General features: G+C 42.2%; 1 protein-coding gene and 1 long non-coding RNA gene across 2 annotated transcripts; one reads left to right on the top strand and one right to left on the bottom strand.

The window, feature by feature from the left end:
* Window positions 1–43,224: 43,224 nt before the first annotated feature.
* On the top strand, window positions 43,225–66,807 carry mocs1 (molybdenum cofactor synthesis 1). Its single transcript, XM_035752747.2, has 3 exons — window positions 43,225–43,572; window positions 56,023–56,158; window positions 65,051–66,807. Exons 1-3 carry the CDS (start codon window positions 43,366–43,368, stop codon window positions 66,187–66,189), a joined length of 1,482 nt encoding a protein of 493 aa, XP_035608640.1. The 5' UTR covers window positions 43,225–43,365; the 3' UTR covers window positions 66,190–66,807.
* Window positions 44,898–45,813, bottom strand: LOC127915978 (uncharacterized). The gene is made up of 3 exons (XR_008093188.1): window positions 45,759–45,813; window positions 45,239–45,718; window positions 44,898–45,198 (listed from the first exon to the last, which is right to left on the bottom strand). It is a non-coding gene; the product is annotated as an uncharacterized LOC127915978 (long non-coding RNA).
* Window positions 66,808–72,089: the final 5,282 nt, after the last annotated feature.

Here is a 72,089-nt window from a genome sequence, read left to right as displayed (position 1 = left end):
TGTCAGGCGTCCATATTGAGTGATTTCAGTGCTAGCAGAAATTGTATTTAAATTTGTATTAATTAAGATATTGAATTTGCAATGCAAAATGTTTTTATCATTGAATTCATACATTTAACTTGTATTTCATGATTTTAAACTGATTTGAATGAATATTAGAGTTTAAATTATATTTAAATGTAATTCAATATTCAGTTTCAATATGGTAGATCTCACATTCATTGTCTGTGTATGAGGTTTACACACCATCATTGAACATTTCTCAGATGCGTTCAGATTCAGTTTTCAAATTCAGTTCTCTAAATTCAGTTTTAGGCGTTGAAACCCCCAAAAAGTGTAAATAGCATAATTTGGTAATTAAATCCGTATCCTTCAAAACTGAGATTTGCGACATATTGAGAAACTGACATTCCTAGATCCTTGGATAATGGAAGGTTGGATTTTGATTTCAATCATGCCCACTATCACAGGACAGTAACACCTAGGGAGAATTGTCATGCACAGAGAAACAGCACCAGCAAAATCAACCAGACATTGAGACCCAAATATAGATGAGTGTACAATCTATCAACAATATAATACTTTTAGCAAAATAATACTTTTATCAAAAACAATGAGAATGGAAAGGTTCAGAGCTTTTGTGAAACATCACAGCACAGTTGAAAAATATATGGCTATTAGAAATCCAATATGGATGGTGTTAAGAGATAGATGGGAGGGGTTGAACGGAGCTGAAGGTTGGGACTAATAAAAACAAGAACCAATAAAACATATATAGGTTAGGAACTTATTTGAAAGAGTACAGTTTGAAAGATATGGCAAATGGAAATCAAACCGGATGGACATAAATATATGTGAGAGGTTTAGGCTAGAGGAAGAACAAGAGCTAAAAACAAACAATAAAACTATTGTAAAATAGACTGTCCATAAAATGTATATAGTATGGATAAACTGGAAATACAGGCCTAATAAGCGTTGTTCACTAGTTTGCTCCAATTGGGGGAGGGGTGGTATAGTTGAAGGGTAATAAAGGAAATATATCAAAAAAAGGTCTTATGATGGATTGGAAGTGATGCAGACGACTATATTGATGGAAGCTACAATCTGCAATATTAAAGCTGATCTACTCTCTAAAAAAAACTAGACACTAAACGTTCAAAAGTTTGGGGTCACTTAGAAATGTCCTTGTTTTCCATGAAAACATACATGAAATGAGTTGCAAAATGAATAGGAAAAATAGTTAAGATGTTGACAAGGTTATATGATTTTTAATTGAAATAATAATTTTGTTCTTCAAACTTTGCTTTGCAGCAATTACAGCCTTAGAGACCTTTGGCATTCTAGTTGTCAATTTGTTGAGGCAATCTGAAGAGATTTCACCCCATGCTTCCTGAAGCACCTCCCACAAGTTGTATTGGCTTGATGGGCACTTCTTTAGTACGATACTGCTCCCGCAACAGCTCAATAGGGTTGAGAACTGGTTACTGTGCTGTCCACTCCATTATAGACAGATTACCAGCTTGACTGCATTTTCCCGAAATCTTTCTTGCATAGTTTGGCGCTGTGCTTTAGGTCATTGTCCTGTTGTGGGAGGAAATTGGCTCCAATTAAGCGCCGTCCACAGGGTAAGGCATGGTGTTGCAAAATGGAGTGATAGCCTTCCTTCTTCAAGATCCCTTTTGCCCTGTACAAATCTCCTACTTTACCACCACCAAAGCACCCCCAGACCATCACATTGTCTCCACTATGCTTGACAGTTGGTGTCAAGCACTCCTCCAGCAAAATATCATTTTTCTGCGGAGGTAAGAAGATTTGCCCTGGCAGCACACGGGACAGGCCATGACGAAAGTGGCAACGTCTTCTTTTATGGTGGGCCACCAGAACTTTCGCTGGATGAACTCCAAGGTGTGACCAACGCCCGGAGGACAGGTGAGGCGAGAGGAGTGCCCCCACAGAAGGACCTGGGTCCTCGCTGCCTTGGGGACAAATAACCGATTGGCAGGACCTCCTTTCGGACCCGGTTCGATAGCGTGAGCGCGTCTGGTAACTGGCTGCCTCTGAGTTCATTTTGGCTCTGTGTTTCTGTCAGGACCCGGTTACAAACTCGGGTCTCCGGTGTGAAAAACAGTCACTTAGCAAACTGAGCCACTAATAGTCGGCAGAACCCAGAAGATGAGGCAGACACAGCAGTACTTGAGACAGTGTTTTAATAAAGTAAAAGGAAGGTTCTTCAGGCAAAAATATAAATCGACAACGTCAAAAGTAATTCCAAGAGAAAAAAGGTAATCCTCTAAGTCAAAAGGTAAATCCACAAGGTGATAGGTACAGCAGGGGAAAAGCTTCAAAAGATAAATAAAAAATAAATAAACAAGAACAAAAACAGAGTACCACAAGAGAGTCCAACTGGAGTAACAAATGTTCACAGCATCGCTGGGGATGGGTGCTAACATTCAAACGGAGCAAAGAACTGCGGAAAACTAAGGGTTTAAATACATTCAAGGGAAACGAGGCACAGGTGCAAATAATAACTGGAAACTAGGGAAAACAAAAAGGATCAAAAAAGCACAATGGGGGCATCTAGTGGCCAAAATCGGAACAATCCTGGCCAAATCCTGACATGTCTTGAACTCACTAAAGTCAGATTTTACAGTTCCGAGTTAGACTTGGGACCACACAGCCACTCCACTGAATAGTAGTGAACTCCACTGAATGTAACTCAATGCCAGCACCCAAATGGCTTGAATTTTCTAGCTCTACCCTTAGACTTGGCGGTGACATAGTGTCCCCATGAGTGACAGAACACTGAGCCAATCACCGCGCAATGCTTAGTATTTTCTGCTGGCTTGACCCACCGCAACAGAAAGCACCATTTTGGAGCTGCCTTACTCAAGAAAACAAAGAGACCATGTTTGTATGCGGCTTTATTAATTAAATTACATATTTGATTTTACATTGTTTGCAAACTGATATGTGATAGGTATTTTTGTAAAATAACATGCAAAGCATGAAAGCACCCCCCAAAAAATGAGGGTCACCACTGGCTACATTGCTATTATTTTATCAAGAAACAGCAACTTTGTTGCCTCTTTTGTCAAGTAGGCTAGATACTTCATTCCAACTCACCAAATACCTCATATATTGGTGTAACACGTCACTAATCATAGTTGAAAACCTTTAATCATAGATTTAAATCTGGATCAATAAATCTAAGTGGTGCAACATCTGATTAATTATAAACCTAGATTTATAAAACCTAGATTATCTATAATCCTAAATGAATTTAAACCAGGTTGATGCAACCCACTTGCATATCTGCATCGTTCGCATCTCACACTATGTCGTGACTTGTACTTGTCGACATGTACAGGTTTAAAGTGTCGATTTAGTCCATCCCTTACTGGGCTTGAACCCGCAATGTTCTGTTCTCAACTATAATTATTTTCCACAAAAATAGCAAGGGAAACAACTACTTTTAGGTTGCAGACCAGTGATCACGAATGGTCGCTGCTAGCGCACACACACAACTAACTAGGTAGCCATTCCGCATCGGCTACACAGGTGCCCAAAGTCTTATCACCATAAAGATTTGAAGTCTCATCAACTCTCTATAGTGTGTGTCGACGATCTGTAAAGTACCATAAATGTAAAATACAGACTAACTACTGTATTCATTGCCTTTTTGTCTTGTTCCATTGCATTCCTATGCAGTTCTGCATATGTCTTGGTATGTCACTGTAAAATCTGGATAATGGAGATGGATGATTCCAAATCTTGTTGTTCTAACCTCGTCCTTCCCTCATGAATTTGGGACATAGATATTGAAATAAAATTCAAAGCATCGTTAGTGTGATTTATTACCCTTGTCAGGAGCCTCTGTAAGGATCCAAACCCCAGGTTGAAGATGATTGATATGGAGGGAGGAGAAGACAGAAATACAGGAGCAGTCTCTGTTGCTGTCCCTCCACCCGTCACTATGTAGAGCTTTCTACTAGCGTCCACACGTGGATGCAATATTAGATCCATCTGCGATAGAATCATGACACCATAAAACCACTGTTAGTGAACTTCCGTTTTACAAAATGGCATGTTAGTGGTCTTGAGGCTAGTGTCAGCCCTGAGATTGGAAGGTTGGGAGTTCGTTCTCTGGCATACCAAACACTGTAAAAATGGGACCCCATGAGTCTCTGCTTGGCACTCACCATTCCAGCTCAAGGCTACTTATCTACTTTGTTGTATACACAAACTATCAAATGCAGGATAGATGGAGAGGCAAGTTGAGTGTCTCTCCACATACAGCTTCATAACATCAAGAATAAATTACTCATTTGACATACAGGTCATTGTTTGAAAACATCCTAGCCCAGGTTTAGTTGTAGAAGCCATGTTTTGGATCACAGTACCATGGCCCAGAAAGTGCAATACCTGCACTCCGAAACATTACAGTATGTGCTTCATACAGAGAAAGCCCCTGCCTACTAATCAATTAACAAGCATTTCGCTACTGTAACGTACAGCATTGAGACTGCCTGCAATGACAACAAGCTCAGTCCGATGATCCTGTGACACACCATCCCAGACCATGACGGACCCTCCACCTCGAATCCACCTCTGATCCCACTCCAGAGTACAGGTCTCAGTGTAACACACATTCCTTCGACGATAAACGCAAATCCGACCATCAACCCTGGTGAGACAGAACCGAGACTCGTCAGTGAAGAGCAGTTTTTGCCAGTTCTGTCTGGTCTAATGACGGTGGGTTTGTGCCCATAGGCGACGTTGTTTCTGGTGAGGACCTGTCTTACAAAAGGCCTACAAGCCCTCAGTCCAGCCTCTCTCAGCCTATTGCGGACAGTCTGAGCACAGATGGAAGGATTGTGCGTTCCTGGTGTAACTCGGGAAGTTGTTGTTGCCATCCTGTACCCGTCTCGCAGGTGTGATGTTCAGATGTACCGATCCTGTGCAGGTGTCCCCTGTAGCGCGGTCTACGGCATGTCACAGTACGGACATTGCAATTTATTGCCCTGGCCACATCTGCTATCCTCATGCCTCCTTGCAGCATGGCTAAGGCATGTTCACGCAGATGAGCAGGGACCCTGGGCATCTTTCTTTTTGTGTTTTCAGAGCCAGTAGAAAGCATTCTTTATTGTCCTACGTTTTCTTAGCTCTGACCTTAATTGCCTACCGTCTGTAAGCTGTTAGTATCTTAATGACCGTTCCACAGGTGCATGTTCATTAATTGTTCATGGTTCATTGAACATGCATGAGAAAAAGTGTTTAAACCCTTTGCAATGAAGATCTGTGAAGTTATTTGGATATTTACAAATTATCTATGACAGGGTCCTGAAAAAACAACGTTTGTTTTTTCTGAGTTTATATCCCCAGTTATGGATTTAAAAGGAATGGATTGGACTTTTAACGATTGTGCAAAATAAAAAACTGTAAATACAACTCTACATGTGTTTATCCTCCATTACAGCACTGACTACAACCGTAGGAGTTGACTATAGCACAAACAGATCTGAGACCAGGCTATCTGCCATCCCCTCTCCTGACATGACTGGGCCTTCTTCCTTCCAAACAGACTGATATTTCTGGAAACATACAAAAGGCTTATTTCTTTATTTTACACTGGGCTACATGTCTCTTGAACTCACATTTGTATTTATTACGCATCCTGGGGGCCAGCAAAATATATATAACATGTTTACCTAGGCATAGGCAAGACGCAGTAGATGGTATCGAGTACAGTATATACGTATGAGATGAGTATGTAAACAAAGTGGCATAGTTTAAAGTGGCTAGTGATACATTATTACATAAAGATGCAGTAGATGAGAGTACAGAGTACAGTATATACGTATACATATGAGAAATAATGTAGGGTATGTAAACATTATATTAAGTAGCATTGTTTAAAGTGGCTAGTGATATATTTTACATCAATTCCCATCAATTTCCATTTTTAAAGTGGCTGGAGTTGAGTCAGTGTGTTGGCAGCAGCCACTCAATGTTAGTGATTGCCTTGAGATAGAAGCTGTTTTTCAGTCTCTCGGTCCCAGCTTTGATGCACCTATACTGACCTCGCCTTCTGGATGATAGCGGAGTAAACAGGCAGTGGCTCGGGTGGTTGTTGTCCTTGATCTTTATGGCCTTCCTGTTACATCGGGTGGTGTAGGTGTCCTGGAGGGCAGGTAGTTTGCCCCCGGTGATGCGTTGTGCAGACCTCACTACCCTCTGGAGAGCCTTACGGTTGTGGGCGGAGCAGTTGCCGTACCAGGCGGTGATACAGCCTGACAGGATGCTCTCGATTGTGCATCTATAGAAGTTTGTGAGTGCTTTTGGTGACAAGCCGAATTTCTTGAGCCTCCTGAGGTTGAAGAGACGCTGCTGCGCCTTCTTCACGATGCTGTCTGTGTGGGTGGACCAATTCAGTTTGTCTGATGTGTACGCCAAGGAACTTAAAACTTACTACCCTCTCCACTACTGTTCCATCGATGTGGATAGGGGGTGTTCCCTCTGCTGTTTCCTGAAGTCCACAATCTCCTTAGTTTTGTTGACGTTGAGTGTGAGGTTATTTTTCCTGACACCACACTCCGAGGGCCCTCACCTCCTCCCTGTAGGCAGTCTCGTTGTTGGTAATTGCTCCAGTTTCAACTGTTCTGCCTTACTATTATTCAACCATGCTGGTCATTTATGAACATTTGAACATCTTGGCCACGTTCTGTTATAATCTCCACCCGGCACAGCCAGAAGAGGACTGGCCACCCCACATATACTCTCTCTAATTCTCTCTTTCTTTCTCTCTCTCGGAGGACCTGAGCCCTAGGACCGTGCCCCAGGACTACCTGACATGATGGCTCCTTGCTGTCCCCAGTCCACCTGACTGTGCTGCTGCTCCAGTTTAAACTGTTCTGCCTTATTATTATTCGACCATGCTGGTCATTTATGAACATTTGAACATCTTGGTCATGTTCTGTTATAATCTCTACCCGGCACAGCCAGAAGAGGACTGGCCACCCCACATAGCCCGGTTCCTCTCTAGGTTTCTTCCTAGGTTTTGGCCTTTCTAGGGAGTTTTTCCTAGCCACCGTGCTTTTACACCTGCATTGTTTGCTGTTTGGGGTTTTAGGCTGGGTTTCTGTACAGCACTTTGAGATATCAGCTGATGTACAAAGGGCTATATAAATAAATTTGATTTGATTTAATCAAGCCTACCACTGTTGTGTCGTCCGCACACTTGATGATTGAGTTGGAGGCGGGCGTGGCCACGCAGTCGTGGGTGAACAGGGAGTACAGGAGAGGGCTCAGAACGCACCCTTGTGGGGCCCCCGTGTTGAGAATCAGCGGGGAGGAGATGTTGTTGCCTACCCTCACCACCTGGGGGCGGCCCGTCAGGAAGTCCAGTACCCAGTTGCACAGGGCGGGGTCGAGACCCAGGGTCTTGAGCTTGATGGGAGTTCATTAGAACGTGCGTCGAAGATGTTGTTCCCATAGCAACGATAAAACATTCCCTAACCAGAAACCGTGGATTGATGGCAGCATTCGCGTGAAACTGAAAGCGCGAACCACTGCTTTTAATCAGGGCAAGGTGTCTGGCAACATGACCGAATACAAACAGTGCAGCTATTCCCTCCGCAGGGCTATTAAACAAGCTAAGCGTCAGTACAGAGACAAAGTAGAATCTCAATTCAACGGCACAGACACAAGGTATGTTGCAGGGTCTACAGTCAATCACGGATTACAAAAAGAAAACCATGAAGCAAAGAATGTTGCAGTCCCTGATGTCCGTCTGGAATGCTACCCTTGCTCGGATTTCATCAACCTTGTTGTCAAGAGACTGGACATTGGCGAGAAGAATGCTAGGGAGTGGCGCGCGATGTGCTCGTCTCCGGAGCCTGACCAGAAGACCGCTTCGTTTGCCTCTTATACGACGTCGTTGTTTTGGGTCGCATTCTGTTGTCCTGGGTGAAAGGCAGAACACAGGATCCGCTCCGGGAAAGTCATATTCTTGGTCGTACTGATGGTGAGTTGACGCTGCTCTTATGTTCAGTAGTTCTTCTCGACTGTATGTAATGAAACCTAAGATGACCTGGGGTACCAATGTAAGAAATAACACGTAAAAAAACAAAACTGCATAGTTTCCTAGGAACGCGAAGCGAGGCGGCCATCTGTCAGCCCCGTAATGAACGCTATGGATCGGTCCATCTCATGCCATGGAGATTAGGTGGATAAAGGGAGTGTTTGAGTCGACTAAATCACTACACTTACACTGACCAGGTGAAAGTTATGATTGGTGTCACTTGTTAAATCCACTTCAATCAGTGTAGATGGAGAGGAGACTGGTTAACACTAGAATCACTAAAGAAGTCATGCCCCATGGGCATTGTCACGACTTCTACCGAAGACGGTTCCTCTCCTCGTTCAGGCGGTGTTCGGCGGTCAACGTCACCGGTCTTCTAGCCATCGCCGATCCATTTGTCTTGTCTTGTTTTGTTTTCACACTCACCTTGGTTTCAAATCCCTAAATTACATGTTGTATATTTTCCCTCTGTTTTCCCCCATGTCCTTGTCGGGAATTGTTTGTTGTATGCATTGGTGCCAAGTATTATGGTGTGCAACGGGTTTTTACCCACTTTCTTTTGTATGTTGGTTTTTAGAGATTGTAAGCATTTATTAAATAACTCGGTTTATACCAATTTCATTCTCCTGCCCCTCACTTCCCTGCCACCAGCACGCCATTTTATTAATGGTTTTGCCCCATTGCCCCTCCTTATCCTAAGAGTAGGGCCTGCTACGCTCTTTTTTCTGACAGTTGAAAGTGCAGTGCCCAGCTGATAATTACCCCAATAATTGTATCGAAACTGAACCGAAACTAATTTCACACATATAACAGATGAAATAAATGAAGTAAAGTATGATGGGGAGAAAGTGGGAGAATGGGTGAGTTGATAATCACCAATTGTGAATGAAGAACAGGGTGGCCATTCTATTGTATTGATCCATTCTAATTATAAATGGCATGTACCCTATATCAGCCCATCAAAATAAGGCACATGCACAGCCGTTGTACTTCACAATGGTGCTGAAGAATTACAAGACAACAGGAACACAATAAAGGGAGACCTATGCACTACAGCCAAACAAAGGTATGTCAAAGTGTGTCAAGCAATTGAACATTACAAAAATGGTGTCAACTGTTAGTACAAGGGATAACAGCTACGTGAAATCGAACTGATCCCATTGCATGAAGATGCACACAACCTGACAGTAATTCAGTATTTTTGACTGCTTTCACGTCGACATTTACGTTGTATATGATGCCATTATTGCTTTTGTACCGAGCTTCACTATTTATCAGGGGCACTTGGCGTCTTTTGACCAGGGAATTTAAACGTTAATAAAAATAAGCTGTTACTGTGTTCCAACACATATGTTGTTTTCTGTTTCATAGTCGTAACAAAGGCACTCCACAACAAAAAAAAAATGGATACTAAAAATGTAATTTATTGATATTTTACATATAGCCTACAGTAACAAAACTAAAGAAAATGCTAGTGTTATTTGAAATAAAATAAAAATTGTTACCCAAGGCCAAATTATTAAAAATGTTACCCAAAACCAAAATATTATTTTCATATATGCTATGAATTGCAGTCAAAAGCACCTAACTAGTTTCCTGGTTAATCCAAACAAGTTTCATTTAAAAAAAAATATACATATATATATATTTTTGCACAACAAGAATACACCAGTTTTGGATTTATACATGGCATTGTCATGCTGGAGGGTCAACAAAACATGTGTAAAACAAAAATAAACAATAATACTCCATTTGTATGCCGGGGGAGAAGAGGGCAGGAGAAGAGCAGAGAGATGAAGAGACCAGGAGCGAAGTAGAGAGGAGTTGGCTGAAAGGAAAAAGGCAGGACGGGAGGGTGAGAAGGTCAGAAGAGGAGCAGAGAGATGAGACCAGGAGCGAATTAGAGAGGAGTTGGCTGAAAGGAAAAAGGCAGGACGGGAGGGTGAGGAGGTCAGAAGAGGAGCAGAGACCAGGAGCGAAGTAGAGAGGAGTTGGCTGAAAGGAAAAAAGGCAGGACGGGAGGGTGAGGAGGTCAGAAGAGGAGCAGAGAGAGGAGGACATGAGGGCTTCTAAGGAGAGAAGTCCATAAAAATAAATCCCAGTTGAGGATTCTTCCAAAATAGAGAGCGAACGGGCCAGAAAGAGATGGTACGTTGGCTTCCATGCCAAGTGTGTGTGAAGATATGTAAGCTCATGTTGGAACCAGAGAGAACCATCAAAGTTCTTGGTGAGATGGATATTCTATACAGAGGGCTTACTCTCTTGGTGTCGTTGTCGTATCAGCTTCCAGCTTTCCTACTTGATTCAGTATACAATTGAGATCCAATCCACCTTATTATTGTTATCGCCACATAAATTGATTTTACAGGTTTACTTGAATAGGGCCCATAATGTCTGCCTGTCAAATGTGCTTAAGTTTCCCAGCTACATGAAAAGGGGTGGGTGGACGGGAACGTAAACTCCTGTATTGTAAATTGTAATCCTGTTGTCGCTTGTGTTAAATCTGCACCTGCTTGTGTTAATTACACATTTTGTAAAAACCTAACACACACAATTTTCTTTGTGCTAAAGTTGCTGTCACCCCTGGGTCAATTCCACATCTCTCCCTCTATAGCTCATCCTGTGGAACCGAAGATCAACCAATGAGTCATTGTAGTGTCAAGCGGCTAAACAGTCTCCCACTGAACTGACAAGAGACACCATTAGTTTAGCTGAGATCAATGCCAGCTTCCTGACCGAAAAGGCAAATCCAATTCTTGCTTACTTCTTCACTGGTCATAGAGATCCTGTCTGAGGGTCACTGATCCCTCCCGATCCCATCTCACCTTGGTCCTGAACATCCAAACGAACCACTACTGATTAAGAATAGACCAGCTAGTAGTGGTGTAGGAAATACTTTGTCTTTTACTTCAGAATCCAGACAGCTTTCATCGATTCATATACTCTCAAACAAAGTACATTGACGTTAAAATTTGAAGATTGCATATTATTTCAGCTGTTAGGCACAGTCCTAGATAACAAACTATATTGGAACTCCAACACATATGGCATATGCTCCAAACAAAAAGGATTACAAATATTAACTTTGTTATTTCACAAAGAAAACACATCATGACCCTAGTGAGATGACCTTTCAAGGATAGCATGTTTACCTTTTGCTTTATCGCCTGGTACTCCTCCCTGTCTGTAATCAACAAGAAAAATATCAATAGGATTGTAAACATCAGGTAAAAATAGTCAGAGCTCAGTTTGTGGTTACAAATAAGTGTACATCATACAACTCACCTCCACTTTTTTGGACGAGTTTCATACAATGCTTTTATTTTTGTCTCCGTTGTCATTCATCTGGTGTTTTCTATTCCTAACACAAGCCAATGTATATGCATCCAGGACTTTTTCAGACTTTGTTGTGTTATGAAGGCCTTTGTTGAAACTTTAGTAAGTGTCTAGGGGCATGAGACTACTCTTTCACAAAGAGTAATCAAATATTGCATCTCCATCCTCCCATCAAGTATATAGTAGGCCGGTTATTATGCTCCAAGATGTCACATCTCAGTATATCAGAATATCCAGATAGACGCACCATGAAGAGCTACTCCTCAGGACACCCCCTACAGACCAACCTCAACCAGCCACAAACAGAGCACCAACCCAACCCACCAACAAAATCTCACATTTATATTGCTTTCTAGCAGGTCAAAAACAACTTGTCAGGTCAAATAAAAACACCCCCTGATATACCCCAAGAAACATTCCCGTTTTGTTTTAACATACCCGTAAAGCTCTTTGGTCAAGGCCTAATTCAAACTGCTGGCATTTTCAGGCCTCTAGAAAGGCAGACTGAAAGCATGGCAGTGTGCACTGAATATACCCATCTTCATCTCACTGCGTGGCCATGCACGACTCCAACACCATCAAGTTTGCAGATGACACGGTGGCGACAGCAATGAGACAGCGTACAGGGAGGAGATCATAAATGACTCTATATTCAGGGTAAGACAGGTAGATCTGACTAAACCAGATGTGGCCAGATACTATGGGGAGCATTCCCCATTCACACTGATTGGCCATTCATCATTTTAACTTGTCCACGATGAATACACAGAGGAAAACAAAATAACTTCAGGAAAAAGGAATAGGCTCTTGACTCTCAATCGCTTTCCTTTATTTTAGTGTGGTGTTTGCCATGGCAGGTATGAGATGGGCATGTCCCAAATGGCATCCTATTCCCTACACATTCAGAAATAAAAGGTTTAGTTAGATTATTCTTTAAGAGGTACTAACGCTCATCACTTTGCTATGCTGTAATGTATATCATTTCTACCTTTAGTTGTAGGTACATAATTGTACCCTTGCAATTTGTACCTTAGAGCCAATAGTGTACCGTAGGACAGAATTTCCCAAACTCTGTACTGGGGCCCCCACTGCGTGCACATTTTGTTTTTTTGCCCTAGCACTACAAATGCCTTTTTAGGGTACCAACACAGTGACAAAAATCCATTTGTTTCTTTTAAGTGGCAAAAATGTACCTCCTGAAAAACACTGAAGGTGTAAAACCTTATTTACATATTTTTTTACGTGAATTTTAGGGTTACCAGTACCACCCATGACAGTCTTTGTGTCACATTCTGACGTTAGTTCTGTTATTATATATATGTTTTATTATGGTCAGGGCATGAGTTGGTAGGGCAGTCTGTTTGTTTTTCTATGTTGTTTTTTGAGTTCGGCCTAGTATGGTTCTCAATCAGAGGCAGCTGTCAATTGATGTCCCTCATTGAGAATCATACTTAGGCAGCCTGTTTTCCTACTATATGTTGTGGGTAGTTATTTTCTGTTCTGTGTTTCGTTGCACTGTTTGTTTGTCGTATTGTTTTTGTTTAAGTAGTTATTCTTTACCGTAAGTCAGTCTCATTTCAAAAGTCGTAGAATTCTTGGTTATCGGCACAAACCCAGCCTACACCATGAATCATCAATTGGCTAAATCATTTATTTACAAACTAAAGAAATGCATAAAACAGTATATATTGGCTATTAACAATGATAGGGAAGATCCCCTAGTCGGCTAAACCGATATGACGGCTTGGTATACAAAGGAAAGGGGGTGTAGACTGAAAGGAGCGGGAAAGACAAAATGGATTCATTACACAGTCTATATTTCTATTCATTGAGGTGCTAATCCTTCGCACATGAACAGCCGCTCATTTGAGAAAAATAGCAAGTACATATTTATTTTTGTCATAGTCTTCTGTTGGAATCCGGTCTGTCTGCTGGAGAGTTCAGCGTCTCTGGTTGCGTTTCCCCGAAGATCAAATAATTTGTGGTTAGAATTGGAGTAGCATTCAGAAATTCCCATAAAACAGAGGCTTGAGGTTGTAGGTATTCACATCCTAGGTTTACATCATTTCTAGCTGCAGTCTAGTAATTAGTATCTAAGATTTGCTCTTAGTCTGTAGAGATCGATAGTCTCAGAGTTTAATCATTTCCAGCCATGTAACCAATGCTCCACGTGGTATGGTTAAGAATTCAAAAACCATTACAACCTTCTTCCGGTTTGCATGGTCTGATGTGAATTTCCTCAGGAGTGGCTTTTATTCGTAAGAGTAGAAAAGGCTATGATACAAGACCACGCCTGTGCTCACAGGCCGTTGCCGCTGACTAGTGAAACTTTACAGGGAATACAATTCTCTCATATTATAGGTTAACCTCAGATCATTACACAAATAGTAACATCTTTACTCATTCATTTTATACAAGAATTAGATCCAAACCGCATAACTGAGGCACCTGTATTTCTCTTTTTCTAGGCAAGTCAGTTAAGAACAAATTCTTATTTTCAATGACAGCCTAGAAACAGTGGGTTAACTGCCTTGTTCAGGGGCAGAATGAGATTTATTTTTTTGATTCGATCTTGCAACCTTTTGGTTACTAGTCCAATGATCTAACCACTAGGCTACCTGCCACCCCATAAACAGGGTTAGGCTAATGTGGCTGTATTGTCTTTCATGAGGTCACAAACATGAAACAAAATGGACCGGGTCGTAGCTGGCTTCTCCACCCACCGTTTACACATTCTACAAAATAGGAATATTGTTCCAGTCTCAAATTCTGGGGATTTAGAAATTCAGCCAAGTGACATCTTTTGGTCACTCTGTGGGCTCTCTCTACAAGACCAGGGGGATAGAGAGTCTCCGCCAGGAATTTATGGCCTGAGATAACAGAACCTGGGTGTAGGAGATAGGGAAGCCACAATCTATACCCAGAAAGGGTCACGTCATGACAAACTAGTTTACTACAGTGTCTAAATATTGATAATAAAAAGTGGAGGGAGCTCAACCAACGGGAGTCAAAGTACAGTCAAAAAAACACAATCATGATTGAAAATGAAAAGGCACAACACGCACATAGGTTAGGCTAATATGGTGAGTGAGAGTTGCTCCTTTCGTTTTCAATAAGTATGGATTACCAATTTATTTGTACCTGCAAATCATCCTCCTAAAAAGGTAGGCTGTCCTATAGGACTATGCAAAATGTAGCAAGTGTGTCTGTCAATCTTGCTGCTGCCAAGTTCAGTAGCCATACAGGCAAGATCAGGTGTGCGTGTGGTCTCAATTAAATAGAGTAAGCTTTAGCCCATGTATATGGGCGGAAAAGAACGTGGCAGTCATCTTGCCAGGGAAACGTACTTCCTAAATAGGCCTCCGATTAGGCTATAGTTTTATTACATTGCCTAGTAATAGGCTTAAATATTGATCACACATTCCTCCATCTGAAAATCTTCCCACTCCTTAAAGGTAGGCTATAAAAACATCACGAGAGAAAGTCCAAGTCTGCTCTCCTCATCTAGCATATTGGCTGATATAGCCCAGTAATACAATGTAAGGGCCATGTGAGAATCTCTGGTAATTTAACCAATTTCTTTAGTTATTTTTGCACATTTGACACTTCATAGGGTGCAAAATTGTGACCTTGGCTGGCAAGTGAGCTGCGTCACATACGCCTAAAATAACATTGCAGGACTATAGTTGCGTTTGGGACTAGTTCTTGCAGTAGCGGGTGGGAGTCCTACGGAAAGGCAGCAGGTGTAGGCTGGAGCAGGATGTAAGTTTTTAAAAATGGTCCCACGCAGACCTCTACTCTGCACCATGACAGTGAAGACTAACTTTATAACTGGTTATTACTGTCAATGTGAAATCTGGGGAATTAGCTAGAGAAACAGAAAGATCAATAACAGTACATTGACATACTGACTAATACAACTCACATTGCACTGGTTGGCCGATGGTGTAATCATTTGATTCAGGTCTAGTTTGATTGAGACAAAAATAAAAGCTAATGTAAGCCAACTTTTGACCAGTTCTCCAACGGTACATCACCTGGCGAAAGCTAGTCAAGTTAATTTACTTCTGAAACGTGACAAAGGCTACAAAACATTCCCATTAAAACTGCTGTTAGAGATATGAGGTGGCCATCATTACCATGTGACAGATTAGAGGCTAGAACTGACTTGGCTGTGGTAACTTATTCAGTCACCTCAGTCGAGAGGAGAGGAAACATTAGCTAACGCTGCATGTCAGTTACAATACTAGCTCAGCACTACGAATAAACACTCATTTAGTGCTTTCTGTTATGTTAAACAGCAGTCAACTAAAGAATAGGCATTTTCTGTTCTTCTTCCTTTTACAACTCGGTGAAAGAGCACAAAACGTACACACCATGTTCAACTCTGTTGGTCCAGCCAGCCTTCCAGAAGCTTTGCCTTCACACAGCTTGTCAGCTAAATCCAGTCACTTAAACACGCCAAACAGCCTACCCGTTTTGTATCACATTCCAATGATAAAGTTAGGGGGGGACAAGTGTGTGTGTGGGGGGGGTGACATGTTCCCTTGTCCACAGTGAAAGTCACACCCCTGACATCTGTAATTAGAAATTTAGTAATGCACCTAGCCACAGCAGTCTCAACAACCAGAAAGAGAGAGTGAACAGAAGAACCCCTTCTCAACTATCATTCTGCCCATCAGAGGTCTGTTGGTGATAAATTCCCCAATTACACCTCATGTTGGTGCCTATAAAATGGTTCTAATGCAGTTCTATTATTTCAAACTTACAGTATCAGATGTTACATGAATTTATCATCAACATAGGCAAGGTGTAATACGTCCCTTCCGTCTTCAAGAGAGCGAGAGTTGCACCCCTTCTGAAAAAACCTACACTCGATCCCTCCGATGTCAACAACTACAGACCAGTATCCCTTCTTTCTTTTCTCTCCAAAACTCTTGAACGTGCCGTCCTTGGCCAGCTCTCCCGCTATCTCTCTCAGAATGACCTTCTTGATCCAAATCAGTCAGGTTTCAAGACTAGTCATTCAACTGAGACTGCTCTTCTCTGTATCACGGAGGCGCTCCGCACTGCTAAAGCTAACTCTCTCTCCTCTGCTCTCATCCTTCTAGACCTATCGGCTGCCTTCGATAATGTGAACCATCAGATCCTCCTCTCCACCCTCTCCGAGTTGGGCATCTCCGGCGCGGCCCACGCTTGGATTGCGTCCTACCTGACAGGTCGCTCCTACCAGGTGGCGTGGCGAGAATCTGTCTCCTCACCATGCGCTCTCACCACTGGTGTCCCCCAGGGCTCTGTTCTAGGCCCTCTCCTATTCTCGCTATACACCAAGTCACTTGGCTCTGTCATAACCTCACATGGTCTCTCCTATCATTGCTATGCAGACGACACACAATTAATCTTCTCCTTTCCCCCTTCTGATGACCAGGTGGCGAATCGCATCTCTGCATGTCTGGCAGACATATCAGTGTGGATGACGGATCACCACCTCAAGCTGAACCTCGGCAAGACGGAGCTGCTCTTCCTCCCGGGGAAGGACTGCCCGTTCCATGATCTCGCCATCACAGTTGACAACTCCATTGTGTCCTCCTCCCAGAGCGCTAAGAACCTTGGCGTGATCCTGGACAACACCCTGTCGTTCTCAACTAACATCAAGGCGGTGGCCCGTTCCTGTAGGTTCATGCTCTACAACATCCGCAGAGTACGACCCTGCCTCACACAGGAAGCGGCGCAGGTCCTAATCCAGGCACTTGTCATCTCCCGTCTGGATTACTGCAACTCACTGTTGGCTGGGCTCCCTGCCTGTGCCATTAAACCCCTACAACTCATCCAGAACGCCGCAGCCCGTCTGGTGTTCAACCTTCCCAAGTTCTCTCACGTCACCCCGCTCCTCCGCTCTCTCCACTGGCTTTCAGTTGAAGCTTGCATCCGCTACAAGACCATGGTGCTTGCCTGGACGGAGCTGTGAGGGGAACGGCACCTCAGTACCTCCAGGCTCTGATCAGGCCCTACACCCAAACAAGGGCACTGCGTTCATCCACCTCTGGCCTGCTCGCCTCCCTACCACTGAGGAAGTACAGTTCCCGCTCAGCCCAGTCAAAACTGTTCGCTGCTCTGGACCCCCCAATGGTGGAACAAACTCCCTCACGACGCCAGGACAGCGGAGTCAATCACCACTTTCCGGAGACACCTGAAACCCCACCTCTTTAAGGAATACCTAGGATAGGATAAAGTAATCCTTCTCACCCCCCCTTAAAAGATTTAGATGCACTATTGTAAAGTGGCTGTTCCACTGGATGTCATAAGGTGAATGCACCAATTTGTAAGTCGCTCTGGATAAGAGCGTCTGCTAAATGACTTAAATGTAAATGTTAAATGTGTAAAAAAATGTCACTCAATTTTTACTCAAGTCTGGAACACTTATTACCTCATTTGTTTAACTAGCAGTTTGGCCATAGTCTCTCTCGAAGCTGGCAATTTGAGAAATAACCATATGATCTAGGGTATATGTAACATGTACACTAAGAATCGTGAAGTAAGTACAGATGTGAATTTAATAAATGAACAAAACTGGCTACAACCTTTGCTGGAGAACACATGACAGTATCCCCTCACACGTGACTCCAGCCGCAGGACACTGATCAGAGGGACGGTCCTGGGGAGCAGGAGTGGGCCGGTCGCCTCTGCTGAGGTGCGGCAACATTTAGAACCAGTCGAGGCATAGAAGCATGATGAGCCAACCGAGGCCCACTTATTATTATTATTATTAAGCCTGACGAGCCGGCTAAGGTGTCCTACTAATCAGAAAGCAAGTACAGGGAGTGAAATTAAAACATAAACATGACACAAGCCACGTACAGACATGAAACACTGAAACAGAGTCAATAACACCTGGGGAAAGAACCAAAGGGAGTGACAGATATAGGGGAGGTAATTGGGAAAGTGATGGAGTCCAGGTGAATCTCATGAGGCGTCGGTGGGCATAACTATGGTGACAGGTGTGCATAATAATGAGAACTGGTGACAACGAGCGCCAGAGAGGGGGGGAGCGTATGACAGTGTATGATTGTGGTTATGCAAAGAGGGTTTACATGTTGGAGATATAGATTTACTATTATGGGAGAAATTATTATTGACTATGAAAAATGTATTTTTATTTACTTTACACAATAGATTGTTCTGTCTTGTGTAAAGTTGTCAACTGTTTTTGTAAAATGTTGTCCATCGTTTCGCAAACAAATGTTTAGGATTTGCATTCGGTGTGAAACCAATGATATATTACAAACTGTTGCACAGAAATGTATTGTTTTGGCCCTGTGATTCCTAATTTCATTCCGTGTTCAAGCAATCAAGAAAAACTGTAAGATGGTCTTCAACTGCAGGATGTCTGCAAGATGTTATGCTTGCCTGCCATCTAGAGACCACGGTGTGTATTTGTGCATGGTGCGAATTACACGGGAGCCAGGGGGGGCTCAGCTCCCCCGAATGAGACGTTAGCTCCACTAAATGCAGGGGGTCTCTAAATTATGCTAATTCCACCACTCGTATTTGTTAAAATGCAGTGGTAAATGTTTTACAGCGGTAAATATGAATATTTTCCAATGAAACGAACACCTCCACCTCTCTGTCATGGTTTAAACCATGTATTTCTATGTGGCGGTGCTGTCCATCCAGTAGTGCTGAATTTCGGCCTCAGCTGAGCTCCTTTAGTCATACAGTATATTTTCCTTTGTATGCCTAGCTACTTCCTCAAGTTCCACTCAGGTAATCACAACCATAAATGCGCAGCATTATCATCATACTGCAGGCCCGGAACTGATAACCATCATTGACTTTTGGCCATATCCTCACTCAAAGCATCGGCCCAATGGTACAGTTCTAGAAAATCTTGTATCTATGCCAATTCAAGCTATCCCTATGGTATTTTCAAATACCAAGTGAGAGAACACAAACTGAGCATAGTATGCTTGTATTAGAAACTCCATCTGATCTGAAATACGACAGCTGTGACATTGGACTGATTCATGTAAATGCCAGAAGTTTGATCTCAAAAATGTCTTTTATTATAACTCTGGCCTCTCAAACCAATGTGGACATTCTGTTCATTTAATACCTCTGGCTGGTTATAGTGCTTTTTGATCTGACAGTTGGCAGAGGTGGAGGTGTCACCATATTTACAAAGGAAAACTTAAATGTTTCTGTATCTCTCACTACCTCTCGTCCAAAGCAATTAGAATGTAGTCCTAACTGTGGGCCTTGGTAAAAATGCCCAATTTACACTAGTGAGAATTTATTGCCCTCTGTCTGTGCTATTAGCCAACTCTCTGACTTGCTATCTAACTATGCTAAATCTGAATTATTAATTTTGGGTGATCTTAATCTGAATTGGTTGATGCTCATTTCTGATATGCTGAAAGATACCTGAGCCAACTCTGCCAAACTGTAAACACCCCGAAAAATCGACTATTTTAGGTATTATTTTGACAAACGCCCCTCATAAGTATACAGCCAATCCTTCAGATGCTTGAGAAATAGATGTCTATCCCTGATTAGAAAAGCAAAGCTGACATACAGTACTTCTTGAACTGTGTATCTGAGAAATGTGGGAATCCAGCTGCCTTCTGGAAGGTAGTAAAACCTCTGAAATAAAACTCCATCCCCTCATTACACCAGCAGGTTACGACAGACTCTGGTCACATAACAGCTAGGTTGGACATTTATGGTGCTTTTAATAACCACTTTGCCTCAGCTGGCCACCTATTTGATAAAATAGCTTCTTAATAATTCCAGCAGAGGGAGTCTTTCACTCACCTTGAGCCAGGTTGCAGAGAATGATACACATTCCTCATTTTCATTTCAACTATTTGATGTCTGTGATGTACTAAGTGCGTTATTGAAGATTGATGTTAAAAAATAAATTAAAAAATAAACATTAGCCGGGGCTGACTCACTTGACCCTTTTTTGCTGCAGCTTTTTGCCCCACTTATTGCAGAATCATTAACCTATATTTTGTGTTCACAAATATTTCTGGGGTTATTCCTAAGATATGGAACTACCGTCCAATTGTTTAATAAAAAGCATCAAACAAACTGGACACAATATGTGCTTACTGACGGCATCGGATCTAGTTTCCTCAATATTACGAAAGGCTTGGCGCAGGGGTCGTTATTGGTCTCTACGTGGATGATACAGTTATTTACTCCTGTGCCCCTTCAGTACAGCAGGCCATTTATGACCTTCAGCATGGTTTTGACTCCATTCAAAAATCGCCTACTGATTTTAAACTAGTGCTAAATGCTAATAAAACCATGTTTATGTTGTTCTCTAGGTCTCGTGATATTGACCATGATGACCTGCGTATTTGCACATTAAAGAGAGCCCACATTGAGCAAGTTCCCATTTTACTTATGTATTTGGATTGACGATCAGCTCTATTTTAAAACACAGTGACAAGAAAGTTGAGAATTAAGATTAGTTTATTTTATAGAAATAAATTCTGCCTCACTTTGAAAAGTAGAAGGAAGATTGCTCAAGCAACGCTTCTCCCAGTACTTCATTACGGTGATACAATCCACATGCATGTGGCAGCCTCTGCTTTAAAACCTTTAGGTTCAGCACTGCATTTTATCACTGCGGACAATTCTAACACACATCAGTGCATTTTGTATAGTTCTGTTAGCTGGGAGTCTTTGACCACCAGAAAGTCCCAGCATTGGCTACTTTTTGTATATAAAGCGATTCTTCAGAGACTCCCCCACTACCTCAGCTCACGTATTAACTGGAGATCCAGCAATTGTCAGATCCGCTTTCTGGACTGGGTGGTTCTGGTGGTCCCGCGGGTATCCACTGAGCTGGGGTGAAATGCTTTCTGATTTTATGCCCTCAGCTCATGGAATAGCCTTCAGACCACCGTGAAATTAGACTCGCTTGTCTACATTGGACAGTTTAGATCGAGTTTAAGGGAAGTGCCTGCCAGCAACGTTCCAGAAATAGAGATGTATGGAGATCGCAATGTTGTATCTGTCCCATTATGGCGTCTTTAACTTCATCCCCAGGCTTGAACTACTGGCGCATAGAGACGGTAACAGTGTGCTGTTTGGGACTTAGGGAGTGTGGATATACTGAGTGACATGATAATCCATTCAAATTCTGAGCGTGGCTCCAAATCAAGGGGAAAAAGGGGTTTTATTTTTTATATGTACTGGCTGATCCAATAAAAACATCCTCTTCGGGGGACAAAAGTAACTTTGTTTTACATAATTGTTTTTACAGCTTTTTTGTTACACATACTGCACATATTACATACAGTGCATTCGGAAAGTATTCAGACCCCTTGACTTTTTCCACATTCTGTTACGTTACAGCCTTATTCTAAAATGTATTAAAAAGGTTTTTTTTCCCTCATCAATCTACACACAATACCCCATAATGACAAAGCAAAAACACGTTTTTAGAAAGTTTCTCTAACTGATAAGAAAAACAAAAACATTTACATAAGTATTCAGACTCTTTACTCAATACTTTGTTGAAGCATCTTTGGCAGCGATTACAGCATTGAGTCTTTTGGGTATGACCCTACAAGCTCAGCTCACCTGTATTTTGGGAGTTTCTCCCATTGTTCTCTACAGATCCTCTTAAGCTCTGTCAGGTTAGATGGGGAGTGTTGATGCACAGATATTGTCAGGTCTCTCCAGAGATGTTCAATCAGGTTCAAGTCCGGGATCTGGTTGGGCCACTCAAGGACATCCGGAGACTTGTCCCGAATCCACTCCTGCATTGTCTTGGCTGTGTGCTTAGGGTTGTTGTCCTCTTGGAAGTTGAACTGAGATCCTGAGCACTCTGGAGCAGGTTTTCGTCAAGGATCTCTCTGTACTTTGCTCCGATCATCTTTCCCTCGATCCTGACTACTGTCCCAGTCCCTGCCACTGAAAAACATCCACACAGCATGACACTGCCACCCCCATGCTTCACCGTAGGGATGGTGCCAGGTTTTGTCCAGGCCTGACGCTTGGCAAGAGGCAAAAGAGTTCAATCTTGGTTTCATCAGACCAGAGAATCTTGTTTCTCATGGTCTGAGTCATTTAGGTGCCTATTGGCAAACTCCAAATGGGCTGTCATATGCCTTTTACTGAGGAGTGGCTTCCGTCTGGCCACTCCACCATCAAGGCCTGATTGGTGGCGTGCTGCAGAGAAGGTTGTCCTTCTGGAAGATTGTCCAATCTCAACAGAGGAACTCTAGAGCTCTGTCACACTTACCATCGGGTTCTTGGTCACCTCCCTCACCAAGGCCCTTCTACCCCAATTGCTCAGATTGGCTGGGAGGCCAGCTCTATGAAGAATCTTGGTGGTTCCAAACTTCTTCCAGGTAGACGGAGCGACCTTCTGGCCAGACTTCGGATGTGCACACACCACCCACTGCTTCCGAGTATATTACTCTCTAATGTCCAGTCTCTAGATAACAAGGTAGACTAAATTAGGTCAAGGGTTGCTGTGCAGAGAGACATCAGGTATTGTAACATACTTTTTTTCACAGAAACATGCCTCTCTGGGGATACAGTGTTGGAGTTGGTACAGCCACCGGAATTCTTTGTGCGTCAAGCTGACAGAAATAAATATCTCTCCGGGAAGAAGAAGGGCGGGGGTGCATGTATCATGATTAACGACTTGTGGTGTAATTGTAACAATATACAGGAACTCAAGTCATTTTGTTCACCTGACCTCACAATCAAATGCCAACCGTAATATCTCCCAAGATAATTCTCGTTGGTTATTGTCACAGCCGTGTATATCCCCGCTCAAGCCGATACCACGACGGCCCTTAAGGAACTTCACTGTACTCTATGCAAACTGGAACCCATATATCCTGAGACTGCATTTATTGTAGCTGGGGATTTTAACAATGCAATTTGAGAACAAGGCTACCTAAATTCTATCAGCATATTGATTGTAGTACCCGGGCTGGCAAAACACTGGATCACTGCTACTCTAACTTCCATGATGCATACAAGGCCCTCCCCCGCCCTCCTTTCAGCAAATCTGACCACGACTCCATTTTGCTTCCCCTCCTATAGGTAGAAACTCAAACAGGATGTACCAATGACAAAGACTATTTAATGCTGGTCTGACCAATCGGAATCCACGCTTCAAGATCGTTTTGATCACGCGACTTGGACATGTTCCAGGTAGCCTCAAAGAATAATATTGATTTATACACTGATTCGGTGAGTGAGTTTATAAGGAAGTGCATAGGAGATGTTGTACACCAGCCAAACCGGAGTAACACATTTAAATGTGTTAACTCTCGCAAGGCTGCCTGCACAGACTGCATCCCTAACCGCAACCTCGGAGCATGGCAGACCAGCTGGTTGGTGTGTTTACGGACATATTCAATCTCTCCCTTATCACAGTCTGCTGTCCCCACATGCTTCAAGACGCCCACCATTGTTCCTGTACCCAAAAAGGCAAAGGTAACTGAACTAAATGACTATCGCCCCGTAGCACTCACATCTGTCATCATAAAGTGCTTTGAGAGACTAGTCAAGGATCATCTCAACTCCACTTTACTTGTCACCTTAGACCCACTGCAATTTGCATACTGCCCCAATAAGTCCACAGACGATGCAATCACCATCACACTGCTCACTATCCTATCCCATCTGGACAAGAGGAATACCAATTTAAGAATGCTGTTCATTGACTACAGCTCAGCATTCAACACCATAGTACCCTCCAACATCTCCACTTCACTGATCCTCAACACTGGGGCCCCACAAGGATGCATGCTCAGTCCCCTCCTGTACTCCCTGTTCACCCATGACTGCGTGGTCATGAACGCCTCCAACTCGATCATCAAGTTTGCAAACGACACAACAGTATTAGGCTAGTTCACCAACAACGACGAGACAGCCTATAGGGAGGAGATGAGGGCACTCAGATTGTGGTGTCAGGAAAACAACCTCTCACTCACTGTCAACAAAATAAAGGAGATGATTGTGAACTTCAGGAAACAGCAGAGGGAGCAGCCCCTTATCCACATTGACGGGACAGCAGTGGAGAAGGTGGAAAGTTTTAACTTCCTCTGCGTACACATCACGGACAAACTGAAATGGTCCACCCACACAGACTGTGGTGAAGAAGGTGCAACAGCGCCTCTTCAACCTCAGGAGGCACAAGAAATTTGGCTTGTTGCCTAAAACCCTCACACTTTTACAGATGCACAATTGAGAGTATCATGTTGGGCTGTATCACCACCTGGGAACTGCACTGCCCATAACCACAGGGCTCTCCAAAGGTTGGTGTGGTCTGCACAACGCATCACCAGGGGCAACCTACCTGCCCTTCAGGACACCTAGAGCACCCGATGTCACAGGAAGGCCAAAAGGATCATCAAGGACAACAACCACCCGAGCCACTGCCTGTTCACCTCACTACCATCCTGAAGGCGAGGTCAGTACAGGTGCATCAAAGCTGGGACAGTGTTCAGATAGTACATGGTGGCAGACTGTCTGTTTAGAGCCAAATAGCATTGAAGTTTACTTTGATTTTCTGTGGTGTCTTTCCAATAGGTGATATGTATATTTTTTGGTTTTGTAATGATTTGGTTGGGCAGGTTTTCTGAGTGCTGTTCTGAGGCTCTATGGGGTTGGTTTGGGTTGGTGAACTGAGCCTCAGAACCAGCTGGCTTTGAGGACTCTTCTCTGGTTTCATCTCTTGACATTGTAGAGCTGTGTGATGGAATGTTTTGGGGTCACTTGTTTTTAGATGGTTGTACAATTTGATGGCTCTTTTTTCTATTCAAATTAGTTTTTTTTGCCCAATTCTGATCTACATGCGTTATTTGGCATTTTTCTTTGCACTTGCAAAACTCTGCATGCAGTATTTCAATTGGATGTTTGTCCCATTTGGTGAATTCATTATTAGAGAGTGGACCCCATACTTCACTGCCACATAGAGCAATTGGTTCTATAACCGATTGGAACATTTTGAGCCACATTCTAATTGGAATTTCGATTTTAATGTTCTTTTTAATGGCATAGAATGCTCTTCTTGCTTCGTCTCTCAGCTCATTTACAGCCATGTGAAGGCTACCTGTGTTGCTGATATTTAGTCCTAGATATGTGTAGTTCTTGGTGTGTTCTAATAGAACTGTGTCCAAATATAACTTATATTTGTCATCCTGATTTCCAGGCCTTTTTTGGAATATCATTATATATATTTTTTTAGGTTAACGGTCAGAGCCCAGGTCTGACGGAACCTGTGAAGACTATCTAGGGGCTGCTGTAACCCCTCTCTAGTGGGAGACAGCAGCACAGCAGCACAGCAGCACCAGCAGCACCAGGTCATCTGCGTTGTGTTGTGTAGGGTGATACCAGGTGCTTCCGATTCTTCTAATGTAGATGTTAAATAGTGTTGGATTTATTGGGCAGCCCTGTTTCACTCCCCGTCCCTGAGAGAAGAAGTATGTTTGCTTGTTGTCAATTTTAACCACACATTTGTTTTTAATGTACATTGATTTAATAACATCATATGTTTTCCCTCCAATACCACTTTCTATAAGTTTGAAAAAAATACCTTTGTGCCAAATTGATTCAAATGCTTTCTTGAAATCAACATAACACGAGTAGATTTTGCCTTAGTTTCGATTTAATTGTTTGTCAATTTGAGGGTGTAAATGTGGTCTGTTGTACGATAATTTTCTCCAAGTTGCTGTTAACGCAAATTCCTCTGTAATTATTTGGGTCAAATTTGTCTCCATTTTCATAGATTGGTGTGATCAATCCCTGGTTCCAAATATCGGGGAAAATACCTGCAGTAGGGATAATGTGGAAGAGTTTGAGTATAGCCAATTTGAATTTATGGTCTGTATATTTTATCATTTCAAAAAATACCATCAGCACCACAGGCCTTTTTGGGTTGGAGAGTGTGTAGTGTTCCAATAATTATTCTTCTCTAATTGGGGTATCCATAGGATTCTGATAGTGTTTGACTACTGATTCAAGGATTTGTAATTTTTCTTGTATATCTTTTTGTTCTGGGCTCTTTGTTATATTGCTGTAGAGGTTTGCAACTTGATTTATCCACATATCCTCATTTTGGATAGCCAATTCCTCCTGATGAGGTTTGTTTAATTTATTCCAATTCTCCCAAAAGTGGTTTGATTCTTTGGATTCCTCATTTCCATCCAGCTGTTTTCTAATGTGCTGTTCCTTTTTTGTTCTTAGGGTGTGTTTGTGTTGCTTCAGTGTTTCCCCATATTGAAGGCGTATATTTTTGTTGTCTGGTTCTCTGTGTTTTTGATTAGATATATTTCTCAATGAAATTCTTAGATTTTTGCAATCATTATCAAACCATTTTTCATTTTCTGTCATTTCTGGTTTGCTCTTATATTTCTTTAGATTAGCCAAGGAGGCTAATTTGTCAAATATAAAGTTTATGTTCCAAACGGCCAAATTTACACCTTCGTTGCTGTATGAGAATGTTAAGGGCTAAAAAGTTGTCCAGTAGAGATTGTATTTTTTGGCTACTAAATGCTTTTAAGGTAGATGTCTGTACTGTTTGCACTCCATCTATAGGCCTGTTCAGTACCATGTAATTTATTTGGCTGTGATGCTTCATGGTTGGGTTCCGCTCTTCTCAGATAAACTGTGATTTTACTGTGGTCTGAGAGAGGTGTTAGTGGGCTGACTGTGAAAGCTCTGAGAGACTCTGGGTTTACGTCGGTGAGGAAGTAGTCTACAGTGCTGCTGCCGAGGGATGAGCTGTAGGTGTACCTACCAAAAGAGTCCCCTCTCAGCCTACCATTGACTATGTACAGACCCAGTGTTCGACAGAGCTTCATGAGCTGTTCTGCTGTTCTAGCATTCAGGTCTCCACAGACCAGTACATTGCCTTGAGCCTGAAAGTGACTAATTTCCCCCTCTAGAATGGAGGAACTCTCTTCATTGAAGTAGGGTGATTCTGGGGGGGAATGTATGTGGCACAGAGGAAGACGTTTTTATCTGTCAAGATAGTCTCCTTGTTGATTTTTAACCAGATAAAGAATTCTCCTGTTTTGATCAATTCAATTGAATTAATTAGTTCAGATTTAAACCATTTAAGCATTCCCCCTGAGTCTCTGCACTGTCGGATTCCTTTTAATTTAGTGGATGGTAGGATTATCTCCCTATAATCTAGTGGACAGCCAGTGGAAACATCATCTCTGCACCATCTTATCAACATCATCAATTTCTTTCAGGAAGTCTGGGTTCCTGCTCTTTAGCCCAAAAGCAGAGGACTTCAACCCTTGTAAATTCCAACATGCAACGTAAAAAGATTTCATAACTTTATTTTTTTGTTTACCTTCAAAATGAGACAAACACTCACAATCCAACAAGAACTGTTAAAATAGATGTTTTCAATTAAAGTAAACTTTTATTATGCAAATGTGATTTGTTTATCATTTAAGATAGCATTTGTGTCATGCCACTTGGGTGGATGTAGTGTGAAGATGGTGGAGTTATTGTGCTCATCTTACCATGACCCTCGGCCTATCACATGTGAGCATAGTAGACTCAGCATTTGTTTAATGTCACTAATTTTGTTGGTAGGGTGGGCCAGTTGCTCCTCTCACAGCCTGTGCGTAGCTCTGCCTGCTGGGCTGTGGCTCCTCCAAGTGTGGACCTGCGGTGGGGGGCAGGGGGGTGGGAGGCCTCGTCTGGGTGGCTCTGAAGCTGGGCAGGGGTGGTCTGTGCTGCGCTGGCTGTGGTGGGCATCGAGGTTGGTGGTGCTGTGGTCGTGGCTAGGGGGTCCATGGTGCTGGTCCGGGGTGTTGTCTCGGTGATCTCGGCGGGGTGGAGATTGTCCGATGTTCCTGGAGAGATCGGCCTGCGGTTTAAAGCGACGTCCTTGAGAGTCTTGGCAAGGATGGGGACTGTCTCCCTGTACAGGTGAACATGGTCATAGAGACAGTCCAGATCGAGGGTGGGATGGTGGGCCAGGTGTACATTGGGTCGCAGGGCACAGTCCAGGGAGAGGTTGGCATTTATTCTTTGGATTGTGGCAGGGTGGAAGTCCTTCTTCTGTAGAAGGGTTGACACCACGATCCTTGAGTTGGGGAAGATTGCGGAGGCCTTCTCAATCACTCCCCGTAGTGAAGTCGCCACCCTCTCCTGCTGAGCACGCAGGTCGTTGCTTCCGGTGTGTATGATTATGGGCCTTATCAAGCAGCTCCATGTCACTCTGCGTTGTTGGGCACCACACCTTTCTCTTTTTGTGTCTAGGGAAAAGTTTCTTCTCCTGAAAAAACTTCCCATTTGAGTCCATCAACAGGACGATGACAGCCAGTGTTTCATCTGGACTGAAGGGGGCAGATGGGAGGCTGGTGGGTGTTGGAGCTGGGGTGTGGCTGGTCTGTGCCGGTGCTGCTGTCAGAGGGAGGCTGTTCTGTGGGTTGGGGAGGAGGGGTGCAGCAGGCAGGGCTGGGGAAGCCTGGCTGGTTGAGCTGGGCTCCTCTGCTGGGTGAGGGCAGGTCATAGAGTGGTGTTCTAGCTGCTCCTGCAGCCTATCCTCTGTTCTCTTTCTCTCCTGCAGCTCCCTTCTTAGTGTGGTCAGATCGTTATTACTGTTCTGCCTGTCTTTTAGGAGCTCTCTCACCTTTGTTAGATCAGCCAGCTCTCTCGAGTCCGTCTCTCACTTGCTGAACCTCTTTCAGCTGTGTTGCAAGTCTGCTGTCCTGCTCTGTCCGCACCTTGGTTAGGAGCTCCTCTAAGGTGTGGTTGTCTGGTTGCTGTTTGCTCACGCTCTCCCTGAGCAGGACAACCTCCCTCTCCAGTTTGGTGAACTCATCCCTCATGGCAGCCATGGTGGTGAGGAGGGCCTGAGCCTCACTAATCTACTTGGCTGGAAAATGTTTGTATGCTTTTGGAAGCGGGCGCTGTCCTCAGATAACTGCATGGTATGCTTTCGATGTAAAGCCTTTTAAAAAACTGACACGGCGGCTGGATTAACAAGAAGATCATCTTTAAACCGATATTTAACACTTGTATATTTTATGAATGTTCATTACGAGTAATTCTGTATTTTGAATTTGGCGCTCTGCAATTCCCCCTGGATGTTGGCAACGTGGGACAATAGAGAAGTTAAGCATCTCCAATCCAAAATTAAATCTAGAATCGGCTTCCTATTTCACAACAAAGCCTCCTGCACTCACCCTGCCAAACATACCCTCGTAAAACTGACTAACCTATCAATCCTCGACTTCAGCGGTGTAATTTACAAAATAGCCTCCCACACTCTACTCAGCAAATTGGATGTAGTCTATCACAGTTCCATCCATTTTGTCACCAAAGCCCCATATACCACCACCACTGCGACCTGTATTCTTTTGTCGGCTGGCCCTCGTTACATATTCATCGCCAGACCCAGGTCATCTTTAAGTCTTTGCTAGGTAAAGCTCCACCTTGTTTCAGCTCACTTGTCACCATAACAACACCCACCCGTAGCACACGCTCCAGCAGGTATATCTCACTGGTCATCCCACTGGTCCTTCTGTAGCTCAGTTGGTAGAGCATGGCACTTGTAATGCCAGGGTAGTGGGTTCGATTCCCGGGACCACCCATACGTAGAATGTATGCACACATGACTGTAAGTCGCTTTGTATAAAAGCTTCTGCTAAATGGCATATATATACATATATATATATCCCCAAAACCAACACCTCTTTTGGCCGCCTTTCCTTCCAGTTCTCTGCTGCCAATGACTGGAAGGAATTGCAAAAATCCCTGAAGTTGGAGACTTATCACCCTCAGTAACTTTAACCATCAGCTATCTGAGCAGCTCACCGATCGCTGCAGCTGTACACAACCCATCAGTAAATAGCCCATCCAACTACCTACCTCATCCCCATATTGTTGTTATTTACTTTTTTTTGCTCTTTTGCACACCAGTATTTCTACTTGCACATCATCATCTGCACATCTAACACTACAGTGTTAATTTGCTAAATTGTAATTACTTCGCTACTATGGCCTATTTATTGCCTTACCTCCTCGCAACCCATCCCGTTAGTGGGATCATTTTCATCAACAACCGCTGAATTGCAGAGCGCCACATAATAAATAAATAAATTATATTCATGAAATCACAAGAGCAATATAGCAAAACACAGTTTAGCTTTTTGTTAATCTACCTGTCGTGTTAGATTTTGAAAATATGTTTTACAGTGAAAGCAATCCAAGCGTTTGTGTAAGTTTATCGATCATTAGACAAAACATTATGAACACCTAGCCTAGTAGCTTGGTCCCGAAAATCAGAAAAGCAAATTAAATCGCTTACCTTTGATGATCTTCGGATGTTTTCACTTACAAGACTCCCAGTTACACAATCAAATGTTCCTTTTGTTCCATAAAGATTATTTTTTATATCCAAAATACCTCCATTTGTTTGGCGCGTTATGTTCAGAAATCCACAGGCTCGAGCGGTCACGAAATTGCAGATGAAAATTCCAAATAGTATCCGTAATGTCCACAGAAACATGTGAAATGTTTTTTTATAAATAATCCTCAGGTTGTTTTTAAAATATATAATCGATAATATATCAACCGCGACTGTCTCTTTTTCAGTAGGAGAGGGAGAGACAATGGCTGTCCCACTCTTTGCGCAAGCAAAACTCATGCGAACACCCAGCTATCCACTGACTCGATGTTATCTTTCTCGCTCATTTTTCAAAATATAAGCCTGAAACTATGTCTAAAGACTGCTGACACCTTGAGGAAGTGATAGGAAAAGGAATGTGGTTGATATCTCTTTAAATGGAGCGAAGGCAGGCTATGGAACATGGAGCATTTAAAATAGAAGCCACTTCCTGGTTTGATTTTCCTCAGCGTTTCGCCTGCAATATCAGTTCTGTTATACTCACAGACAATATTTTGACAGTTTTGGAAACTTTAGGAGTGTTTTCTATGCTAATCTGTCAATTATATGCATATTCTAGCATCTGGGCCTGAGAAATAGGCCATTTACTTTGGGAACGTTATTTTTGCAAACATAAAAATAGTGCCCCCTAGCTGACAGAGGTTTAATTTGTATACACTGTATACAGATTTTTCTATTCTGTTATTGACTGCACTTTTGTTTATCCCATGTGTAACTCTGTGTTGTTGTTTTTTGTCGCACTGCTTTGCTTTATCTTGGCCAGGTCGCAGTTGTAAATGAGAACTTGTTCTCAACTGGCCTACCTGGTTAAATAAAGGTGGAATAAAAAAAATATATAAAAAATACACAATGTAGGTTTCCACCACAAACTGGAGCTTAGATTAAAAAAGGATAAAAATGCAGCATATGTGAGACTCGTTTCTGTAAGTAGCAATGCTGGAGACGAGAAGACGGTACCGGGAGTGAACATTTTATAACCTTGGACAGGAACAGAATACGGACAGCGTCTGGACAGGGGAACTGAAACTACAATAGTGCTGACACAGAGAGGAAACAGACAGATATAGGGAAGGCAATAAAAACGTGAAGGAATCCAGGTGAGGCCAATGAGCGCTGATGTGCGTAATGATGGTGACAGGTGTGCGTAATGAAAGGCAGCCTGGCACCCTCGAGTGCCAGAGAGAGAGAGCAGGAGCAGGCGTGACAGTGTCTCCCCTAGAGGCCACACCCAGTGTCCCACCTGGGTGAGCCTGATGGGCCGGCCGAGGCACGGGCGCTAGACAAGCCGGCTGGGGGCGTAGAAGCCAGATGAGCCGGCAGAGGCGTGGGAGCCTGGCGAGCTGGCTGAGGCGTAGGAGCCCGACGAGCCGGCTGATGCATGACGTGGGATGGGAGTCTGCCGACCCAACAGGGGCAAGCAAACCTCTCGAGCCAGCTAAGGCATGAAAGCCCGACAAGCCAGCTGAGACACTCACTGGACAGAGTAGGAAGATTTTACTTGCTAAAAAATATTAATTTCCCCTGGGCTCTGCATTAAATCCGGAGCTATACAGACCAACATGAAAGTCTTATGTTTTATTGATATCTGTTGTTCTGCTCAGCAGTGAACAGCCTGATCCCTAGCTGCAGGTACAGATGAAGTCCGAAGTTTACAAACACTTAGGTTGGAGTCATTAAAACTTGTTTTACAACCACTCCACAAATTCCATGTTAACAAACTGTAGTTTTGGCAAGTCTGTTAGGACATCTACTTTGTGCATGACACAAGTCATTTTTCCAACAACTTTTTACAGACAGATCATTTCACTGTATCACAATTCCAATGGGTCAATGTTTACACACACTAAGTTGACTGTGCCTCTAAACAGCTTGGAAAATTCCAGAAAATGATGTCATGGCTTTAGAAGCTTCTGTCAGGATAATTGACGTAATTTGAGTCAATTGGAGGTGTACCTGTGGATGTATTTCAAGACCTACCTTCAAACTCAGTGCCTCTTTGCTTGACATTATGGGAAAATCAAAAGAAATCAAAAGAAAAAAGACATCAGAAAAATATTGTAGACCTCCGCAGGTCTGGTTCATCCTTGAGAGCAATTTCCAAATGCTTGAAGGTAACACGTTCATCTGTACAAACAATAGTATGCAAATATAAACACCATGGGACCACGAAGCCGTCATATCACTCAGGAAGGAGACGTGTTCTGTCGCCTAGAGATGAATGTACTTTGGTTCGAAAAGTGAAAATCAATCCCAGAACAACAGCAAACGACCTTGTGAAGATGCTGGAGGAAACAGGTACAAAAGTATCTACAGTGGGGCAAAAAAGTATTTATTCAGCCACCAATTGTGCAAGTTCTCCCACTTAAAAAGATGAGAGGTCTTTAATTTTCATCATAGGTACACTTCAACTATGGCAGACAAAATGAGAAAAGCAAATCCAGAAAAGCACATTTTAGGATTTTTAGTGAGTTTATTTGCAAATAATGGTGGAAAATTAGTATTTGGTCAATAACAAAAGTTTATTTCAATACTTTGCTATATACCCTTTGTTGGCAATGACAGAGGTCAAACATTTTCTGTAAGTCTTCACAAGGTTTTCACACACTGTTGCTGGTGTTTTGGCCCATTCCTCCATGCAGATCTCCTCTAGAGCAGTGATGTTTTGGAGCTGTTGATGGGCAACACGATCTTTCAACTCCCTCCAAAGATTTTCTATGGGGTTGAGATCTGGAGACTGGCTAGGCCACTCCAGGACCTTGAAATGCTTCTCACGAAGCCACTCCGTTGCCCGGGCGGTGTGTTTGGGATGATTGTCATGCTGAAAGACCCAGCCACGTTTCATCTTCAATGCCCTTGCTGATGGAAGGAGGTTTTCATTCAAAATCTTACGATACATGGCCCCATTCATTCTTTCCTTTACACGGATCAGTCGTCCTGGTCCCTTTGCAGAAAAACAGCCCGAAAGCATGATGTTTCCACCCCCATGCTTCACAGTAGGTATGGTGTTCTTTGGATGCAACTCAGCATTATTTGTCCTCCAAACACGATGAGTTGAGTTTTTACCAAAAAGTTATATTTTGGTTTCATCTGACCATATGACAGTCTCCCAATCCTCTCCTGGATCATCCAAATGCTTTCTAGCAAACTTCAGACGGGCCTGGACATGTACTGGCTTAAGCAGGGGGACACGTCTGGCACTGCAGGATTTGAGTCCCTGGGGGCGTAGTGTGTTACTGATGGTAGGCTTTGTTACTTTGGTCCCAGTTCTCTGCAGGTCATTTACTAGGTCACCCCGTGTGGTTCTGGGATTTTTGCTCACTGTTCTTGTGATCATTTTGATCTTGCGTGGAGCCCAAGATCGAGGGAGATTATCAGTGGTCTTGAATGTCTTCCATTTCCTATTGCAGATTCAGTCTTTCCAGCCTGGTGCAGATCTACAATTTTGTTTCTGGTGTCCTTTGACAGCTATTTGGTCTTGGCCATAGTGGAGTTTGGAGTGAGACTGTTTGAGGTTGTGGACAGGTGTCTTTTATACTGATAACAAGTTCAAACAGGTGCCATTAATACAGGTAACGAGTGGAGGAAAGAGGAGCCTCTTATAGAAGAAGTTACAGGTCTGTGAGAGCCAGAAATCTTGCTTGTTTGTAGGTGACCAAATACTTATTTTCCATCATAATTTGCAAATAAATTCATTAAAAATCCTACAGTGTGATTTTCTGGATTGTTTTGTTCTCATTTTGTCTGTCATAGTTGAAGTGTACCTATGATAAATTAGGCCTCTCTCATCTTTTTAAGTGGGAGAACTTGCACAATTGGTGGCTGACTAAATACTTTTTTGCCCCACTGTGTATCCACAGTAAAACAAGTCCTATATCGACATAACCTGAAAGGCCGTTCAGCACGGAAGAAGCCACTGCTCCAAAACCACCATAAAAAAGCCAGACTACAGATTGCAACTGCACATGGGGACAAAGATCATTCTTTTTGGAGAAATGTCCTCTGGTCTGATGAAACAAAAATAGAACTGTTTGGCCATAATGACCATTGTTATGTTTGGAGGAAAAAGGGAGCGGATTGCAAGCCAAAAAACTTAATCACAACTGTGAATCATGGGGGTGGCAGCATCATGTTGTGGGGGTGCTTCGCTGCAGGAGGGACTGGTACACTTCACAAAATAGATGGCCACATGAGGAAGGACAATTATGTGGATGAATTGAAGCAACATCTCAAGACATCAGTCACAAAGGTAAAGCTTGGTCGCAAATGGGTCTTCCAAATGGACAATGACCCCAAGCATACTTCCAAAGTTTGTGGCAAAATGGCTCCAGGACATCAAAGTCAAGGTTTTGGAGTGGCCATCACAAAGCCCTTTACCTCAATCCTATAGACATTTTTTGGGCACAACTGAAAAAGCGTGTGTGAGCAAGTAGGCAGACAAACCTGACTCAGTTACACCAGCTCTGTCAGGAGGAATGGGCCAAAATTCACCCAACTTATTGTGGGAAGCTTGTGTAAGGCTACCCGAAACGTTTGACACAAGTTAAACAATTTAAAGGCAATGGTACCAATTACTGAGTGTATGTAAGCTTCTGACCCACTGGGAATGTGATGAAAGAAATAAAAGCTGAAATAAACAATTCTCTCTACTATTATTCTGACATTTCACATTCTTAAAATAAATTGGTGATCCTAACTGACCTAAGACATGGCATTTTTACTAGGATTAAATGTCAGGAGTTATGAAAAACTGAGTTTCAATGTATTTGGCTAAGGTTTATGTAAACTTCCGACTTCAACTGTATAGGGTTAAGCAATTTCTTTAGTTTGATGTAATTCAATAGTAATTTCCCTGCTTTTATACCCTCTTCAAAATATTTCTGCTTAGCCCTGAATAGAAAGAATTCCACTTTGAGTGAGGAGGGTATTGAATTCGTATTTCAACTGTGTCAGATGCCTAAAATGAATGCTGGACATATTCTGTCTGAAACCTGATTATGCCACTGTTTCTCAAATTCCAGTTCTTTGGCAGCACTCTCCTTTTTGTGTGAGGCATGCTGGATTATGTGGCCCCTAAGGAAAGCCTTTAGAACCTCCCACATCCCCCCAGGTAATGGGCGGAGGGCAGATTAATGTATTTTTCAAGTCAATTTGAGCTTTAAAAAATCTGCAGTCAACATCCAAAAGATACTAGAACTAAGCCTTAAGCCTCCACCCATGAGATTTACTTGATTTACTTAAGCGTACAAAGCAGAGATTCATATCAGCATGATCAGATACCAGAATATTCCCAATTGTGCATGAGAGGCTGGAGGAGAGGAGACGGACAGAAATGAAGATATAGTCAATACTAGAATAAACATGATGTTGGGGAGGAGACAAATGTATAGTCTTTTGTTGTAGGACTGGACATTCTCCACAGATCAACCAAACCTAGGGCCTTACAGAGGCTAATACCCCAACTGACCTACGTTGGCGGGAGGAACATGAGCTACTGCGGTCCAGAATGGGATCAAGAACCTGATTAACGTCTCCTCTCATTAGAATTGGATAATAACCCATCCCAGCCAGTCTGCGTTCTAGGTCCCCCAAAAAGATGGATCACCTATTATGTGTGCATATACACTGAGTGTACAAAACATTAGGAACACCTGCTCTTAAATAAGCCCCTAAATAAGATCTGGTGCAACCAATTACCTTCAGCAGTCACATAATTAGTTAAATAAAGTCCACCTGTGTGTAATCTAAGTGTCACATGATCTCAGTATAGATACACTTATTCTGAAAGGCCCCAGAGTCTGCCACACAACTAATCAAAGGGCACCACCAAGCAACGGCACTATGAAGACCAAGGAGCTCTCCAAACAGGTCAGGGACAAAGTTGTGGAGAAGTACAGATCAGGGTTGTGTTATAAAAAAACATTAACTTTGAACACCCCACGGCGCACCATTAAATCCATTATTAAATAATGGAAAGAATATAGCACCCCAACAAACCTTCCAAGAGAGGGCTTCCAACCAAAACTCACAGACCATAGAAGGAGGGCATTAATCAGAGAGGCAACAAAGAGACCAAAGATAAGCCTGAAGGAGCTGCAAAGCTCCACAGCGGAGATTGCAGTATCTGTCCATAGGACCACTTTAAGCCGTACACTCCACAGAGCTGGACTTTACGGAAGAGTGGACAGAAAAAAAGCCATTGCTTAAAGAAGAAAATAAGCAAACGCATTTTGTGTTCGTCAAAAGGCATGTGGGAGACTCCCCAAACATATTGAAGAAGGTACTCTGGTCAGATGAGACTAAAATTGAGCTTTTGGGCCATCAAGGAAAACGCTATGTATGGCGCAAACCCAACACATCACCCCGAGAACCCTACCCAGTGAAGCATTGTGGTGGCAGCATCATGCTGTGGGGATTTTTTTTATTATTATATCGGCAGGAACTGGGAAACTGATCAGAATTGAAGGATGCCACGAAATACAGGGAAAATCTTGAGGGAAACCTGTTTGTCTTCCAGAGATTTGAGACTGGGACAGAGGTTCACCTTCCAGCAGAACAATGACCCGAAGCATACTGCTAAAGCAACACTTGAGTGGTTTAAGGGGAAAAATTGAAATGTATTGGAATGGCCTAGTCAAAGCCCAGATCTCAATCCAATTGAGAATCTGTGGTATGACTTAAAGATTTCTGTACACCAGTGGAACCCATCCAACTTGAAGGAGCTGGAGCAGTTTGAAGAATGGGCAAAAATGCCAGTGGCTAGATGTGCCAAGCTTATAGAGACATAGCCCAAGACACATGCAGCTGTAATTGCTGCAAAAGGTGGCTCTACAAAGTATTGACTTGGAGGGGGGGGGGGTGAATATTTATGCACACTCAAGTTCTGTTTTTTGTCTTATTTCTTGTTTTTCACAATATAACCCATTTTGCATCTTCAAAGTGGTAGGCATATTGTGTAACTCAAATGATACAAACCCCCCAAAAAATCAATTTTAATTCCTGATTGTAAGGCAACAAAATAGGAAAAATGCCAAGGGGGTGAAAGCTTTTGCAAGCCACTGTAAGTAGCATAGTTTAAATATTTTATTCCAAGAAACACTACATGTATATATAAAAAAAGGAGTCTAGTTTAGGCCTACTTACAGCAAATATGTTCTTGGGCACAACATGGACAAATATACATTCTCTGTTCTTCCATGTGGAGTCCATGTGGTTCCTTCTTCCAGCCACTTATTTTTTTATGGAACTACAACTTCCGTTTAAGAACTAAACGGATTCAAACCTTGATTTTCAAGCAGATTTAAGACAGGACTGAGAAAGACCTCTTAGGAACACTCATCGCCATTCTGGTGTGTCTTTGGCATTACAATGTGTGTACAGTCTGGACAAGACTCAGTTTGTTAATGCAATATTCGCCCAGAAATTGATCGAGCTTTGATTGGTTCTGTCAGATGTTTTTTTTTCTTCTGGCGGTTGCAACCTCTTTTTCTTTGAATTTGAAAATCCAGCAGTTGTAATGGAAGGGGGGCAGCACTCAGACCCTGTGTGTGGGTGTTTGAGTGAGAAAGACACAGAGGCTACTCAACCATTAAAAGCGGAGCCCCCTTCACTAACGAGACGTCATGCCGACAATATCAAAGAGCCTTTCCAGACTATGAATTCAGGAAGACTAGGAGTTGTGTCAGCCAGACTAATTGCCATCTACTACACTGAAAACCTGACCATGTTGTATGCAATACCAGAAGTTTCAACTAGATGACACCATTCTCAAAAGATAGAGGTGCAGAGTTTACTGACACACCTAGTGTCAATGCTTCAACAATAGATAATGTGTACGAATCAAATAATAACAGTTTCTATTTCATTGTGAATCTCCACTGAATATGTGTCCTAGACAATAAAGGGCGGTAGACATTGTTTTGTGCTATATAGATGGGATGTATACTTTGTGGGCTGCTCCTCTATGTGCCTTTGAGCACGTACCCTACATTTTAATCTCGTTCTTTTTCGAGAATGTAATTTACATTCCCCTTACATATTTTAATTGTTTATATGAATAGAAAGTATTGAAATTGAGGCGTGAGAGGAATACATATTTGGTTGTGTTACCTATTAACCCAAACCCTAGCAACCTTGCTATGTAAATTACCAGTGGCCTGGCCTTGGTCTCAAGTCAGAGTAGGTCCACTGTGAGACACTGGTGCCGTGCAGTGGAGGTGAAAACACAAAGTCTAAGCCTTTTTGGTAAAACAACGGGATAAGTCTCAGGTGGAAATTTGCCATTAGCTGTAGCAAGTGAGTGGTAGTGCATTGGTGAGAAGAATTTCACCAAATACAGTCAAACTCCAAAATCACAGTACAACTCCTTTAGCAGGGTCATCGGTCTGCATTCATGAATCGTTGACAACCTCCTGAGGCTAGTTTGTAGCAGATTCTATAGCTGTGTATTCTTTACGCCTGTTGGGTCTTTGTCACTGATAAATTAGGCCAATAACTGAAAATATACATCTATAGGTAGAGCATTATTGGATGAACTGAGGACACATTTACATTATAACATGGAAGAAGTAGACAAAGTTTACAGCATTTGAAACACAATATATTATTTAGCATTTGTAACCACAGTGAGGTTAGGATTTGGAGGAATGTGAGTAATTAATGCATTAGTGTTCCTGCTTCACCCACTTGGAGTGTCTCTTTGTATAGTATTTCTCTAGTTGTTTAATGGAGATTTAAGTGACACAAATATCAGCACGGGTCATCGTTAAACTTAATTATTGTTTACATAATAGGCTACAAGAGGACCACAATGACTTCTTGACCATAATAAGTCAAAAGGAAACAAGTCTTCTGACATTTTTGTGGACAGTAATATTTGTATATGTTGCCTGGTGTAACATTTTTATGTATTTTAAATTGTCAAATCAAATACAAAACCTCAAATACAAAAGTACCTCAGTCACATTTTTACAGCACTATTGTTAGATTATCTTGACTTGCAGACTGCCCATCCCAAATGCTTTCAATTCACAGTTAATTATTGTCTCATTTCGTTTTTGAAGGCTCCTCTTGTCATTTCCATGTAGGCTATCAATGAATTACACAAATGCTCTTAAATCAGACTTCATGCTGTTTGTAATGACTTGTATGTTATTCTATTGCCGCCCATTAATGCCAATGTCACTAGCTATGTTTCCATTAACTTAGGTAGCCTAGTGGTTAGAGCATTGGGCCAGTAACCGAAAGGTTGCTGGAACGAATCTGCAAGCTGACAATGTAAATATCTGTTATTCTGCCCCTGAACAAGGCAGTTAAACCCACTGTTCCCCGGTAGCCCGTCATTGTAAATAAGAATGTGTCTTAACTGACTTGCCTAGTTAAATAAAATAACTTGTCCAGTGATTTCTTGTGGACATTTAACAAGTTTGCTTAAAAAAAAGTGACAATTGCCTGCTACGGTGTGTTTCCATTGAACTGTCTTGAGTCGATAAAAACAGCTGGACGTAATGACGTCACACCTATAGAAAAAAAAACTTTTTTGCAAAAACCTAGTGTTGAATAAAAATTAAGTGGTTGAAGGGTTTACATTATCCATAGCAAATCTGAAATAATTGGATGGTGAAACAACCAGAAAGCAAGGCGAAGCAATTCAGGCATTCTTGAAAGACAGGACAATCCTTCTCCTGCAATGAAACATTATTTGTGACCCGATTCAGGAAACTAGGCATATGTCGCAAGTCAGGACTTCACAGGAGCGCCGTTTGAACGTAAAAAATGTTTTTTTTTTAATCAATATGCGTTTTTTGGGGGGCAGAAATGCCTTCTCGAACATGTGACCTTTCGTGTGCCTTAATATCAAAATTGTATGCCATCCGTAAATACAATTGTTAAATTACGAGCCTAATTAAGCCACAGAAAAAGCGAGCAACCTTCCAGCTAGCCATGATTGGCTGAGATAATGAGTGGGCTGGACATGCCGAGAGATGAGTTTGGATTGGTCTACCACAAAGCACGCGTCTGTCTATTGGAGCTGGTCATTATGTTTAGGTAATCATGTCGAACGCGGCTTTAACTTTTTTTTTATTGCGTAGTAAAACTGCATAAACCTAATGTTGAGTTAATGTGTACAGTTGGCTGGCTGACTCGCTAGCTAACGTTATGTGAATGCTCTCCACTTTCTGGAGGACCGAGTTTTGAAATCAGTGGAATTCGAGTATTATAGCTAAGGAGATAGAGAAAACACCAGATTACATTTGGATTACATCGTCAAACTAAGGCAACCATGCATGGCATCAGACAGGAGACCCATCCAACTATGATGTATACTACTGGTAAGATTCAGATGTTACACGTTTCTAATTTTGACAGGAAGTGGTTTCATTACAAGTGTACTGTTAGCTCGCTAACGTTAGCTGTCTGGGTCGCGAGCTACCATTATATGTATGAGCTTATTCTTCGTATCTCAGACACATTTGCTTGACTAGTTATAGCCATAGAACCTGGTTGGTTTGCTGCCTGCAGATTCACGCAGGGTAGTAACGTCATGAGATATTATTATGATTATGGTCCATTGTTTAGCTAGCTAACTAGCTACATGTCTTAATTTTAAGTGTACTGTTAGCTAGCTAATGTTAGCTGGCTGTCTCGCTAACTAACGTTAACGTAAACTCACCCCATTCCGTACAAATGTGCGCAACCGCAACATTCAAAAGAGGCTACAAAGAAAACTAATGGGACTGTCAACTGTGTTGACTTCAAAATCGGGGGTGTGAACTAGGTTTCTATTCAAGCGTTGATAGATATGGTAATGGCTCCATCATGGTCTACGAGGGTAGCTTAGGCGCCGACAGAGATGGCCGCCTCGCTTCGCGTTCCTACAAGCATTTCGCTACACTCACATTAACATCTGCTAACCATGTGTATGTGACAAATAAAATGTGATTTGATTTGATTTATGTCACAGCATCATTGGACTGAGCTTGTTGTCGTTGCAGGCAATCTCAATGCTGTGCGTTACAGGGAAGACATCCTCCTCCCTCATGTGGTACCCTTCCTTCAGGCTCATCCTGACATGACCCTCCAGCATGACAATGCCACCGGCCATACTGCTCGTTCTGTGCGTGATTTCCTGCAAGACAGGAATATTAGTGTTCTGCCATGGCCAGCAAAGAGCCCGGATCTCAATCCCATTGAGCACGTCTGGGACCTTTTGGATCAGAGGGTGAGGGCTAGGGCCCTTCCCCCCAGAAATGTCTGGGGACTTGCAGGTGCCTTGGTGGGCAACAACATTTCCTCAGAGTTTCCCACTTGTAATTCTGATTTGGAGGGTCGTTCCAAGTCAAACCTCCCATTCGGAACTAGGAACTTCCAATAACTCCGATAGCTTGTGAACACAGCATGAGCTCCCACATGCTGACCTCTGACACCACCTACTTTTATTTTATTCAGCAGAGAACTGGAACGAAAGGCGGCCAAATGAGGTGTTGGCTTTAGGGATGATCAGTGAGATACACCTGCTGGAGCGCGTGTTACAGGTGGGTGTTGCCATCGTGACCAGTGAACTAAGATAAGGCGGAGCTATACCTAGCATGGACTTGTAGATGACCTGGAGCCAGTGGGTCTGGCGATGAATATGTAGCGAGGGCCAGCCGACTAGAGCATACAGGTCGCAGTGGTGGGTGGTATAAGGTGCTTTAGTGACAAAACGGATGGCACTGTGATAAACTGCATCCAGTTTGCTGAGTAGTGTTGGAAGCAATTTTGTAGATGACATCCCCGAAGTCGAGGATCGGCTACTAAGGAAACTAACTCAGTAACATCATTTTCGGCAGTTAAATGCAACAATAATTAGTCTATAATTAATTAATCACTATAATTAGTCTAAAGGCATGATAGCTGTACTTTAGTTTATGGTTTCCATAGCTTGTTGGTCATTAGCAAATCAGCGTTTCTCAACGAGTTCAACACATCTGAATGCATCCATTGGGTATTTAGGACTTCACAACTGGTAAATTCCCACCACCCACTTGGTTACGAACAGAGCATTATAGTTAAGCTATGTAATGACCTAACATGCCCTGCATACCTTCAACATTTTTCGGCAAATATAATTTATTTTAAAAAACAAAAACACTTCCCATCATAATTTGTAGCAGGAAAGAAAGTTAGACAAAAGAAAAATCCACCTCTGTTGAACGGATAAAGATTTTGTAGATCTTTAGAACAGTGCTCCTATAGTTGCCGTTTCCATTACCTACTGTTCACATGTCGCAATGTTGCTGTTTTTGGCGACGTTGCTTTTGTGGAATAAACAATGTCAATGGAAGGAAACCTGTCTATGGTAAAACTACACTTACCAGACGGCAACAAAATCGAGGTTTCAGATGATTGGCTGAAGCTGCCCACTCCCCCTCAAATATGGCTGCAGTGACTCTGAAGACGTTATGCGATCCTCTGACATCACTATTGGGTGCGAAGTGTCTTCATTTGATACTTTTAAGAGGATAAACATCGATTTCCACAGCTACATTTAATTTATGCGATGGCTTTTCATGCCAGCAAGTGCTGCCGCATTGTACTGTGCAACCATTACGTTGTCAAGGCCCTGTCAACGCAGCACATGAAACTATTTGCGCCAAGCTCAACAGCCAAAATGCTGCGGTTCTATTCCAGTGATACGCAAGAGGAAAATGAACTTCAACTCGTAACTCTTGCACACTCAATTGCAGCTGTCACGGTAACGACACAGGTAAGAAAGTACACCTATAACGGCTGCCCAGGCTAGTAAGAAAGGCTTTACCAACATTTCAAACTATTTAAGCTATAACGCAAGTTCTTGCGAGCTGTCAAATTTACCAGTGGCGATTTCAGCATGTAAATATTGGTGGGGCAACAACAACAAAGTGTGATGCATGCCAGCAATGCCACTACACTAAACCATACATGAATTGTCACCATTATAGTGCAAACGGTGCCTACATGAAGCTGTCCCAAAATCTTAGCACTGCTACATCTGGCTATCAGCATTGTCTGGCAGCAAAACAGTTCATTCAGCCACATTTACTGACTTAAAAAACATGGCTGACTTGCATAAGCATGTGGTTTCTAATGACATTTAAGATGTACAAACTATGGCATTAGGGGACGACAAGCTGATGAGGTAATCCGTCATTTCGATTAAGACATTAATTAGCGAGTTAGAACGGACGTAGTCAATGTAACTTTGATTACGCACAATAGACTGACTTGGAAGGTGATTTCCAACAGTCAAAGTCCAGCAATAAGATGTTCATATTTCTGTAAACTCTACATAAATACGGGGTTCCACGCGAACATCGTCATATTCAACAGCGTTTAAGAATTATTACCATCAAGTGTCATCTTGTGATCAAGCCATCAATGTTTTGTGATTATTGGTAGCGTAAAAATATTAGCTAACGGGTCAGAAATGAGCATGTTTGACATTTCAGTGGATATACTCATAACAGCTTTTTGATAAACGCCTTAGCAAAAAAAATACTTCGGCATACGGTCCCCAGTTATCGGCCACCTTACTATTTTGCTCAATTATAAGATATCTGTTTAATTTTGTTCAAAAAGGATAAACCAACCTCGTTTCCGAAGTGTTTATTAGATAGTTGGCTAGCTTTCCGGCTTGCATTGTCAACTTAATTAATTGCGTAGCCCGGTGCGCCCTCCTCTGGACTCTTAAATGGTTCTTCACCAACATATTGCTTACAACACAACATATTGTGTTGTTACAAAATGTCTCATTTGTTTTACATATTAATGTTGGTTTGAGAAAGTAGATAACAGTTTAATACTAAAATAAACACGAGTTTAAATAAATACAACTTCAGTCGTGCATTGACATAAACAATTAAACATCTGTTGGAGTTTGTTGCAGAGATGTACTTGGAAAGTAAAGGAAGAAATACACAAGATGGGTTGAATAAATATATATTATTTTAGACATGTATTTTTTAAACAAAGACATTTCATATGAAAACAAACAATTACATCTTGACCTCCATCCCTTTATTGTCACAAAAATCACAAAAATCCAGCTCCACCTCTAGATCCCACAGCACACACCTGTAGTGGAACCAGTGTTGATAGAAGTCACAGCACACACCTGCAGTGGAACCAGTACTGGCAGAAGTCACAGCACACACCTGCAGTGGAACCAGTACTTGCAGAAGTCACAGCACACACCTGCAGTGGAACCAGTACTGGCAGAAGTCACAGCACACACCTGCAGTGGAACCAGTACTGGCAGAAGTCACAGCACACACCTGCAGTGGAACCAGTACTGGCAGAAGTCACAGCACACACCTGCAGTGGAACCAGTACTGGCAGAAGTCACAGCACACACCTGCAGTGGAACCAGTGCTGGCAGAAGTCACAGCACACACCTGCAGTGGAACCAGTACTGGCAGAAGTCACAGCACACACCTGCAGTGGAACCAGTACTGGCAGAAGTCACAGCACACACCTGCAGTGGAACCAGTACTGGCAGAAGTCACAGCACACACCTGCAGTGGAACCAGTACTGGCAGAAGTCACAGCACACACCTGCAGTGGAACCAGTACTGGCAGAAGTCACAGCACACACCTGCAGTGGAACCAGTACTGGCAGAAGTCACAGCACACACCTGCAGTGGAACCAGTACTGGCAGAAGTCACAGCACACACCTGCAGTGGAACCAGTACTGGCAGAAGTCACAGCACACACCTGCAGTGGAACCAGTACTGGCAGAAGTCACAGCACACACCTGCAGTGGAACCAGTACTGGCAGAAGTCACAGCACACACCTGCAGTGGAACCAGTACTGGCAGAAGTCACAGCACACACCTGCAGTGGAACCAGTACTGGCAGAAGTCACAGCACACACCTGCAGTGGAACCAGTACTTGCAGAAGTCACAGCACACACCTGCAGTGGAACCAGTACTGGCAGAAGTCACAGCACACACCTGCAGTGGAACCAGTATTGGCAGAAGTCACAGCACACCCATGGAACCTCGGACTTACACTCTTGCGGGGAGTTTGTAGGTGGATCACACTCCCCGCAGTGAGCACAGCAGGTGGTGTCTTCTTTAATTTGGAGAAAAAACACACATTAAATTGATTGGTTCTGCAAAATGTAGAAGTACTACAGCAACAATAGTAATTGATATACAGTGGGGCAAAAAAGTATTTAGTCAGCCAGCAAATGTGCAAGTTTCCCACTTAAAAAGATGAGAGGCCTGTAATTTTCATCATAGGTACACTTAAACTATGACAGACAAAATGAGAAAAGAAAATCACATTGTAGGATTTTTAATGAATTTATTTGCAAATTATGGTGGCAAGTAAGTATTTCGTTACCTACAAACAAGCAAGATTTCTGGCTCTCACAGACCTATATCTTCTTCTTTAAGAGGCTCCTCTGTCCCCCACTCGTTACCTGTATTAATGGCACCTGTTTGAACTTTTACATCACACACATTGAGAACAGTCAGTCCAGCATTCTACATACATAGAACACCAACTACCTGTGTATTTTGTATTTCATCAGCCTCTGTCTGGTGCCGCTCAGCCAGTCCGCCAGGGTCTGACGAGATGCACCTTGGTAGAAAAGAAACTGTTACTAAGCAGATAAAATTCACGTACACGTGGTAATCTCCTAAAAACAAAAGACTTTCTCCATGCAGTGGTGGTAAACACGTCGCTAAATAACTTGGCAAACTATACACATTTTAGAAAGATTAACTCAATCTGAATATGTTTAAACATTTTACATTTCAGAGCTACGGCATTGAAAGGTGAACATTTTCACAATAACTGAAAGTGTACCCACTTTTTTTATATCTGTATGAAAATTAGTGTTCCAATAAGTTTAATATTGATGTAAAATTTGACTCAATACTGCCTCTATGTAGCTGTTAACATAGCCTACAGTGATAGGTGTCAAAGTTAATGGTTCGAAGTTCCAAATACTTTTTTGCAGATTGTGCAAAACGCCCCGGTCAGAGGACTCCAATTTTGATACGGTAATGCTTGACAACGTTCAGTTGTTTTCGTGATATGTATTATCTAACGCTTACAATTTATTTCCTTTTTGCTTACTATATGAACATTAGCAAATCCGTTAGCTATATTTCAGATGTAAGAAGTTGATGTTAAATGATGTGTGGTCTGTCGCGCAGTCGAATTTTACGATACACAGCGTGTCCTACAAAATGCATGTTACTTTTTTGAAAACTCTCTTAACTTACATGAATTGCAATAAGTTGCAGAACTTTTACCATTATTTTCCAGTCCATTTAAATGTTGAGCTCGAGGTGATTTTGCCTGAAGTTAGGGGGTGGCTGATTTTTGGGGGAATTAGCTATGTTCTGCAGGTGTTACCCCAATTCATGTGTGCACAATTCAGAGGCAAGGCAGCGTAGTGCATATAAGCCTGCAAATATAATCATGCAATATGCAGTCTAATAGATCCACAGTGGGATATAAACAGTTTTTCTGTTTGTCAAATGAGTAAATAATAACATTTTAAATTAAATTCATTCCAACATGGTTTAGCATTATCTAGTCCAAATATGTCTTGATTCCACTATTTGTTTGTGTAGCCTTCTGATTTTAACTCCTTTTCGAGGCAACTATGGACATGACTGGAGCATATGCAAAAAATATATATATTTTGGGAACAGACAATAATACACCGCAGTGCTGGTTGATTTATGGCTTTTCTCACCTCCATTAATTCCATCAGCATGAAACAGTCTGTCATATTATTCGTGTTTTGATCGTATAGTATTTTTACTTTGTTGAAAACAAGCTAGCTAACAGTGTACATGGGTAACGGGACGAGAGCTAGCATAGCTACCAAGTTAAAACAACAAAATACACTTCACATCATGAACAAACTACATGTTATTACATTGTACCTTAGTTCTTACATATTCTGTGACAATTTGGAACGCAATTATAGAGAAAGTGCCTTTTAACTGAGAAAGGAGTGGAGAAGCATTCCCTACCTACCATTAATACCGTCAGCATGAAACAGTCTAAATAATATGGCAGCTAGGATGCATTACCGTCAACCATCCACATGATGTCCGTCAAATAACCATGAAAGAAACCTATCAATAGGAATAATTGAAGCTATGACATGTTCAAGCATGAATTCAATGCATATGAAACAAATGTTGGCGAACTTCACAAATAAAACAGGATATATTTCTTACTCTGTTACGTTTGACTCACTTTCAATTAGGGACTTTTAGCTTGAAGGCAAACCGCAAACTCTCCCACTGTGGCTAATTGCTATTGTGGCTAGTGTCACATATGTCACTGTCACTGTCCCAAGCAATTCTGTTTACCAAAACTTGTGACTCACCGCCTCGATTCAGTCTTAAGTAGAAACAGTTTTTTAAAAATGTTTTACATTGGATAAAAGTAGACTCTGAGATATAAACTGGTATATCATAAACTGCAGTTGAGGAACAATGGGAAAGTATTTCTGCTTTGAAAGTTGATCCACTTATAACCCCACTTTTGAGAAAATGGCCTTTGAATATTTTTCTACACCTACTGAAGCACTTTGTCTACACCCATTCAGCATTGTTCACACCCTCTTAAGCTTTAGCCCCACACATCTCTTTAAGGATTCACATGTGAGGCCATGTGCTAAACAGTGAGTAGTGTAGTAAACAACCATAGATTTCAAGACTAAAAGTGGTAAAAGTAGTAGCCTACAATAAGGAAAAACTGCAGGTAAAAATACACTAGCTAGCCCTTGGCCTATATTCTAATCTGACTATTGTGCAGGTCATATTGTTCTTCACATTACCATCTTTGGTAAACACACACTTTATCAAGTAAAAACTAAAAAGTGCCAATGCCAGTAGAGAAAGAACAAAATAATATATAGTATGCACAAGAAGAATATCAGTGATACTGGTGATAGACGAGGTAGTTATATGCATACAATATGGGGTAAAGTGGCTGAGCAGCAGAACAAAAAAAAATGTAGCAGCAATATGTGTGTGTGTGTGTGTGTGTGTGTGAGAGATGTGAATGTGCATAGAGGCACTGCAGATAGTCCGGATGACTGGGAACTTGCCCCAAGTGATCAACTGGTCCTTCCACACCGAGGATGAATAAGGGAATCTATATTCGGAGAGCCTGTTTTTGTCTTCCTCATGACTTCGGTCTAGGCCATGTAATGTCCATGGTCTCTTCGTCGCAAAACCACCTGATCTTCTCAAAAAGATACGTTTGTCAGGTTGTGTCCAGTCCAGGTGGTGCTTGTACAGGCAGACCATCTATGGGAGGAAGGAGCATCGACACTGTAAAACAGGAAAATAGACGATGACATTACAACCTTGTATAACATCAATTGACCTCCCTATTGTAGATAATAAGAATAACCTCATACAATGCAATGAAAATGATATTCAACTGAAGTGCTGGTACTGCTTGAACACGGGCAGTGGCCTGAAGTACAGAGTCAGGTGTTGTTGCCAGCCATAGCTTTCCACCAGCACTATACCATCCTCCTGTCCAACAAGCTGTGGGATGTGTGGGGGAAATTAATATTAATTTACATACTGTACTGTTTAATTAGACATACTATGCTGTTTTTTACTTAAACATTGTCCATTGATATACTAGTATTTGTTTTACTAATAAATATAATTTTATTTGTAACATGAGCAAGGTCTTGATACAAACTGGTCTTGTGTGACTTAGTCATAAATCTGAGCGTACAGATTTATAAGCCGCTTTGTGGCGGCCTGTGTTTACGATCGTCAGGAATGTAGCTATGTTGGAATTACCGGGAGGAACACAGAATGGTGGCAATATCAGCTAATTTGATCTGCACAGATGAGTTAATATGTGAAAGTTACATATTGCAAAAAAAAATTTTTGCATTTCGCGCACTGTCTTTTCAGCGGAATGTTGTTGAGGGGTTCCGCAAGCGGAACGCCTGCGCTAGAAAAGTTAAACTTGAGTCAAATGTTTCGGGTAGCCTTCGACAAGCTTCCCACAATAAGTTGGGTGAATTTTGGTACATTCCTCCTGACAGCTGGTGTAACTAAGTCGGGGTTTGTAGGCTTCCTTGCTCGCACACGCTTTTTCAGTTCTGCCCACAAATGTTCTATAGGATTGAGGTCAGGGCTTTGTGATGACCACTCCAATACCTTGACTTTGTTGTCCTTAATTATGCCATTTTGCCACAACTTTGGAAGTATGCTTGGGGTCATCGTCCATTTGGAAGACCCATTTGCCACCAAGCTTTAACTTCCTGACTCATGTCTTGAAATGTTGCTTCAATATATCCACATAACTTTCTTGCCTCATGATGCCATCTATTTTGAGAAGTGCACCAGTCCCTCCTGCAGCAAAGCACCCCCACAACATGATTCTGCCACCTCAGTGCTTCACGGTTGGGATGGTGTTCTTCGACTTGCAATCCTCCCCCTTTTTCCCCCAAACATAACAATGGTCATTATGGCCAAATAGTAAAATGTTTATCAGACCAGAGGACATTTCTCCAAAAAGTATCATCTGTGTCCCCATGTGCAGTTGCAATCTGGCTTTTCTTCTGGCGGTTTTGGAGCATTGGCTTCTTCCTTGCTGAGCGGCCTTTCAGGTTATGTCGATATAGGACTGTTTACTATGGATATAGATACTTTTGTACCGGTTTCCTTCAGCATCTTCACAAGGTCCTTTGCTGCTGTTCTGGGATTGTTTTGCACTTTTCACACTAAAGTACGTCCATCTCTAGGAGACAGAACGCATTTCCTTTCTGAGCGGTATTGTGCAGTCCCATTGTTTATACTTACATTTACATTTAAGTCATTTAGCAGACGCTCTTATCCAGAGCGACTTACAAATTGGTGCATTCACCTTATGACATCCAGTGGAACAGCCACTTTACAATAGTGCATCTAAATCTTTTAAGGGGGTGAGAAGGATTACTTTATCCTATCCTAGGTATTCCTTTAAGAGGTGGGGTTTCTGTTTGTTCCACCATTATTTTGACTGGGCTGAGGTACTTCCTCAGTGGTAGGGAGGCGAGCAGGCCAGAGGTGGATGAACGCAGTGCCCTTGTTTGGGTGTAGGGCCTGATCAGAGCCTGGAGGTACTGAGGTGCCGTTCCCCTCACAGCTCCGTAGGCAAGCACCATGGTCTTGTAGCGGATGCGAGCTTCAACTGGAAGCCAGTGGAGAGAGCGCAGGAGCAGGGTGACGTGAGAGAACTTGGGAAGGTTGAACACCAGACGGGCTGCGGCGTTCTGGATGAGTTGTAGGGGTTTAATGGCACAGGCAGGGAGCCCAGCCAACAGCGAGTTGCAGTAATCCAGACGGGAGATGACAAGTGCCTGGATAAGGACCTGCGCCGCTTCCTGTGTGAGGCAGGGTCGTACTCTGCGGATGTTGTAGAGCATGAACCTACAGGAACGGGCCACCGCCTTGATGTTAGTTGAGAACGACAGGGTGTTGTCCAGGATCACGCCAAGGTTCTTAGCGCTCTGGGAGGAGGACACAATGGAGTTGTCAACCGTGATGGCGAGATCATGGAACGGGCAGTCCTTCCCCGGGAGGAAGAGCAGCTCCGTCTTGCCGAGGTTCAGCTTGAGGTGGTGATCCGTCATCCACACTGATATGTCTGCCAGACATGCAGAGATGTGATTTGCCACCTGGTCATCAGAAGGGGGAAAGGAGAAGATTAATTGTGTGTCGTCTGCATAGCAATGATAGGAGAGACCATGTGAGGTTATGACAGAGCCAAGTGACTTGGTGTATAGCGAGAATAGGAGAGGGCCTAGAACCGAGCCCTGGGGGACACCAGTGGTGAGAGCGCGTGGTGAGGAGACAGATTCTCGCCACGCCACCTGGTAGGAGCGACCTGTCAGGTAGGACGCAATCCAAGCGTGGGCCGCGCCGGAGATGCCCAACTCGGAGAGGGTGGAGAGGAGGATCTGATGTTCACAGTATCGAAGGCAGCCGATAGGTCTAGAAGGATGAGAGCAGAGGAGAGAGTTAGCTTTAGCAGTGCGGAGCATGGTTCACTCCGTGATACAGAGAAGAGCAGTCCAGTCTGAATGACTAGTCTTGAAACCTGACTGATTTGGATCAAGAAGGTCATTCTGAGAGAGATAGCGGGAGAGCTGGCCAAGGACGGCACGTTCAAGAGTTTTGGAGAGAAAAGAAAGAAGGGATACTGGTCTGTAATTGATGACATCGGAGGGATCGAGTGTAGGTTTTTTCAGAAGGGGTGCAACTCTCGCTCTCTTGAAGACGGAAGGGACGTAGCCAGCGGTCAGGGATGAGTTGATGAGCGAGGTGAGGTAAGGGAGAAGGTCTCCGGAAATGGTCTGGAGAAGAGAGGAGGGATAGGGTCAAGCGGGCAGGTTGTTGGGCGGCCAGCCGTCACAAGACGCGAGATTTCATCTGGAGAGAGAGGGGAGAAAGAGGTCAGAGCACAGGGTAGGGCAGTGTGAGCAGAACCAGCGGTGTCGTTTGACTTAGCAAACGAGGATCGGATGTCGTCGACCTTCTTTTCAAAATGGTTGACGAAGTCATCTGCAGAGAGGGAGGAGGGGGGAGGAGGATTCAGGAGGGAGGAGAAGGTGGCAAAGAGCTTCCTAGGGTTAGAGGCAGATGCTTGGAATTTAGAGTGGTAGAAAGTGGCTTTAGCAGCAGAGACGGAGGATTAAAATGTAGAGAGGAGGGAGTGAACGGATGCCAGGTCCGCAGGGAGGCGAACTGCCTCCATTTCCGCTCGGCTGCCCGGAGCCTTGTTCTGTGAGCTCGCAATGAGTCGTCGAGCCACGGAGCGGGAGGGGAGGACCGAGCCGGCCTGGAGGATAGGGGACATAGAGAGTCAAAGGATGCAGAAAGGCAGGAGAGGAGGGTTGAGGAGGCAGAATCAGGAGATAGGTTGGAGAAGGTTTGAGCAGAGGGAAGAGATGATAGGATGGAAGAGAGAGAGTAGCGGGGGAGAGAGAGCGAAGGTTGGGACGGCGCGATACCATCCGAGTAGGGGCAGTGTGGGAAGTGTTGGATGAGAGCGAGAGGTTACTTGCGCACTATTGTTTGTACAGATGAACGTGGTACCTTCGGCCGTTCTGTAAATTGCTCCCAAGGACTCAAATGATGTCAATTAGCCTATCGGAAGCTTCTAACGCCATGACATAATTTTCTCAAATTTTCCAATCTGTTTAAAGGCACAGTCAACTTAGTGTATGTTAACTTCTGACTCACTGGAATTGTGATACAGTGAAATAATCTGTCTGTTAACAATTGTTGGAAAAATTACTTTTCATGTACAAAATAATGTCCTAACCGACTTGCCAAAACTGCAGTTTGTTAACAAGAAATTTGTGGAGTGGTTGAAACACTTGGAGTCATTAACTAGTTCATGTAAACTTCTGACTTCAGTTGTAAATGTGGTATTTCTTTTTTTATATATACAATTGCAAACATTTCTAGACCTGTTTTTGCTTTGTAATTATTGGGGATTGTGTGGAGATTGAGGGGGGGGGGACACCATGTGGAAAAAGTCAAGGGGTCTGAATACTTTCTCCAATGCACTGTGTACGGGTAATAGTCTAGCTACATCTCCTAATTTTGTCAGTTAGTTTTCATTGCAAGTTAAAGTGTACTCTTAGCTAACTAGCAAACATCAGCTTGCTGACTCTCCAGTTAAAGTTACGCGTATGATCTGTGTAGTAATATTGTTTGAATCAGAAAGCCATTTGCATTGCTAGTTATAGTTTGCTAACATTGAACCTTTTTGGTTAACTTTAGCTACCTGCATATTCATACTACAGCTATGGCAGTGTTTGTTTTGACAGTAGTATGATTTGGGATTATGTTGCTTCTTTGTTTAGCTAGCTAGATGTCTAAACAAAAGACTCCACTTCGCCAGATGACTACATGACCCATCAAGTTGCTCGATGTGTGTCTGGGGGTGATTACGGCCATCTATTGTATTTCATGACGTGTACATGTCTAAACAATAGTGACCCATCCACTTAGCTAGATGTGGCTGAGGGTTGGTTATAGCATTTCCTTCACATGACCCATCAATGTAAACAAGTGTGTCGGGTAAGCGTCATCTAAAATGTTTTTATCTGGACACTTTTTTTTGTTTTTCATATTGCTACTATGCAAGTAACCATTTCACTGTACCGTTTACACACATTCTGTATTGTGTGCATGTGACAAACTTAGCTTTTATTTGATATGTGTGTTTACCAGAGATGGTAATGTGGAAAAAACAACATGACCTGTTCCAAAATCAGATTAGGATATATGCCAAGGACTAGATAAAGTGTATTTGTACCTGGAGTGTTACCACTTTTAGTCTTAATCTTTGGTTGTTTACGAAACTAATCGGCCTCACGTGAATCCTTAAAGAGATGGTTGGGGCTAAGGTTAATGCTGAATGGATGTAGACAAAGAAGAGCTCTCCAGTAGATGTACCAAAATATTCAAGGGCCATTTTTGTCAAAAGTGGGGTTGATCACCTTTCAAAGCAGAATTATATACCCATTACTTACTTACTTCTCTAATTTTATCCAATGTAAAAAACACTTTCAAATTTTGCTACTGTGGCGGTCGGTCACAAATAGTGAAGACAACAGGTCCAAAAATGGACCTCTGTGGTGCACTTCGAGAAATTCAGACTTAACCCCGTCCATCGCGATGGCCTGAGTTCTGTCACTAAGATAATAATGAAACCAAGAACAGGTGTCAAAACTCAGGCCTATCGTGGATAATTCATTCAATCCAATAGCATGATCAAAAGCTTTTGACAGGTCCTCAAACAAAGCAGCACATTTCATTTGAGTGTTTAAAGCATTGACAAGAGCATTAACTACTAATGCGGGTTCTGTAATAGTGCTATGCCAAGGCCTAAACCCTGATTTTTGGTTTACATTCAAAATGCATTTCTCAGATAGAGAATCTTCGCTTGAGACGGAAGACCTGAAATGGGGTGATAAGGATTACAATCACTACAGTCCCCGCTTCCAATGTGGCAGCACAAGCTAATTTCCATAATTGTGTAATATTTCCTGATAATAATGTTAAATAAAAAAGCAGACCAGGATCCAATTGTTCGGCCCCTGTGGATTTCTTGTCTATTGCTAGCAATGCATTCAGGACTTTTTTTTTCTGTAAATAACCTTTTAAAGAAAAGCTTTGAATATAATTTCTGATCATTAAGCAAATTTCCCCTATCAGCTACCAGTCCAATCATTGTGAATAGGCTTAGTTATTAAAGTTATTTCAGAGAGAGCCTGCTGAAATAAAGTGGTGATTAAATGTATCAATGATGGTATTTTTTTCCATAATGAGGCATTTTTTTCCATAATGAGGCATTTTTTTCCATAGTGAGGCCAGTGTCGGAGTTAATTTGTTGTGGCAGAGAGGAGGAGGTACAACCCTTCAGGGATTTTAGTTTTTTTCCAGAATTTAGTATGGTTCCCAATACAATCTGAAAGAGCGGTTACATAGTAATTAAATTTAAGGTAAATCAGGTTCAGGGATAGCTGAAATACAATTAAGGTCACTTAAAATAAATAATGTAAAATAAAAAATAACAGTTTGATTTTAAAGGCTTAGATTTGTGTATTCTCACATCTCTAACACAAGAACCTGGGCCATGGCTACTATTGCCTTGGGCGACGACACCAGTAGAAAAATATTTTGTTAATATAAGATTAATCAGTGTTGACTTTGAAGGACCTCTAAGGTTTGAACTTGTAACATAGTGCCTCGACCATGTTGTTCCATACACACCTCTGCATTTTCACTTATTTTCTCCCCTATGAAAAATATACTGCCATCAACTTGCCAGGTTGTCATTGTAAATAAGATGTTGCTCTTAATTGACCTGGCAGGTTTACTAAAGGTAAAGGGTAAAGGGACAATGTTGCACGTTTATTTCATTATCCTGTACGCAGTCACTAGGCAACCATGATTCTCCAAATGCTGTGTCTTTAGCGTTTGTGGCCCAAAAATGCATTATTATATTAGCATTTTTACCGTTTCATGTCTGAAAATTGATTGTCTAATTCAATAAAGTGAGCCTACTTTAAGATTATTTGGACATGAAGCACAGAAAATGCTGGCTAAGTAAGCCTCCTTAAGGATGTTTGCTCACAGTTTCTTTTGTCTTTTATTGTTATTGTCCAGGGGGTGGCTGTCCCAGGGGGCCGGAGGCGAAGGTTAAACCAGGACGTTCTACCCTTCTCTGCCTTCCTGACAGGAGACTTTTGTCGAAGGCACACTGACCTGCGCGTCTCCATGATGGAGGAATACAACCTTCGCTGTAAGCATTTTGAACAATAGAGACATTTACAAAAATTATTCAATATCTCGCCAATAGTGGTGATTCATCTCTGTCACATTAACTTTGGTATTTCATTCATGAGAACTGTCCTGCATTTGTAATTCACCCCTTACCCCCTGAAAGAATCAGATAAACAAAACGCTAGCCTAATAGCTCCGTCTTGCCTTCCGATAGCCTAGGTCAGGGGTAGGCAACAGGTCTAAAGAAGCATGATATTAAGAAAATGTCTTATTTCAGAAGAACAGAAAAGCATACTCTGAGTTGTCCTTAACTGGCTCTATGCCATATGGATGTGGGCTACACTAGTTCATTTAGTAGACAAGATTTGCTTAGAATTCCGTGGCAGTATTTTATATTATGAAAAATACAATTGATCAGATGCTAAATAAAATGCAAAGGATATTTTCTCCAATCGATCTGAGAGAGTGGGCACATGCTGCTATTCTGTGTTGAGTGGTTAAAGAAATTTATATTCCTATATGCTTAATTTGGAGTTAATGTAACTTTAGTTCTACAAACGTTGGGCTATATGTTTTGATTTTTAATACATTGTAAGGCTGCACGAAGGTTGCGACTTGTTTTTGTGTGCAGGCTGTACACACACCATCAGTCACTCATTCACAATTTGACAAGCACTTGATAATGACAAGATTTTCACGGCGGCATCCCCTTTGTGTGCCATAATGCACCTCAAAAAAAATGAATGCCTTTTGTGGCCAGTGGCTGTTGTGCACTTCTCCCTGAGTGCTGCGCTCCATCACGTGATCAGGCATTTTTCACAGGCTACAAGTGAAGACAGACCCATCGGGGACGCAACTGTGCATGTCCTTATCCAATTCTGAGGTAGATATTGGAAGAACTGTCCACATTTTTATCAGCCAACAAGATGAGCAGGCCAAACGATTTTTTTTTAAAAAAAAATTATTTTTTATAACCTTTATTTTACTAGGCAAGTCAGTTAAGAACAAATTCTTATTTACAATGACGGCCTAGGAACAGTGGGTTAACTGCCTGTTCAGGGGCAGAACGACATAGCAAAAGCACTAGCCTATGTCCCATAGTACAAAGGTCGACCTATTCTGTGTGATAAATAAATATTCCAAACAGTCTGGAATAGTTGTGGGATGCGATAGATCCCAAATTAATACAACCACTAGCACCAAAAAAATATATGCATTGTGGCTGACTGCTATTTCTTCACATAAGTGTAGCAATGCGCACATGGTAGTAGGCGATAAGCGCAAATGTTCTATTAGCGGAAAACACTATCAAAAGTGACCGAAAATGCAATTATGCATGTAATACTTTTATTATAAAGGTGCATTTTTATGGTGAAAATTGTCTTCCCCAAACTTGAAACTCGTGCTGCTTATATATGCCAGTTAGGCTCTACACCCCTTGTAAAGGGGATTAATGTGCTTAATTTTAAGAATTTTTTTGGCCACTTGAGTGTCTATGGGCTAGGCTACATGAGATGTGACCATGATTTATTTTTATTTTTATAGGCATTGTTTCTTATGCTAGGCATCATTCACACGTGATTTATCATTCACAAGTGATAGGCTAATATTATCAACCATCAGACTATTCTTGATTTAATCTAGTCTTTACCTATACTAAATAATGTGTGAAATTTGTTTTGATTTAGAATGGACCATTATCATGCACCTGTATCGAAACAGGGGCGCGGGAAAAAATACATGTCATCTATGCGAATGGAGGACGCTTTTCCCGGTGGTTTATTTTCATGCCAGTCAGGTAGTCTATACTCCTGTTTTAAATATAAGCAATGTGCTTAATATTAGGAAAGTTTAGAAATAAATATAGTAGGCCTTTAAAAAGCTGATCCTCCTATTTTCAGTAGAGGCCATCACTCTTTTCTTGCACAATTGCATAGCCTGAAGTGATTGATTCGATTTTTGAACACACTTGCATCAACATCAGTGTAATTAGGGACAATAAAGTGCTGAGTACCAGGCAGTTAGCAAGTTTGGTAGACTAATGACCATCGGCAGCATCAGAGCTTGGAGAAGCCTAATTATTTGACTAAACGATCACATGGAATTTGACTGCCTTCATGACTAGTGGTGGTAGTACGGTCACCGCAACAGCCCTACGCACAACCAAATGTTTAAATTGCACCTTGTATATTCTAACTCGCAACAGTAAGTTGAGACCCCGATTGAGTTCCAAATTGTTTTTATTATTTTGGTGGAAATTAATTTGAGAGCCTTAAAGGGGCCAGGCCGCCAGTTGCTCATCCCTGGCCTAGGGTGACCTGTCCACTATATCCTTGCAGATCATTGCAAGCGCCTAGGCTAAGGTGTAGGGATATGTTTGAAATTGGTTGCATTCTGAGGTAGTGGCAGTTTACGTTTTCCTTTGCACTTGTAATATGTGACTGACCGGCTCAAGTCGGGTCTTATGTAGCAAATTAGAAATTGTGTTTTTTTGCATTGGATAAAACTAGAGACTCCGAGCTAGAAAATGGTACTATATCATACGCTACAGTTGGGAAAGTAATTCTGCTTTGAAAGTTGATAAACTCCAGAAAATGACCCTTGAATGTTTTGGTACACGTAATGGAGAACTCTTCTTTGTCTACACCCATTCAGCATTGTTCACACACTCTTAAGCCTTAGGCTCACCCATCTCTTTAAGCATTCACATGCGAGGCGAAACAGATTGAGTACAGTAGAGTACTAAACACCAAAGATTTCAAGACTAAAGGCTGGTTTATACTACGTCTATCAACGTGTCTGTATACAGTTGTCGCAGTGACATTATGACCATTTGTAATCCGACATCAAACTTGTCGTTATGAAAAAGTAAACACAAAAATGACAGGCTGTGTCACATCAGCAGCCTGGTGGTCCAGAATAGCATAACTTGTGTATTTTAACACCAATAAACCCATCTGTTTTAAAAATGAATTTAGTCTACAGTATGTCAATCTAGCAAACCAGGTGACTAAAAGCAACTTCTAAACAATGTTTTGGTTAGTTTCTAGCTTGCTAGCCTGTTCAAATAATGACCATATCATATAGCTGACAATGTCAATTTTCTACAGGAAAATAAACTCACAACAATGTCATTATTTACAAGTTAACGGTGAGATAATTACAGAAAATAATTTACAGTTGTGAGTGAGACGAAATAAAAGCAAGGCTTTCTTCTTCTTTTAGAACTTGGACACTAGTTGGCCTAATGTTATATCCTAATTCGACTTAGGTGCAGGTCATGTTCTTCACATTACCATCTCTGGTAAACACTCTATATCAAAGTGTATTTGTCACATGCACAGGATACAGAAGGTAACAGTACACTTTAATGAAAACAACCATTTAAAAACTTTTAATATCTGAAAATGTAGCTGGTCTCTCTTACCCATATACATGGATGAACGTTTCTCCCTCTGTCACGGATGCCATGGTTGCCCTTATTTTTTTTTAAAGATGTATTCCAGTGTTTTATACAACAGCCTTCTGTGTTCTCTTTTCGACTCCCTCCGCATATTTGCAATCAAACGGCATAATTTTCTCCATCAACTTAGCTATCATACTCCCACTGATTTCAAAACTTGGTCCTCCAGAAAGTTGAGAGAAACACTTTTGCAGTTCTTCATGATATCTTTAAAAAACAGCCACGTTAGGATTACCTACACATACTGAGCAGCTCATGTTATAGGCGGAAGTGTGCTACATGGCAGACCAATCCAAACTCATATCTCAGCACGTTCAGCCCATCCATTATCTCAGCCAATCATGGCCAGCGGGAAGGTTCATGATGTTTTCCATGATGTTAAAAAGAAAAATGCTATTGCAACCTCTTTGCAATAAGGAATTGAGACCAAAAGCTTAAGAGAAGTTCCAAGTGTTTAATACCGAGGATGTCGTCAGCTGAGTGCATACATTTAGAAAGTTCACAACACAGCTTATACTCTTCCCTCCTTTAGGTGTCACCTCCACAGCTATACATTTTATGACCCCAATGAGTTTGCCATATCTCCCTTGTGGAATGTCCATGGTCCTCTCTTGTCCTGGGCCTGACCCTGCTGTTTGATCGTAGGCAATTTCCTCATTTGATTAGGTCAACCTTTCCAAATTAGCTTGCACACAGTCTAATGGCCTAAACTCCATTAAATAATAATAATAATAATAATATATATGCCATTTAGCAGACGCTTTTATCCAAAGCGACTTACAGTCATGTGTGCATACATTCTACGTATGGGTGGTCCCGGGGATCGAACCCACTACCCTGGCGTTACAAGCGCCATGCTCTACCAACTGAGCTACAATTAATACTCACAGTAATCATTCACTAAACAGGATACAAACAGGATACAAACAAACTACAGTTTAACTTGGATTCTGTTAAAATGTAACATGTTTCATCAGTGGCTAAACCAACTAGGCTTGTAATTGAACTATTTTATTCATATTTACAGATGGCATGGAAGTGTATTATTAAGGCACGTGAAAGTTCCAAAAGGTATTTCCCCAGCAAAATGCATTTTTATAAAAAAAATTTAAAAAACGTTTTGCATTCAAATGGCTCTCCTGTGAAGTAGTGACGCGCGACGTACGCCTAGTTTCCTGAAACGTCACAAATCAAATCTTATTTGTCACATACACATGGTTAGCAGATGTTAATGCAAGTGTAGCGAAATGCTTGTGCTTCTAGTTCCGACCATGCAGTAATATCTAACAAGTAACCTAACAATTTCACAACTACCACACACACACACACACACACACACACAAGTGTAAAGGAATTCATAAGAATATGTACATAAAAATATATGAATGAGCGATGGCCGAACGGCAGTAGATGGTATAGAGTACAGTATATACATATAAGTAATGTATGGTATGTAAACATTATATGAAGTGGCATTGTTTAAAGTTGCTAGTGATGCATTTTTTCATACATTTTTCAATATTAAAAGTGGCTAGAGATGAGTCAATATTTTGGCAGCAGCCACTCAATGTTAGTGGTGGCTGTTTAACAGTCTGATGGCCTTGACAGAGAAGCTGTTTTTCAGTGTCTCGGTCCACGCTTTGATGCACCTGTACTGACCTCTCCTTCTGGATGATAGCGGGGTGAACAGGCAGTGGCTCAGGTGGTTATTGTCCTTGATGATCTTTTTGGCCTTCCTGTGACATCGGGTGGTGTAGGTGTCCTGGATGGCAGGTAGTTTGCCCCCGGTGATGTGTGAGACGTCACTACCCTCTGGAGAGCCTTAAGGTCGTGGGTGGAGCAGTTGCTGTACCAGGCAAAAATATGTTCAAATGGCTCTCCTGTGAAGTAGTGACGCACGTCGTATGCCTAGTTTCCTGAAACGAGTCAAATTTAGCTTAGATTACTTGTTAGATATTACTGCATGGTCAGAACTAGAAGCACAAGCATTTCGCTACACTCACATTAACCATGTGTATGTGACAAATACAATTTGATTTGATATACACTACCGGTCAAAAGTTTTAGAACACCTACTCATTCAAGGATTTTTCTTTATTTGTACTATTTTCTACATTGTAGAATAATGGCGAAGACACCAAAACTATGAAATAACACATGGAATCATATAGTAACCCAAAAAAGTGTTAAACAAATCAAAATATATTTGAGATTCTTCAAATAGCCACCATTTGCCTGGATGACAGCTTTTCACACTCTTGGCATCTTCTCAACCGGCTTCATGAGGTAGGGGGGTGTACTGAAGATAGCCCTATTTGCTAATAGACCAAGTCCATATTATGGTAAGAACAGCTCAAATAAGCAAAGAGAAATGACAGTCCATCATTACTTTAAGACATGAAGGTCAGTCAATACGGAAAATTTCAATAACTTTTCTTCAAGATCGGTAGCAAAAACCATCAGGTGCTAGATGAAACTGGCTCTCATGAGGACTGTCACAGGAATAGAAGGCCCAGAGTTATCTCTGCTGAAGAGGATAAGTTAATTTGAGTTACCAGCCTCAGAAATTGCAGCCCAAATGAATGCTTCACAGAGTTCAAGTAACAGACACATCTCAACATCAACTGTTCAGAGGAGAATGTGTGAATCAGGCCTTCATGATCCAATTGCTGCAAAGAAACCACTTCTAAAGGACACCAATAAGAAGAAAATACTTGTTTGGGCCAAGAAAACACAAGCAATGGATATTAGACGGGTGGAAATATGTCCTTTAGTATGGAATCCAAATTGGAGATTTTTGGTTCCAACCGCCATGTCTTTGTGAGACGCAGTGTGGGGTAACGGATAATCTCTGCATGTGTATATCCCACTGTAAAGCATGGAGGAGAAGATGTTATGGTGTGGGGGTGCTTTGCTGCTGACACAGTCTGTGATTTATTTAGAATTCAAGGCACACTTAACCAGCATGGCTACCACAGCATTCTGCAGCGATATGTCATCCCATCTGGTTTGTGCTTAGTCCCACTATCATTTGTTTTTCAACAGGGCAATGACCCAACCACCTCCAGGCTGCATAAGGGCTATTTTACCAAGGAGAGTGATGGAAGACTGCATCAGATGACCTGGCCTCCACAATCACCCAACTTCAACCCAATTGAGATGGTTTGTGATTAGTTGGACCGCATTGTGAATGAAAAGCAGCTAAGAAGTGTTCAGCATATGCTGGAACTCCTTCAAGACTGTTGGAGATTATGCCAAGAGTGTGCAAAGCTGTCATCAAGGTGAAGGGTGGCTACTTTGAAGAATCTCAAATATATAAGATATATTTTGATTTGTTTAACACTTTTTTTTGTTACTTCATGATTCCTTGTCTGTTATTTCATAGTTTTGATGTCTTCGCTATTTTTCTACAATTTAGGACATAGTAACATTAAAGAAAACCCTTGAATGAGTAGGTGTGTCCAAACTTTTGACTGGTACTGTTTGCGTACAGTTCTTTCTGCCTCCTCTCTCTCTCTCTTGTGCTGGCTCGTCTGCTTTTTCTCTTTGCTAATGATGCAAGTGCGTCAAAGAAACAGGCCGACCATGTCTGTCGGCGCCATGTTGTATGCATTTGGACGTTGTGTTGACATTGTTTGCTGAAGTTTGTTTTTTGTACTCATAAGTTTCCTAATCAGGAACAATTAGAAAAGCGTACAAGACGATGATGTCTAATCCGGGTTCGGGGTCGAGATCATGTCCCCAGTCATGCGTTTATACTGTTTCTTTGAAAGATACTCATGATTTATGTGTAGTTTTTCTCAACTTGGAACATGCTTAGGAGGCCTTCGCTCGAACGATAGGCAGAGTTGCAAAGAAAAAGCCATATCTCAGACTGGCCAATAAAAATAATATATTAAGATGGGCAAAAGTACACAGACACTGGACAGAGGAACTCTGCCTAGAAGGCCAGCATCCCGGAGTTGCCTCTTCACTGTTGAGGTTGAGAATGGTGTTTTGCGGGTACTATTTAATGAAGCTGCCATTTGAGGACTTGTGAAGCATCTGTTTCACAAACTAGACACTCTAATGTACTTGTCCTCTTGCTCAGTTGTGCACCGGGGCCTCCCGCTCCTCTTTCAATTCTGGTTAGAGACCGTTTGCTCTGTTCTGTGAAGGGAGTGGTACACAGCGTTGTATGAGATCTTCTGTTTCTTGGCAATTTCTCACATGGAGTAACCTTCATTTCTCAGAACAAGAATAGACTGAGTTTCAGAAGAAAGTCCTTAGTTTCTGGCCATTTTGAGCCTGTAATCAAACCAACAGATGCTGATGCTCCAGATACTCAACTAGTCTAAAGAAGGCCAGTTTTATTGCTTCTTTAATTCAGGACAACAGTTTTCAGCTGTACTAACATAATTGCATAAGGGTTTTCTAATGATCAATTTAGATTTTTTTTTATTATAAACTTGGATTAGCTAACACAATTTGCCATTGGAACACAGGAGTGATGGTTGCTGATAATGGGCCTCTGTACACCTATGTAGATATTCCATAAAAAATCTGCAGTTTCCAGCTACAATAGTCATTTACAACATTGTCTACACTGCATTTCTGCTCAATGGTATGTAATTTTAATGGACAAAAAAAATTACCTTTCTTTCAAAAACAAGGACATTTCTAAGTGACCCCAAACGTTTGTACGGTGGTGTATGTAAATAAGGTATTTATTAATTTAGCATAGGCGATTTTAGAATAAGACTGTAACGTAACAAAATGTGGAAAATGTCAAGGGGTCTGAATAGTTTCCCGAATTCACTGTGCGTGAGAAGAGTCCAGTAGGAGGGAGTCAGTGCAAAACAGGGTAAATGCTAATAGTCCAGGTAACCTTTTGATGAACTGTTTAGCAGTCTTATGGCTTGGGGGTAGAAACTGCTCTGGAAACTTTTTACTCCTATGAGTAAATTGGAAGTTTGTAAATTAACTGAAATGGTGCATACCACCACCTATTGTGCTGGAGTGTGTAAAGTCTGAACAGGTATAAAGCCAAGGTAGGTGATTTACTGCCACCTGCAGTTTATGGAATGTCCAGGAGTATAGTTAATTGGCTAAACCATCCTGGTGACCTGGATAGAATTCTGTTATCCTTACTTAACTCATTAGCATGTCCCACCCAATTGACTACTTCAAAATGGTGCCTATGTTGTCAAAGAAGTGGAGATGTGCATCTCTATGAGTTGTGTTTTCAGCTACATTGTATTCTTCTGGCATGCAAAATGGGAAACATTGCTCTTCTGCTTGGATAGAGGCCTTTTTGACCTCTAAGTCATGTGGTAACTTTTAAAATAAAATCACTAACACTGATTGAATTACAATAATGACAATGCATTACCATATTACAATGCTGTTTGAATATATGTTAGAGTTGCCTTCCTAAACCTTCATCATAATTTCTTCCCTGTCTCTCAGGCACCACAGCCAAAAGGCCTCTGTCCCTGCCCAAGACCAGAATCTTCCAGGGGTCCTCTCCTCCCCTCTCCTATGTCCCCCATCCTAGAGTCCTCACCTCAGCTATGACCCTCCAACAGTACCACTCCATAAGCGGGGGTGGCCAACCCAGTAAGGATGTATCATGCCTTTCAGGCTACACCGTTTCAACAGTGCAGCCTGGTGTCAGCTGCTCGGGAACCCACCAGTGTGGAAGAATCCCTCAGTGGTCCCATATTGTCAAAAGAAGCCGTTACGGGGGTGACAGTGCCTCTAGTGTAGCCCCCCGCAGCAAATATGGGAACGGTGACTTACTGGCAACCCCCAGTTATCAAACCAAAGCTTCTGGTTCTGACACACACACAAATGTATTGAGTCACAATGACACAGACTGCCTCAAGTACACAGTTACCAGGGGTCCAAACTTAATAAAGAATTCCTCTACAAGGACATCTGGGATTCCTTCCCTTTGCACACTACTGAGAAACGCCAAAACAGGGCCCCTCGTAGGCCAGCATAACATAAGGCTGTGCCACAGACAAACCTCCAGAGATGTCCCCCAAGCCAAACTCAAACAACCCACACAGGAGCACTTGGAAGCGGATGCAAATTCCTCTCACTACCTTAAGCCAGACAACCCCACTACCGCCCAACTGACACACACTGACGCCCAAGGCCGGGCCTCCATGGTGGATGTGGGCAGCAAGTCTCCCACACGACGAAGCGCCACAGCCACAGCTACCGTTCATCTGGGCCCCACCACTTTCGGCCTGCTCCGTGACAACCAGTTAGCTAAGGGCGACGCACTAGCCGTAGCGCAACTAGCGGGAATCATGGCCGCCAAGCAGACTAGCGCCCTCATCCCGCTCTGCCACCCGCTGCCCTTAGACCATATCTCCGTCACCTTCAACCTCGATGCCAGCCGACTCGCAGCCGTTGTCACGGCGACTGCCCACACCACAGGCCGCACCGGTGTGGAGATGGAGGCCCTGACGGCAGTCACGGTAGCGGCGTTGACGCTTTACGACATGTGCAAGGCGGTGAGTCATGACATCACCGTTACGGACGTCAAACTGGTCAGTAAGACAGGCGGGAAGAGGGACTTCCACCGTGAACCCTGACTTCTAACCCCTGGCCAAAACCTGATTTCCACACAGCACCAGGTTTGGGAGTCAATACTTTATTCAGATAAGTTTAACTCAGGAGACTTCCTGAATTGAAATTGGAATCTCCTTTCCGACCCCCTAATCTCTGATCACAGAGGATCAAGAAATGCCTCACTGTAAGTCCTCGACTGATTTTTAAGTTTCCATAACCTATGTGAATCAAATCAGCGTGACGATGGCACTGTTTGCCTGGTAGGCCGTGCCACGACTTGCTGATAGTATTGGTCCTTCCATTGTACCAGATAACAGGGCATGGGTACGATCAGAAATGCTTACTCTGGCTATCTGTACTGTACATTTTGTTAAATATCAGTCGCACACTCTCCCTTAACATATTCAATGTAGGAAATGTAAAATTGTAGTTTTGCTTTATTTTATAGTCTGTTTTTTGAAATCTGGGGCATCATTCATGAAATGTTCTTACACACAGATTTAGATTGTGAATTGTTTGTATGTTGAAATCCATGACAACATTGATTCATAAACCTTAAACTTGATTTGAAAAAATGATTTAATTTGTTTGTTTTTTATTAAAGGGTGATTTATTAATTAAACATGCTTGTGTGATTCCTACACCTTTAACAATGTTTATACATTTTATAAATTGTCACTCCATACATTTTTTTTTATGATTGTGTGCTGAAATTTAGTATAAAACTTAGCTAACTTTGAGACCCCTTGTATGTACTAATAAAGTGTTAAAATGGTAATTGCATAATAATAGCCTAGTAATACTGCACAATTCATATTGAATCAGCTATTTCTGTATACCAGAAATAACTAGTTTGTTAGTGAATACCAGGTGGAAATGGCAACAATATCAACAACATGGTAAGTACAGTGCCTTCGGAAAGTATTCAGACCCCTTGACTTTTTCCACATTTTGTTAGGTTACAGCCTCATAAAATCAAATTGTTTTGTTTCCCCTCATTGATCGACACACAATACCCCATTATGACAAAGCAGAAACAGTTTATTTGAATTTTGGGGCAAATTTATTAAAAATAAAACACGGAAATATACATAAGTATTCAGACTCTTTACTCAGTACTTTGTTGAAGCAACTTCAGCAGTGATTATAGCCACGAGTCTTCTTGGGTATGATGCTACAAGCTTGGCACACCTGTATTTCGGGTGTTTCTCCCATTCTTTGCAGATCCTCTCAAGCCTTGTCAGGTTGGATGGGGAGTATTTCTGCAAAGCTATTTTCAGGTCTCTTCAGAGATGTTAGATCGGGCTCAAGTCCGGGCTCTGGCTGGGCCACACTCAAGGACATTGAGACTTGTCCCGAAGCCACAACTGCGTTGTCTTGGCTGTGTGCTTAGGGTCGTTGTCCTGTTGGAAGTTTGAACCTTCGCCCCTGTCTGAGGTCCTGAGTGCTCTGGAGCAGGATTTCATCAAGTATCTCTCTCTGTACTTTGCTCCGTTCGTCTTTGCCTCGGTCCTGACTAGTCTCCCAGTCCCTGCCACTGAAAAACATCCCCACAGCATGATGCTGCCACCACCATACTTCCCCGTAGGGATGGTGCCAGGTTTCCTCCAGACGTGATGCTTGGCATTCAGGCCAAAGAGTTCAATCTTGTTTCCCATGGTTTGAGAGACGTTAGGTAAAAGCAGGCTATTATGTGCCTTTTACAGAGGAGTGGCTTCCATCTGACCACTTTACCATAAAGGCCTGATTGGTGGAGTGCTACAGAAATGGTTGCCCTTCTGGAAGGTTCTTCGATCTTCACAGAGGAGCTCTGTCAGAGTGACCATCGGGTTCCTGACCAAGACCCTTCTCCTCTGATTGCTAAGTTTGTTCAGGCGGTCACCTCTAGGAAGAGTCTTGGTGATTCCAAACTTCCATTTAAGAATGATGGAGGCCATGTTCTTGGAGACCTTCAATGCTGCATACACAATTCCTCTGACCTCATTGCTTGGTTTTTGCTCTGACATGCACTGTCAACTGTGGGATCTTATATAGACAGGTGTGTGCTTTTCCAAAACATGTCCAATCAATTGAATTTACCACAGGTTTCTGCCAATCAAGTTGTAGAAACATCTCAAGGATGATCAATGGAAACAGGATGCACCTGAGCTCAATATCGAGTCTCATAGCAAAGGTCTGAATACTTATGTAAATAAGGTATGTTTTTCTAAAAACCTGTTTTCGTTTTGTCATTATAGGGTATTGTGTGTAGATTTTATGTCATCTATTTCAGAATAAGGCTGTGGCGTAACAATGTGGAAAAAGTCAAGGGGTCTGAATACTTTCCGAAGGCACTGTAAATGCATTAGTTGAAAAATGATTTCTCTACTGCAATAGCCCTTATGCACATTCCATGACTGAACGTAATAAGCACACTTCCTACCGGTGAGGCAATTTCCAGTGGCGCATACTATAGAACTGAAGTCAGTCTAGTTGTTATAGACAATATAGCATTACTACCACTGTCGCATTTTATTACTAGGTGTCTTCAGGAATTGCCTCAAATTAATATTAATGATGTACATGAAATTGGTAAATCAGCCTCAGGTTCAAGATGTATATATGAAGCTACATAGACAACTATGAAGGTCTGTACCAAGTCAGTGACCGATATAGCTAGCTACAATCATATTAGCTAGATAGCTAATTTAACTAGTAACTGTAGCTAGCTAGTTACTTTATAAAATTATGTAAAGTTGGCAGAATCTACCGGAATGTGTGTATTTTCGTTAGCCTGCTTAAAAATTATGCCTGCTAGATATATTTGCTAGCTAAAAATAATGGTTATTCATGTCTTCTACACAGTATCTAACAAAAATACTTTGACGGGAGATCACCTGCCTGTCACAGGTCCTTGAGGAAGAGTGAAAAACCACACAGCATGAGAGTAGGCTAAGGTTATAGATAGCTACTAGGGACCTTGTTAAATATATCCTGTGTTGGAGACGGTGTCAACTTTTAATCTTATCATTAGATATTAATGATGGGTCCCAATTTAGAATTGCCCATTTAACAGGTTATTTAGTAAAGATATGTTGACGCATTCCTGTATAGTTAAATGAGCCCCTAGTTAAGAAGACTACTATGTTTGTTATTTATGGGCCACATCATTCTTGTTTCTCACTTCAGTCTTTCATCACACGTATCTTCAAAGATGGTGTTAAAGCACTCCGTACCAGTGATAGTGGCCCAGAGCCACTGCTCCTGTGCTGCAGGAAGTGCTCTGTGCATTCATCCGGTGGCCCTTCTTTACCAGACAGCGCACTACTCTCAACTAAACATTCCTGCTGCAGACACAGAACAGCGTTGGCACAAGCCAATAATACTTGTGAGTCTATCAATATCCATAAAAAAAATGCACCTGAAAAGTATTCAGCCTATGTAACAGTAAATCATTGTTAATTAGGGTGTGAAGCCAGGTCTGGTTGATGGGATAGAGTTATGTAAACCAACTAACTCGTGTGCTGATGGAATAAGGTACGTTGGAGGTTCAGCTTGCACTGGCAGTGTGATGTCCTATAAACTTCCACAGCCAAAGACCTGTGAAGATAGTGAAGATAGCCCCTTCTCCACCAATACTTCCATTAGATGGCTACATGCTACAGGCTTCTCAGTGTGCTCATGTCCTTAGCCATCAGGAGCAGTTTCACGTCAAGGCATTAGAGACAACTTATGAGATGTCACACAAAGTCGAGGTTGCTACAACGGAGCAGAGCAGCAGCCCAGAATTGCATCAGCTCAGGAAAATGAGAATAACATCCTGTCGTTTCCGAGAGGTTTTCCATGTCCGGGGAGAGACCTCGGCTGACTGCCTAGCTGAGCGGATGCTAAAGGGATCTGGTATTCAGACCACGGAGATGAAGAGGGAGCTACCCATGGAGCCGCTGGCTGTACAGGAGTACTGCACACTGAATAATGTTAACTTCTTTCTGTGAGGCTTCGTAGTGCATTCAGATGCCCCGTGGTTAGGATCCTCTCCAGATTGCATCATATTTGATCCCAGTGTGAGACCCACTCTTTGGAATCTTAGAGGTCAAGTCCCCAAATTTACCACGTTATGTTGACTGCCCTTACCTGAAGATACATAATGGAGAGCTGAAGTTGAAGAGATCTCATGCTTACTATTGGCAGGTGCAAGGTCAAATCTTTCTCACAGGTTGTAGCTGGTGTGACTGTCATCTGTGCACAGGAGGACATCCTAGTTGAAAGGATATATAAAGATATACAAGTTTTTAAAAAACCATAAAAGAGAAAGAAGGTTGACTACTTATTTTTACCACTACTTGCAGAAGTGTCTCTCGCACCTGAATGGATCCCCTGCATGGGTGCCAAGTTTATTGGTATCATGAAAAATATGTTTTGATGTTATTGTGAAAACTACAGTAGAATAGATTTGTTTAAAAAAATGTATTTCTGCGAATGTTCAACAGTTCAGTTATTCAATCTTGCATTCTGGCTATTCTGTGTTAACTTGCTTTTGTTCCCCCACCCCTAAACTCATTGCCTAATCAAAGCCAATACAAGCTCCACACAAACTTATATTCACTACAACACAAATGATTGATACATGTCATAGATAAATAATGATTTTGCTGCTAGCAAATAAACACATGTACATTTACACTGGTTTGGCCCATGCTCTGACCAAAAGTCCGTTTTGATAGTTGACCAACAGGTACAAATAATTGGTTGATGCTGTCTGAGATGGTCAGGGCGATGACTGTGTCAAACAGCTTGTGCTCCTTTACTCTGCGGATCATTCTTTCAACATGTACTCTCAGCCTGGCAATGGATTGGGTCTCCCTAACCTCATGCGCTGGTATCTGTGTGCGTCTTGACAGAAAGGCTGGCCGGTGGACCTTGCTTGGAACAATGTCATCTACGAGAAAGCCCTTATCCACCATAATGGCCATGTCAGGGATGAGTAAGGAAATAATTCCAGACTGCTTGAAGATCACCTTGTCACTCTCAGATCCAGAATACAACGACGACACAACAGTGACAGCTCCATGTGGTAACATTCCCAACATGCTCTTAAAGGTAAAGTGTGACTTGTAGGAATAATACACCTCACACTGCAGTAGTAGTGAAGATGGTGTCTGGCTGCGGAGTTCAGTGCAGTTGATCACTACCTGGGTGTCTGGATAGTCCTTGAACTCAGGTGGCAGGTGGGCTTTGATCGTTTCCTTGGGGATCCATATCCGTACTGATTTATTTTTATTTCACCTTTATTTAACCAGGTAGGCCAGTTGAGAACAAGTTCTCATTTACAGCTGAAACCTGGCCAAGATGAAGCAAAGCAGTGTGACAAAAACAACACAGATTTACACATGGATTAACAAAACGTACAGTCAATAACACTATAGAAAAATCTATATATAGTGTGTGCAAATTTAGTACGATTAGGGAGGTAAGGCAATAAATAGTCCATAGTGGTGAAATAATTACAATTTAGCATTAACACTGGAGTGATAATGTGCAGATGATGATGTACAGATACTGTGAGTATATCTGTGAGTGACTGCTCACACGCGAGTGTATTTTTGTGTATTTTGAATGTACAAAATTTGTGCATTTTGACATGTTTATTTTATAAGTCTATAAGGCCTAGATTCAATCAGATCAAGCATTAACCGGCGATAGCCGACACCCACATAACTGATGTTTTGGTGGTGTCAGAGGGGCGCAGCAGCTCTTGTGATCGTTGTCATCTAAAAATAATGACGCTCAATTTTAAAATCATTCAACAAAATAATGAGGATTTCTATCATCCTAATTGAGGTGTAGATTACATCTCAGTGTTTGAACTTGTAAACAACGCTGCGTGGGAAATATCTTAATGCGACTCCATGCAGCCAATGGCGATGTCCGCTCTAGGTATAAT

The sequence above is a fragment of the Oncorhynchus keta genome, chromosome 35, assembly GCF_023373465.1.
Source record: "Oncorhynchus keta strain PuntledgeMale-10-30-2019 chromosome 35, Oket_V2, whole genome shotgun sequence".
NCBI classification, from domain to species: domain Eukaryota; kingdom Metazoa; phylum Chordata; class Actinopteri; order Salmoniformes; family Salmonidae; genus Oncorhynchus; species Oncorhynchus keta.
This window is presented reverse-complemented; position numbering and strand designations above follow the sequence as displayed.

What these genes read in the sequence shown, in the direction of transcription:
- mocs1 (XM_035752747.2), top strand. Translation starts at nt 43,366, where the DNA reads ATGGCTTTTCATGCCAGCAAGTGCTGCCGCATTGTACTGTGCAACCAT. An exon ending in CTGTCACGGTAACGACACAG is followed by an intron (nt 43,573 to 56,022) that starts GTAAGAAAGTAC and finishes GTTATTGTCCAG; the next exon opens with GGGGTGGCTGTCCCAGGGGG. An exon ending in GGAGGAATACAACCTTCGCT is followed by an intron (nt 56,159 to 65,050) that starts GTAAGCATTTTG and finishes CCTGTCTCTCAG; the next exon opens with GCACCACAGCCAAAAGGCCT.